Here is a 69,802-nt window from a genome sequence, read left to right on the forward strand (position 1 = left end):
TGTCCCCCTCATTTGCCTAAAAGTTCAGATGGTGTTTTATATTTTCAGTTTTCAAAAGAGGAGATATCCCGTTCGGCTGAGCCTTTCAAATACTCTATAGTCCTGAAGTTTCTCAGGAACCGTCCCTCTCTGGATGCCATTAGAGCTTTCATATACTGTCGTTGGGGTCTGGAAGGTACCCTAGTGGTCTTTACTATGCGGCGTCCTGGTCACGTCTTTGTCCATTTATCACTTGAGGATGATTTCATGAAAGGTTTGTCTCGTGAAGCCTGCGATATAGATAGAGTTTTCTATCGTGCGTTCCATTGGAATCCTAATTTCAGTGAGGAAGAGGAACCCTCCATGGTTCCGGTTTGGATTGTGCTCCCAGGTTTGCCTCCTAACTTCTATCATGAGTCGTTTTTACGTATTTTCACTGCTCCTATTGGCAAGTTCATCAGAAGAGACAATCCTACCCGAAGTGTAACTCGCACGGATGGAGCTCGTCTATGCATGGAGATGGATGTGGCAGTTCAACCTATCACCTTTTTCTGGATTGGAGTCCCTGGTATGTCCTCAAGCCGTAAACAAGAAATTATTTATGAAACTCTACTTGCTTTCTGTTGTAGATGCAAAGTGCAGGACATAATTCCCGTACGTGCTGTGTTGGCAAGGTTGTGAATGGGGAGAAGACTTGGGTTCGGCAAAAACGTGTTACTAATGGAGAGGATCTGAAGGATAAGACCCCTGAGAATGAGGTGGTTCAGCAGGCTGCGATTCAGAATGAGTCTGGGAAGGAACTAGAGGCAGGGGGCCCATCGAATATACAGCAGGATAAGAGTTTGTTGGTGTTTTCTGTTGTGGCTGGGCAAACTAGTTCTGGGAAAATTTCTAATGAGTTCCACTTGGTGCAGTCGTCCCCATCTAAGTTGCAGAAGGGTAATCAACAATCTCCATCGTTGGCTCAGATGCAGAGGGTGGTTGCTGAGTTGACTGGAGACCCTATTACGTTGGACCTGTACCATGCTAATGAGTTGTCGTTTGATGTTTGTCCGCAGGTGCAGTCTATTGCTCTTGTACACCAAGTCCCTGAGATAGTTACTGAAATAGAGGAAGTATGTCTTGACGCAGGGGATTTTCCGGAAGCCGCAGAGGCACAAGTGCATGATAGTCCAAAAAATATCGATGAATTGCTTTTTGAAGGGACCTCAACTTCAGACCCGGAACCTGATCTTGGTTTGGATGTTTTGCCTCAGGAGAAGGACTATCACACGGAGTCGAAGGGTGTTTTCGTTGCCAAAAGAACTTATTCGAAAAAACAGTTTGGGAAAGTCAGGAGTTCTACTCGAGTCCAAACCTAAACCACTAAATTTTCTCTATGATTAGCTCCATCTTTGTATGGAATATTAGAGGGATTTGTACCTCTAAAGGTCGGTTAAAGAAGTTGATTGGGTCTCTCAAACCTGTTGTCGTTGTTTTAATGGAACCTTCTACTATTTTTTATCAAGCTCACAGTTTGATGAGGTGTTTGAATTTTGAGAATGGCACGTCTAATGAAGCTGACGGTGGGAAAGTGTGGTTATTCTGGAATAATGCCGTTGTGGTTCATATTACTGGTATGACTTCTCAATTTATTTTGGCTCATGTTGAAGCCAGCAATCAGGTTTTGTTATGTCATTTCATTTATGCTAAATGTTCTTTGAGTGATAGGCAGGAGTTATGGGCTGATTTGTGCTTGAATCATGTAATAGCTGAGCCTTGTTTATTTGCAAGTGATTTTAACATTATTCGTTCTGACTCGAAAAGGAAGGGAGGTCAGCCTAGGCTTCGGGCTGCTATGGATGATTTTAATAATTGGATAGATCAGTGTGGTTTGATAGATATGAAAACTCGGGGTAGCAAATTCTCCTAGTGCAATGGCCAACAAGCGTTATCTCAGAGTTGGGAAAAACTTGATAGGGTGTTTATGGATGCTACTTTATTGTCCCATTTTTCTAACGCAACTTGTTCTTATCTTCCTCGGTCCACCTCGGATCATTGTTCTATGCATATTGAATTATTTGTTGATCCTTTCTCTTATGGTCCTTCTTCGTTTCGTTTTCAACAAATGTGTGTTGATCATCCAGAGTTTTTTGAATGTGTTCAAAGGGCTTGGATGGTTCCTGTGGCTGGTGGGGGTTTATGGAAGCTTACTAGTAAACTTAAACGGGTTCAGGTTGTACTCCGAGAATGGAATAAGAGGGTTTTTGGTCGAACTACCTCTCATATTGCCCATCTTGAGGGGTAGGTGGAAAGGCTTCAAAGCCGGCTTCAACATGAATGGAATGTCGAGGATGACAGGGAGTTAGTCTTGACCTCTCAGGAATTGTCTTTGCGAAGACGTAGGGAGGATATTCGTTTGGCTCAGATGGCAAAGTTAAAATGGAAGGTGGAAGGTGATAGAAATTCTAAATTTTTTCATGCTTGTTTGGCTAATAAGAGGCGCAAGCACATATCTGGCATGAGAGCTGCAGATGGGATCGTGTTCGAGTCGCCTGAAGCCATCCATCAGGGAGCAGTTGAGTACTCCTCTGGTTATCTTCAAGCAGATCCTCCCCGTGTTTTGCCGGACCTGTCTTCTCTTATCTCGCCTGTTATCTCATATGATGATAATGGCCATATTTTTTGTATTCCGGCTATGGATGAAATCTTTGAGGCTTTGTCTTCTATTCCATCTAACAGTTCTCTAGGTCCAGTTGGTTTTGGTGCAGGTTTCTTTAAGAGATGTTGGGAAATTGTTAAAGTGGACATCTTTGAAGCTTTTTCGATTTTTTTCCTTCTCTAAGAAGTTACCTCGGTTCTATTCGGCCTCTTTCATTGTTTTACTCCCGAAGGTTGAATTGCCTGCTGGGTTTGATAAGTTTAGACCAATTAGCCTATGTTCGGTGTTCTATAAGATTTGTTCAAAAATTTTGGTTAATTGGTTGACAAGTCTTCTTCCAAGCATGATCTCTCTTGAGCAAGGTGCTTTCATTCCGAGTTGCAGCATCTTTGAAAATATTTTCCTGATGCAGGAAATGGTGCATTCTATTAATAAGAAAGCCCATGGTGGTAATATTTTTCTCAAAATGGATATGGCTAAAGCATATGATCAGGTTGATTGGTCTTTTCTCTTGGAGGTCCTTCGCACTTTCGGTTTTTCTACTCAGGTTTGTGATTTATTTTGGGCTTGTATATCCTCTCCTTGGTATTCTGTTATGATGAATGGAACCCCTAAGGGTTTCTTTCAAGGAGGTCGTGGTTTGCGTCAGGGGGATCCTCTTTCCCCTATCTGTTCATTATTCTTCTAGAAGTTCTATCTAGACTCCTTAAGAATAGTGTTGTGGAAAAAAGATTTGGTCAATTTTTGCAAGCCAGAGGCACGGTTCAAATTTCACATCTAATGTATGCTGATGATGTGGTGATCTTCACAAATGGTAGCAAGAGATATATTCAGGAACTCCTGTCTATTTTGCAGAAGTATGAGACTTGGTCTAGCCAGAGCATTAATAAAGATAAGACTGCGGTTCTTTTTTCTCAAAAAATTCCTTCAGGTCGTAAGAGAGCTATTAAGCGAATGACTGGGTTTTCAAAAGGCTCCTTCCCTTTCAAATATCTAGGAGTGCCTATTATTTTGGGACGGCTAAAGCAAGTTCACTTTGAGGAAATGGTCAAAAAAGTCTGCAATAAAATCAGTAGTTGGAAGATGAAGCTTCTTTCATTGGGAGGTCATCTTATCCTTCTGAGGCATGTGCTCTCTAGCATGGCTCTACATTTGTTTGCGAGCCTTCAGGTCCCTAATTCTATCATCAAGGAGCTGCATGGCTTAATGAGCACTTTCTTTTGGGGAGAGGTTAGTGGGAAAGAGAAGTAAAAATGGGTAGCTTGGAAGAACATGTGTCCTCCAGTGACTGAAGGTGGTTTAGGTTTGCGTCACCTAGATGATATGCAGAAGGCTTTGCATATAAGGTTCGCTTGGAATTTAATCCAAGGTAAATCATTATGGGCTCAGTTTTTCAAGGATAAATATGTGGGCTCTAAACCTTGGGCTTTTATTGATGCGAATAAAGGCACTAGATTTTAGAAAATGATTGCTAAAAGTATTCCTTTGGTTCTCGAAACTTCTAAGTGGTGACTCAGGGAAGGCAACCTTTTCTTCTAGTATGATAAGTGGTGGTATCAGGGTCCCTTGTTTTCTGATCTTCCGGTCGTAGGTAATCCTTTACTTAAAGTTAAGGATTGTCAATTGTTGAATTCATGGGATGTGGATTTCTTGGTTAGTTTGGTGGGCCATGATCATGTGAATGATATTCTGGAATCTTTAGCAGTTTCTAAGGGAGGATCGGATGTTTGGTATGGATAAAGCAAGATAGTGGTTGTTTCTCTACAAAATCAGCATGGGATTGTATCCGTATTAGGGCTCTACTATTAATGGGAGTCCTTGGATGTGGCATAATCTGCTCCCTTTGAAGATTTTAATTTCTATGTGGAAGGCTTGGTATAATGCTTTCAATGTGGATGACCGTCTCCTTCGTATAGGGGTGCCGATTGTTTCTAAGTGTGATTGTTATGATGCTGGTAATTATGAGGATCAAAATCATGTGTTGTTTGGAGGGGATATTGCTGCGTGGATATGGCACTATTGTGGAGCTATCTTTGGGTTGTTGTTTCGTGGTAATTGGAAAGAGACAGTGTCCCTTTGGTTTCGTCAAGCATCTTACTCTTCTCAAGTTGGTACTATTGTGGGACTCCTTCCTTCTCTTCTTTCTTGGCATCTTTGGCGTCATAGATGTGTTGCTCGCATGGAAGGTCACCTTGAGCCTTTTAATTTGGTTTGGCACTCGATTGCTCATGAGATTCGCTCAATTTGCCAGGGCATTCACAAAGTTTTGAAATACTCTAGGCATGATTCTCAGATTTTACAGTCCCTGTTTATCTCGCCTCTTGTTCCACCGAGGCGATGCTCGAGGTTGGAGGCCTGGCACAAACCCTCTCAGGGTCATTTTAAGTTAAACACTGACGGTAGTAGTTTTGGGAATCTTGGGTTGTTTGAGGCAGGTGGTATTATAAGAGATGATCATGGTAATTTACTTCATGCTTTTGCCTTTCCTCTTGGGGTTGGTTCGAATAATAGAGCGGAATTATTAGCTCTGCTGTATGGCCTTAAAGCTTGCAAAGCTCTGAGAATGGGTTATGTGGACATTGAACTTGATTCACTAGTGGTGGTTTCGTGGTGGAAACAACGGCGATGTGGGGTTTGGTATCTTGAAGATTTTTGGCAGGAGATTTTTGGTCTTTTGGATTCGATGGTTTGCTCTGTTTGTCATGTTTTCAGAGAAGGTAATAAAGTTGCTAATTGGCTTGCTAAGTATGGTTCGCTTGGTCATCACATGGAGCAGCAAGTGATTGGGGAAGTGCCAAGGTTGCTGAAAGGTCTAATCCGCTTGGACAAGCTGGGTATTTCCTCGTTACATTGTCGCTAATCTTTTTATTGCTTTTGTTGTTGCTTTCTTCAAGCTTGTTTAGTTTTTTTTCGAGCTTTGTTAGTTGTTTGGCTTAGGCTTGTTAGATTTAGTTTTGGTTTTTTGGTTTATTTTGATACTTGGTTTTGGGTTAGTTTAAAGCATTTATCATGTAAGCCCCCAAGTGTAATGATGTTACTACAGTATTATTTAGCTATGAGTGAGGGCATATTAATAAACTTGGGATGGGGTTGCTATGTGTGTGGCTACCGGCTCTTTATAAAAAAGGAAAAAAGGAAAAAAACAATCAAAATAAAATGGACCCTAGAAAAAACAAGATTCTACCATTCCAAGTAATGAATCATGAAAATTATATTGTCTTCCATCTCATAAACAGAGTAATACTGAGGTATTTAATCCATTTCTTGTTATCAGTTTTATAACTACTTGTACTAGTCTAATATGTATGAAAGAATATTTCTGTTCTTTGTTTTAATTCTCCTAAGGAGATAATATTTCTGACAATTTCCATCTGTCATGCTAACTAATTGAGAAAGTAATAATCTTCTGAAATCACATGACTAATTGAGAAAGTAGTAATATTCTGGAATCACATAATCTGAGGGTCATAATTGTGAATTCCATATCAAATGGATCTTGAGAATCCATTAAATGTACTGGATGGTAGGGTGAGTAGCCATGAGAAGAAGAGGCCGAGTTGCCTTGAGATGGGGGGGGCCTGTTGAGAAGGAAAGGCATGTTGAACTGATGATAATGCGGATTGTTGCAATGGAGATAATCTGACTTGACTCTGTGCTTTCGAATTCTGTGCATCTTGTTCATCACTGTCTGAGACTTGTGACATTGTCTTAGCTAATTTTTTCAAGTCCTTTTGCTGTAATGGATGTTAATTGTGCTTGAAATCTACTTTGCTAGACTAAGACTTCAGGGGCTTTGGTGATCTTAGAAAACATTTTTAATACATGAACATTGTATTTTTGCCACCATTTGACAGAGACTTGGCGAGATAAAAATATAATATTTTGAGAGAGAGATGAGGTTTGATACAGTATTCATGTTTTATAATCCAATTTAATTTTGTCTTGAGGAAGAAAATAAGAAGTGGTGAACAATGACTTAATGTTGGTGGATTATCATCTTGTGAAGTAAAAATCTGAAAACTTTCCTGGAGAGGGAGAGAAAGGAGAAAATGTTCGAATCCATTATGGTCCCACCATAGTAAAAACCATTTTGGAAGTGTCTTGATTTCTTATAATTTGTCAAAGTGAAGGAAACATGAATGACGTAAATTTTTGTTTTGTTTTAAAAACATTTTTGTCCATACCTGCTGATAATCATAATAATCATAATATAGCTAGTCATAGGGATAAGAAAACTTTCTTGTTAAATAGGAATTTTTTTCCTATTGTTCCAAAGTGAGAACATGTTTAATAGTAACTTTATGAAATACAATAATTGGAGATGCATGTGGAGAATGTTGAGTTTGAAGAGAACAAGACATCTCAAAGAGAATAATTGAATCGGTGTCTACTAATATGAATTCATAAAAATGTTTGGTTTTCTTAATGCCATTCTTTCTTTACGGACTCCTTTATATAAACACTAGAATAGTACAAAATAATAATTTTAATAATACATGAACAACATCAACACGTGAAGGTGAGCAGTATATACAAGTCATTTGTCATTTTCCTGGACAATAATCTTGGGCAGCAATAATAATCTGACATGAATAGTATAAACAATAATCTGATGGGTGAATAGTATAGACAAAGTTCATTGTTTTTATTGTCCTGAGGAGATAATATTTTTGACAAGTTCCATCTATCATGCTGACTAATTGAGAAAGTTGTAATCTCCTTCTCATGACTACTCACCCTACCATCCAGTGCATTTTACTATACTATAAATTACATATACATTATAATATACTATACGTTACTATACTATATTATTTGTAAACTATATAATATATATACATTACTATACTAGATACATTATACTTTAGATTACTATCGTATATATTATATTATCTACACTATAATATACTATACTTATACTATAATATATTATACTATATATATTATAATATACTATTTTTTTTTAAGAGTGGGCAATTACCTGTCCAATAGTGACACCCTCCCGAGTTTATTAATAAAACCCTCGCATGTGGCAGAGGAAAACCGTGAAAACAAAACAAGGCCCTTGAGAAAAGCCCTCAAAAATCCCAAGCCCGAGAAAGCCCCTAGACAAGCTGATGAAAGATAATGAAGAAACATGGCAACAAAAAACAAAAGCCATAAACAAACTTATCAACATCTTCAAGAAGGAAGACTAGATAAATCCAACCGGAGCAAACCTCTCAGGACCTGAGGCAATATTGAATTATTTGTGTAGACCAAATCAACACCATTGGCACCATCTTTGGCCAACTAATCTGCCACCTTATTTCCTTCACGTACTACATGCTGAAAACGACAATTAATAGATTGAGTCAAACCAACAATCTCTTCCCTTGTTAGTATACTTATACTATACTTATACACTATGTATTAGTATATATACTATACTAGTCTAGAGTTGTTAATATATTAATAAAGTATAATTAACAACTAATATTATATACTAATATATTATAAGTTAATAATATATGCTATACTAATAACACTATGTACTAGTATATAGTGCATAGTGTACTATATACTATAGTATATATATTAACAATATATTATAGTATACTTATACACTTATTAGTATAAGTATATATATATTATAAGTATAGCATATATATAGTATATTAACAATATACTATATACATATATATTATAAGTTAGTATATAGTGGATACAAATATATGCTATACTAGTACATAGTGCACTACTATAGCATATATACTATTACATAGTGTACTGTTATAGTATATATACTAGTACATAGTGTACTAGTATACTAGTATTATACTAGTGTTGTTAATATATTATTGGGAGTATATATAATAAACTAACATTATATAGTACTAACTTATAATATATTATACATTACTACACTATATACTATACACTACTATATGACATTGTAATGTATATATTATATAGTATAGGGTATGTATTATATATTATATGGTGGTGATTTACTTTTCCTTATTAATCCTTTTGCTCTTAAATCATTCATTTCTTTTTTGCAATATTCTAATAATTCATTATTCATTTGGATAGGTTTAGTCTTGGTTGGAATATTTTTTTCAGAAAACTCTTTTTCATAGGGTAAATCAACTATATGTTGAGCAATAATTGGAGATGCAGGTGGAGAAGGTTGAGTTTGATCAGAATTCTGAATGTCCTTCTTCCCTCGTGAACCCCTTTATATAGACACTAGAACAGTACAAAATAGTAATTCTAATAATACATTTATCAGGTTCTATAGGGATACTAATGGTAGATTTGTTAGGTTTGAATAAAGAATTCATTGAAATAGGTTTTAAGCAAAGATTTCCTATTTCCAAAGAGAAATAAGTAGATTAAGAACTTGAGGGAACACCACCGGGACCACCCTTAAAGCCTTCTGGCATGAATGAGCTGACCATCGGTTTTTCATGGCTTACCAACACAAGCTTTCCAATATACATCATTCTCTTTAGCTATGGGTTATCTTTGTAAAAATCTGCATGAGTCATTTCTTACTTTTTTTTTTTTTTTTTTTAATAAAGCAAGGATCTTCAAATGATTTCTTATACTATTAATTTCGTTACTTTATTGATAGTGCAGTTAGTTTCATAGTATTCTGTTATCACTTGTCTACTTTGATATACATGATATTTAGTCATCATTAATGTATAATCTTGTCTCATCAATTGTTGTTGCTTCTTAAGATCTTTTATATTATCCATCAAGATTTGTAATTCCATTCTTAAATTATATTCTATACATTTTAACTCATACAAATAACGAAAACAAGTACTATGAGCATAATAGAAATCCATCATAAAATATGTAATTCGGAATTAAACAGTAAAATATTAGCAATAGAAAATGGAAAATATCAATATAATAACAATATAATCACCAATGGCTCTGATACTAAAGGCGTATATCCCAAGTAATAAATAGATAATAGTGCGATATTGAAATATTAATAACAATAATAGGCGGTAAAACCGGTCATATGCATGATAGTAAATAGAGCATGCGGTATAACCGACTATATGCATGAGGAAGTAAATAATATAGAAAATAGATATGAAATAAACTTCTTCATTAAAAACATAATACTTACAAAGAGACTAATTCTCAAAGGAGTTGGAAGCTGAAGATATGAGGGAAGGAAGATTGGAATATTTACAAAGTGAGGAGGACTGGAATGGAGAGGTTTGGGCGAGAGAGGAAGGGATTTCAGATAAGAATTTTGAATGCCCTTCTTCCCTCGTGAATCCCTTTATATAGACACTAGAACAGTACAAAACAGTAATTCTAATAATAGATGAACAATACAAGCCGACACTAAAAACAAGAATAGTATCAGCTGACGCTAAAAACAAACACAGTACAGGACACGTAAGTTTGTATGTACAAAATCATTTGTTATTTTGCTGGACAATAATCTGTCATGAATAATAATCTTCTGTGGAGGTAATATTCCTGACAACTTCCGTCTGTCATGCTGACTAATCGAAAAAGTAATAATCTTTTGGAATCACATATTCTGAAGATCATAATTTGTTAATTTCAGTTCAAATGGGTCTTGAGAATCCATCAGATGTACTGGATGGTAAGGTGAGTAATCTTGAGAAGGAGAGACAGCTTGGTTGCCCTGAAATTGGGAGACTTGTTGAGAAGGAGATGCCTGATGGGTTGGTGATGATGCGGGTTGCTGTAGTGGAGACAATCTGGCTAGATGTTGTGCTTCTTCTTCATCATCACTGTCTAATACTTGTGACATTGCTTCAGCTAATTTTTTTCAAATCCTTCTTATTGGTAATGGATGCTAATTGTACTTAAAATCTGTTTCGTTGGACTAGGACTTCTAGAGTTTTGGTAACTTTTGAAAACATCTTTAATACATGATCATAATTGTATTTTTCTCACAATTTGACGGAAACTTGGCGAGCTAGAAACATAATGGTTTTGTGAGAGGGATGAGGTTTGATGACGTATTCCCATTTCATAATCAAATTTAATTTTGTTTTGAGAAAGAAGAGCAGAAGTGGTGAACAATGGTTTAATGCTGGTGGACTGTCATCTTGTGAAGTAAAATTTCAGAAACTTTCCTGAAGTGGAAGAGGAAGGAGAAGAGGTTCGGGTCCGTAATATTCCCACCATAGTGAGAACCATTTAGGAAATGTGTTGATTTCTTGTAATTTGTCAAAATGAAGGAACCATGAATGACGCAAATTTTTATTTTGTTTTAGAAACATTTTTGTCCATGCTTGCTGGTAATCATAATAATCATAATAAGGAGGATCATAAGAATGAGAGAATTTTCTTGTTAAATAGGGATTGATACCCAATTCCTAATAAAAAATATTTATTATCCTGATTATATGATCCTACAGTATTTTCAAAATTTTACATGAAATGTGACTTTTGGCAAATCCAAATTGCTAAAAAAGATCGTTATAAGACAGCCTTCACAGTTCTCTTTGGACATTTTGAATGGAATGTTATGTCTTTTGGATTAAAAAATGCTCCTAGCAAATTTAAAATATTATGAACGAGATATTTACCCATTTCACTCATTTTTCGATAGTTTATATAGATGATGTATTAATATTCTCTTCATCTATTGAACAACATTGGAAACATTTAAATACTTTTGTTCAAGTTATCAAACAAAATAGACTAGTCGTTTCATCATCAAAAATAAAATTATTTCAAGAAAAAATTAGATTTCTCGAACATGTAATCTATCTTGGAACTATTACACCAATTAGTAGAGCAACATAATTTGCTGATAAATTTTCAGATGAAATAAAAGACAAAAATCAATTACAGAGATTTCTAGGGAGTCTCAACTATGTTGTAGATTTTTATCATGAAAATTTTTTCCCTTTTTCTCTATTTTTAATAATATAATTTCTTGTAATAATTGTTCATTTGAAACTTCTAATTTAAGATTGGATGTTTTTAAATTTCTAATTTCTTGTTTTATCTCATTGATTTCTTGTTGTATATCTTGAATAGTAATTTTATGTTTGTCAGTTTTAAATGTTCCTATTATTTCTGAAAAATTGTAAGGTATTGAGGATGGCGTTACTGAAGTGTTTTGATTATTAAAAGTATCTTTTAGCTTTTCTAAGTAATCTTTTCTTTCTTGAGGGTTGCTGATTTTGTCTATTAATTCTAATATAATGTCTTTTTGTTTTGAAAGTATATTAATAGTTTTGTTACAGATACAATTATCCTTATTTAGACAATTACAAATATGTACTTCATCTTCTTCTGATTCACTATTAGAAGATTGTTTTGAGAAACTTGATTCTTTTAATTGATAGATTTCTTCTTCTGAAGAAGAACTATCTTCCTCTTCACTTGGATGTATTATAAAAATATCTAATAATTTGTCTTTTAATGCTTCGGATATATCTAATTCATTAATCTATTGTTTGACTTTATAATTTGATTTATAATGTCCAACTTTTCCGCATTTATAACAAACAATCTATTTTTTCTTTTTATTAGTCTTTTTAAGACTTTTTAGTGACTTATTATATGTTTGTTTATCTTTTATCTTTTTATAGGGTTTTTTATATTTTCGTTTTTTATTATAATAATTCTTATAAACTCTTTTTCCTTTTTTGTATCTTATTGAATGAGCTAATAATGAAGTATAACCAAATTGTTCACAAAAGGTACCTAATTCCTTTCTAGCAAATTTCTTTTCTTTCTCCATTTGCGTTCTTAATCTTAAATCGTTGCACATAGTTAATCCAATTCTATTAATTTTACTTATTATATCACCATATGTGAGATTATGAAAATCAATAGTACCATTTGATCTTAATAATGATTCTCGTACCTTTTGGGCAAAATAATATGGAAGTCCGGCTATGAATTTTTCCTTCCAGTATGGCTATTGGCAATCATTTCTAATCATAACTTTAGTTAAAAATACATCTTTATACCAACGGAAATCAGATAATTGAGGGAATTTTAAATTAATCAATAAATCACTAGTTCTTTCTTTGAATTGAACCGGATCACCAACAAAGTGTTTAGTTAATGCATATATTAATGTATTTACATCATCTTTTAAAGGTAAATCATTTTCTGTTTTAATCACTTGCATGTTTTCATCATATTTATAAGCAGTTAATATTCGTGACCTTTCTTCATATGAAAGGTAGTGATCCCACCAACCTTTTAATTGGCCAGTAAATCCTGTGACAATAATATGTGATACTTGATGATAAGTTTTTCTGTTACTTTTGTAGACGTTAGCAACCATAATCATTTCTTGGAAATGATTTAATATTTCATACTCAGATAATCTGTCTATATTCCATTCATATAATACATCTGGTGCGAAAGTAGATCTTACTATATGTTCCATTTCCTCGAATTGCATATCCGGTGGAGTAGTTCTAGGATACCAATTATGAGTAATAGAGACATGATGTTTAGAATCTCTGGCTGAAAAACTATTAACATGATCTCCTCTAATCTTGTTTATTTGAAAATCTAGATTTTTAAATTGGTTTTCAATATTACTGATTTTAAAGTCAGATATTACAGGTGAATCTGTTTTACTTAATACATTAATATGAGGTTGTTTTGCGGTGGTAGCAGTATTACTAATAGTTAGTTTTTCTAATTTATTAGAGACTTGTTCCAATAAATCATTTTTGCTTTTGAAAAAAATAGTTTTTAAATTAGATGGGATTTCATGGGGAACAAATAAAGGGGTTTCTTCTACTTCTTTAATAGTGGGTTTTATAGGAGATATTTGGGTTTCAATTCTTTCTAATTGTTTACCCATGGTTCTTAGATATAAATTAGTATAATTGTTTTGTTGAATTATATAATCAAGATTTTTATCAGTGTTTGTAATATTATGTATTTTTATTGGTGAAGCCAAAATTTGAGTATTTCTCTAATTGAACTTAATGACTTCAAAATGGGGGTATTCTTCATAAATAATTTGATTATTTTCTCCTTTAATCCATTGGTTAGTAGTCCTGTTTATGGTAGATAATTGATTTAATTTATATATCTCAAACCACGTAAAGAAAGGTATATTAATCTGTATTTTCTCTAGATCTTCGTAATATTTTTCTTGAATATAATCTCTTTCTAAGTTTGTAAAGGTTGAAAAAAATATTATTCTTTTGTGACTATTTTCTTCTTTCAGATAATCTTCTTTGAGATATTCCTTGTTAATTTTAGATTCTTCTTTATTCAGGGTATATATTTGGGCATTATCTCCAACTACTTGTGAATACGTTGGAGAAGAAGGTTCTTTTTCAGGATTATGAGAGGTAGATGCTTTATCAGGATGGCTAACAGTATATACTGGTGTATTAATAATATTTTCAGGAATAATTTCCCGAATCTGTGTGTCAAGATTTTGGGATCTAGTATCAAAAGATCTGATGTCAAAATTTTGATATTTATTTTGAGATATTGATGTAAGAACAGATCTGTGTGTATGATAACTGGAGGGTGCTGGAGAAGAATAATGTAAAAAATATCTTCTAAAAGGTTGAAAAGCTATTTGAACTATCCTGTCTGCTTTTTTATCTATATATTCAAGATCATCGTTAGAATTATTTTCTATCTTAGGTATTGGGGTAATATTATCTAATTTCCATTCATTTGGAAGTGTAATTTGATTCAAATTTATTTGTTTAGGGATTTGTATACTAGAGTTTTGTGTACTAGATTGTAATAATAATGTATATCCTTTTGGACTGGTAATAAGAGCTTGTGGTTCTAATGTTGTTTTTATTAATTTATAATAAATCCTATAGATTATTGTTAAAGGGTGTGACCCTATCATCATTTGATAACCATTTGTCTTAATATTTAATATTAAAGCATGTAAAATATTAGCATCGAATAATGATAGAGAATAATTGAGATAACAATTAAAATAGACTGGTCCTTCGAACAGACTTGATTCTACCATTCCAAGTAATGAATCATGAAAATTATAATGTCTTCCGTCTCTTAAACAGAGTAATATTGAGGTGTTTAATCTATTTCTAGTAAGTGGTTTTATAGCTACTTGTACTAGTCTAATATGAATGAAAAAATATTTTTTTTCTTTGTGACGATTAATTGCTTCTTTTGTTAATAGTTGTAATAATTCATAATCATTATTTAAACTAATAGTTTTCTCTACTGTTTTAATTGTATAATTTGTAAGAAAATCATAATAATCATAATAAGGAGGATCATAAGGATGAGAGAATTTTCTTGTTAAATAGGGATTTTTTTTCCCATTGTTCCAGAGTGAGAACTTGTTTAATGGTGACTTTATGAAAATCAATAATTGGAGATGCAGGTGGAGAATGTTGAGTTTGAAGAGAACAAGGAATTTCTGAGAGAATAATTGAGTCGGTATCTACTAATATGAATTCATAAAAATGTTGGATTTTCTTAATGTTTTGTAGAACATAATGCCAGTCCGGTAAAAGAAATGCATCAAGTAATTTCTGGGGGTCAGACAGATGTTGAATTTCAGATTCAATAGGAAATACTGGATGCCAATGAGATTTGATGATAATAGGAGACGAAGAAGGTTGAGATAATAATAGAGGATTAATAATTTGGGAAGGAGAAGAGGAAGAGGGAGAAACAACTTTGGAATAGGTTGGCAATTTTGGAGAAGCTAATGGTGAAAATGAATTGTAAGAGGGTCTAATGTTTTGCGGTAATGACTCCAATACCGTATATGGTCTTGGAGTTGCAGAAGGACAAGATGAAGGATAAGTAAGAGATAGTGGCCGCGCGTATGAGGATTTGGACTTTACTTTTGACTTTGAAGATGACATGATTTTTCCTGTAAGAATTCTCGAGATAGAAAATCATGAAGAGAATTAGATTCTCCTTTAATATGTTCAATATCAAAATAAAAAATATTTAATATAGCCTGCCATTTGGCAAATATTTGCTTAGCAGCCAGGTTTTTTCATCTTTAATCAAAACTTCCTTGGCTGATTTACAATCTATTCTAAGTAAAAACTTTTGATTCAACAAATCATCTAGAAATTTGAAAATACATAATACGATAGCTAAAATTTCTTTTTTAGTAGTACTATAATTCTTTTGGATAGGATTCCAACATCTTGAATGGAATCGAACAATCTGCTCCAAATCAATTGATAATTTTTGTTTCATAATTCCTTCATATCCAAGATCAGAGGCATCTGTTTCAACAATTTTAAAAGTATGAGGAGATGGAAGTCCTAGGCATGGTAATTTCTTAACATGAGTTTTAATTTGTTTTATGATATTAGTATGTTTTTCTGTCCAAGGAGGTGGATTCTTTTTTAATCTCTTAAATAATAGTTTACATAATGGTTTGAGAGATTGGTAAATATTTCAAATAAGAATTAAAATTAAAATTTCTTAAAACAAGAATTAAAATATAAAAGAATTCAAGAACAGTTAAAAGACCCATTATTAACACAAAAAATTGATAATTTTAAAACTATAATCGAAAATGAAGTATGCTCTAACTTGCCTAATGCTTTCAAGATCAGAAAACAACATATAGTTAAACCATTATTGTTTAAAAAATATATAAATATGAGATCCAAGTTCGAACAATACAAATGTATGTTCAAACGTGTTGAGGTGACATTTCTCACTTTAATTGTGATCCACGTTTGAACGTTTTAAAAATTTTGCCAGGAAATTTCTCGCGTTAATTGTTAGACATTATCCTGGAACCTAATTTCATTCATGTTGCATGTGTAAACTTAGCGTTCGAACGTGAGGCCTTGATGTTCGAACGTTAATTTCTATGTTCAAACGTGAATGAAATTATTAGCGGGATCTTTCCCGCATAAATTCTAGGAAACCTGGTCTGACCTACATAGCAATGTCGCTGTAATAAGTCCTAAAAATTCAAAAAAAAAAAAAAAAAAGAAGAAATATCCCATTTGCCTTCAACTCGTGCCTTCAACTTATGATTTTCTTGTGTTTTTTCTTTGTTTATGTAGATTTATTTTGTTGTAAGGATGTATTGTTTAGTTTGAACTAACTAGAATTGTGGTTTTTTTAAGGATTAATTGTTGGGGCTTGTTAAAGCTTTTGATTTGTAAAGTGATATTGTTGAGTTAGGTATATTTCTAAATTTTGTTGTGAATATGTTGTGATTTTTTGTGAATTGATTGTGAATATGTTTTGATTTTGTGAATATTGTAAATACGTTGTGAATTTCTTGTGAATATGTTCAAAATTTAATAAGAATATTTTGTGATTTTTTTAATATATTTGGAATATATGGTGAATATGTTGTGAATATATTGGTAATTTGTTGTGAATTTAAAAAAAATAGTGAATATGTTGTGATTATTGTGAATATATTGTGATTTGTGTGTACATTGTGAACAAAAACAATATTATGATTTGTGATAATATTGTGATTTGGGCATATATTGTGAATAAAAAAAGTATTATGAAAATATGGTTAATATAACGCCCCGTTCTCGGAGGTCTAAAAAGTTAGCTCTTAATATCTAATATCAACTTAAATAACACAACCATAAAATCCATAAAATTTCATAAAATATTAATTCATTTACTCAACCCAAAAATCTATGTTCCTTCATAGGGACAACAAAGAAGTTCTCAATAACATAAATTAAAAACTCTCCAAATATTCGAAAATATCCTTAATTCATCAATCAAAATACCGAAAATAAATCAATTTACTAACTACGACTCTCGAATATGCACTTGTACCCTCATGCACTTATTCCACAACTCAATAAGTAAAGAACATATACTAATGTGTAAACATGAACATTTACAGAGATCATAATGCAGAACAAAATATTTTCATTTTCAGAGTGTGGAAGAAGAACATGTTATCAAAATATCAGAGCGAAGATTCAGAAATAATTTTATTCAAAAATATCATTTGGCATAGCATAAATAATCATCATCATCATCAAAACATCATATCAGAATAGAGGTCATGTATAACTCCCGTGGTGGGGTTGTGCATCTGCGGATAGCCAAGCAGAACATAAATCATTCTGTCACCAAGGTGTGCACTCAAAACATAGACCACTACTTTAACCCATGGCAGGACCGTATCCATTATTATAACCCGTGGTTGGGCCGTATTCACTGTTATTACCCATGGTTAAGCCATATCCACTATTATAACCTGCGGTTGGGCCGTATCCACTATTATAACCCGTGGTTGGGCCGTATCCACTATTATCACCCGTGGTTGGGCCATAACTTAACAAAGCGGAAATAAAATCAAATTCAAAATCAGAGAGTCATGCCAAAAGTTTTCTGAAATCACATCTTACCCAAACAAAGTACTGAACAAAATCATATCATCTTTATAATCAAAACATATCCAAAGCATATTTACATAATTATGCACAAATTTTCATATTCGTTCTTTTCGCATAGGTCAAAAATAGAATGTCTAAAATAAACTCATGTCTACACCAGTCATGACAAAAATACTTTCTCTTTCATCGAAGTTCAATGTGTAATGAAGAATAAATAACTAAGGTTATTTTCACATTTCTTTTCAAAAACATATGATGCACATTTGTGTAAATCAGCCTTAGTTCATTTTTATTTTATTCAAAATCTAGCATAGGAACCTCGTTTACCTGAACTTCCTAACTTTTCTGAAATTTCCTCAAGAAATGCCAAACAAATATTAATCGTCACCTATAACACAATCACGTAATTTTCATAAATTTCCAATCGAACACGTATTTCTATATTTAAGCTTAAGATGCTAAAAAAACCTATTTTAATTCTTCAGAAGCCTAAATTCACGTAATCCTCAAATATAGTCACATTTCTCAATTCATCAATGTCCAAATAATTAGTCCGACTAAAACACAAAATCTAACTTATTTACTAATGAAATCAAATTATAAAATTTAATACTAGCTAATCTATTTATACCAAAATATTTTAAAATTAAACAACTACAACTTAGATTCATTTTGAAAATTAACTTAATCATATTTAAAACTCATATATTTAGTAATTTAACTTCTATCCGTAAATATAAATTCCTATACTACAAATAAAATCCCACGCATAGCAGATGATAAGAACATGATCAATACATACTCACTCAAGGGCATTTTGGGAAAGAAAAAACTCATAATCTGCATGGCTCTTTGAGAAAATAACCTAGGATCTAATATTATGTGACAGGGGCCATGCATACCAAAAGATATGTGCAGTGGTGGCTTGGGTGGAAGTCTAAGGCGGCACAGCTGGGGGCGGTGGCAGATCACGGTGGTGAGGCACTGAGAGAGAGAGAGATGAGTGAGAGAAAAATCTCACGTAGAAAGATAGAGAGAGAGACGGAGAGAGCTCGGCGCTAGAGAAAATGAAGCTCACCCTAAGCCTGAGGTGGCGCGCTACAAACCAAAGGGCTAGGCAAAGGTCGACAGTGGTGAGCTCTATGGCTGGGCAGTGATGTTGCTTGAGGCTGAGGCAACCGGCGTGGAGGAGTTGCTGTATGTAGATTGCTCTGTTTTTAGTTGTGAAAAACAGAGGTTCACCGTGTGACTGCAGGTGACTTGGTGGCTTCCTTGCACGATGGTTACAAGACTGGGTACGGTGGCTGGCCAGAGGTTGTGGGTTGGTTCTGAAGGAGCTTTGGCAATGGGGGTTGTTCACGGTGGTCTGGCTTACGGTTTCTGCAAGGGTGCACCCTCCACGGCTGGGAGTTACGTCGTTTTGGGCTTCCGTGATGGTGTCGGAATGCAAATTGGGGTGCAGGGTTGACTCCGTGTGTGGCTGCTTGAAGGTGGGGTGCGGCGGCAGTGATAAACTGAGAGAAAAGGGAGAAAAATTGAAGCGGCTATTCTAGATTTGGTTGAGGACGATGAACGTGTAAATATATAGGAAACAACAGATAAAACCCAGAGAAAAAAAAAATAAGGAAATAGAGACGTACATGAAGTGGGAAAAGCAGACGTGAACCCGTGCATGTGTGGAGTCTAGGAATATTGTTTCCACGAGCTTGGGCTCTTTAGCCTAAAGTAATTTGGCCCTGATCTTGTATGGGATTAATGTATAGGCTTTTTCTCTAAGTTTTGAACCTCGACTCATCCTAAAACATTACATAACTTGTTGGGCCAAAAACCAAATAAAATAAAACATGCTTGGTCCATAAAATATTAGCTGAAATTAACCTAATTAACAATCTCAATAAAACTCATAAATTGCCGAAATAAATATTTGGGAACCGAAACCTATTCTCAAAACTACTCGTTAAAACCCAAGTGGGCTTTTCATCCATAAAAAAAATTTGAACGTGAATTTCTTGTTGGGCCCGGATGTTACAGTTAACATATTATGATTTGTGCATATAATGTGAATATACTGTAAATATATTGTGATTATATTTTGATTTGTGATTATTGTGAATATATTGTGATTTTGTGTGCATATATTGTGATTTGTGAATATATTTTGAATTAAAAAATATTTTGTGTGATTTATGATAATATTGTGATTTGGGCATACATTGTGAATAAAAAAATATTTTTTAATTTTTTATTATATTGTGATTTATGATTATTGTGAATATAGGAGATAGAATTATGAGATAGAAAATATAGGAAAAGTAAAGAATTCATAATCAAATAATAAATAATAAATTAATAAGACATTATGCAATATAAGTATATATTGATTAATATATACTAAACAATTTAAAAAATAACTTATATTATATACTAAGTTTGAGACAAATAAGATATTAATAATATAAAAATATAAGATATTATTAATATAAAAAAGTAATTAAACACTATTAAAAAAATAATTTGTAACATATAATATGTTTAAAACAAATAAATTATTTATAACATATATTAGGTTTGAAACAAATAACTAATTAATAAGATATTATACAATACAAAAAAGTAATTAATAATAGAAATAAAGCAATATAAAATAAATAACTAGTTAACTAATATGATATTAAACAAATATTATATATTAATAAGATGTTAGATTATACTCTATAACTAATTAACTAATATGATATTAAACGTACTAAGTAATTCATAACATACTTAGTAAATAAAACAAATAAGATCAAAGCATACTAAGAATAATATATATCAAATAAGAAAAAAAAAACATACTAAGTAATTCATAACTAATAACTTCAAAAAACTAATAAATAACAAATAACTTTAATTTTAATTTAATTTATACTAATATATTTAATTTCTAAGTAATTCAATCAACATACTCCACATACATTACTCAGAACAAAGCCTCCCAACTCTAGACATAGTTTATGTGCAGTATATATTTATATGTTATTTGTTAGATTTTGTGTGACATTGCATGAATGACTTTAGACCCGTTTGGAAATTAGTGTACACTCAGGTGTTCACTAATTTCTAAATTGTCTAGTGTGGATAGTTTAAGATTATATTATCTATATTACACATTTTCGTTACTCATATTTTACACGTTTAGTATGAAATTTTGGTGTCTTCATCATTTGTTCTTCGGGTATATTATTTGCAGGGTGTCAATCCCTCTTTGTGACCATGTATACTTAGAGAACTATAGGGAGGTACTGCTAAAATTTCAACTGACATGAAAAGTAGAAGAATGATAAAATTTGTACAGTATGGATGATATAATCTCGAATGGAATAGGATCAACTACATTTATCTAAAGAGCAGTACATTTTCAAAGTTACATATCTATATAAAGATATTTATATAATCTCAAAATTGGTCCATCAAAATTCATAGATAAAATGTAAAAATATTATAAATAATCTCTTTTGTGGTAGAGCTATATATTAAATACAAAATATATTATACACATATTTTTCTTCTCTTTATTCAATTTTTATTTTTCGTTTCATAAAATCCTCTTTCTTTCTCTAGAAACTAATTAAAGAAGCTTTTTCAAATATACAAATCGCTTTATATTTAAAAAGGTGATTTCTTTTTTTAATTTTTCAGTTTGCATAAAATAGATTTTATGATCTCGCATAAAAATAGCTAATTTCTACTTTGAAATTGTTTACCGAACGGAGAGACACCTATTTACCGTGAATGGTCTCTCTCATCCTCAACTCTGGATCTTGAGGTGATCGGTGAAGTATTGCATTGCACGTTTGATTTTGTAAAACTCCAATGCAAAAAGATCGTCGTCCTCGATCCCCTTTGAAAAGGGAAAAGAACCCAATGCATGAATCAACTCCCTTCTCTCCTTCTCGCGTATGGTTTGCGATTTGATTTATCTCGAAGATTTTCTTGATTCTCCAACTCCAATTTCATCCGTTTTCCCTTGCATCTTAAATGACGATCTAATACAATGTCGATATGATACATTCGAATTCAATTTGAATGACGCCGGTTAAACGATGTCGTCGGCGATATGATACATATTTTCAACATCTCGATTCTCTTCGTCTGCCAGCTAGCTTCAGCTTCTCATGAAATGGAATCAGTCGAGCGACGTCGTCGTCTTTGCAGCGTTTAAGTACCTAAGCAATACAGAACACTCTTCGGGAAGTTTTTAAGGTATGGTGTTTAAGGATTTTGGATGAGGCCCAATTGGTTGTTGAGAAAATATGGAAAAAGATGAATTAGAATTGTGATTGTGATTCTTAAATTCATTTTAACTAGGATTTAAGAAAACAACAATGGCTAAATTTATATTGTGAATAAAATGCAGCCTACTATTGCTTTCCTACTCGTTTCCTGAATTTTCTAGGGAACCAAACAAAGGGTCGTATTTTTTTTTTTTTTTTCCCTCAAAATACATTGATAATAGAATAGTTCGGTAGGTAATCATTGTTTGTGAGGCAATAGTACTTCCCTTCAAAAAGGCACCAGAGCATAGTTTAATGATGTAAACAAGTTAGTTTGGAAATTAGGGACAATAAACTAGTTTGAGAATTTGTTCTTAGTTTGATCATACGATACCTGGTGGCTGTTTGGTCGATAAAATCTATGGGAGTTTAAGGTCAATATAGGTGATGAACCAAACCTTCTTCAACCTTACAATTGCCCGTGTAGTCGAGGTAGGTGACGAACTCGATGAGGGTGGCCCATTGGGTGGATTTCATGTGCATGTGGATCTGGAGGTGGTTGTTGATGTAGGCGACGACGGCGGTTGATCATATGCTTCTTCTTTTTTTTTTTTTTTTTTTTTGAGATCGCTCATATGCTTGTTATACTGACTGTTGTGGTGTTTTTATTAAATTCAAAGTGCCTCCGATAGTTTTTCAATGTGCATGCACATTTTACATGTGAGACTCAAAGTTTCGGTAATCGTTACATAGCAGTATTTTTACATTCCAAGTTTAGCAATGAAGCGGCACTATAACTGTTATTTAACCGTTTTGCGGTTTTTGAACAAATTTTGACACTTTTTAGAAAAATATTCTGGCCACAAATCGATTATACAAAAATAATCTCATAAATTAATATATTTTGATGTGATTCATCAGATTGTAAAGTTACTTTTATTATAAAGTAAATCTGACGGATCACATGAAATCATATCAGTTGTCACATTACTTTTATGTAATCCATTTGTGGTTGTAGCACTTCTCCACTTTTTAAGGTGGCATTCAACGATGCTTGCTCCTTTAAATGTTGCTAGTTTTAAACATGTCTTTTTAATCATTGTTATACTTTGATTTGAGATCAGTAGGCCTCGTTTGAATTTTGAGATGAAATGAAAAATTTGTGAATAATAGTAAAATAATTTGTGAATAATAGTGAAGTAGTTTGAGTTAAGATATTTTATAGAGTTTTGGAAAAAGAGAAAAAAAATTGAATAAAAATATTATAAAGTTATAATATTGTTAAAATATTATTTTTTAATATTATTTTTGTTTTGGTATTTAAAAAAGTTGAATTGTTTTTTGTGTTTTAATTGAAAATTTAAAAAAATTGTAATAATTAGATAAAAAAATTGAAAATTTGAAATTGAAAAGTGTTTGTATTTATGTGTTTAGATATTGAGATGAGATTGGATAAGATGAGATGAGATCATTTTGCAATCTAAACAGGGGCTTAAGAGAAAGGGGATGAAGTTGTAAAGGATGTCATCCATGTTGTTTTGTGTTCTCCAATTACAAATACATTGTTCAAGTTTTGTATGTATTTGTAACGGTAGTTTAAGGTCTAATTTGTTTTCACAAACTATCTAATATTATCTAATCATTATAGCTTTTCTAAACTTCCAAACAAAATACAAAAAATAATTCAACTTTTTCAAATCCTAAAAAAAAAATTATATTAAAAAATTATATTATAACAATATTTTATTTAACTTTCAACTCTTATCTCACATCATTTGTATAACCAAACGTGGCTTAAGTGTTGTTGGTGTATATTATTGGGCGGCTACAACTTAAAAACTAGAGAAAAGAATGCTATGAGTTTGTGATTTTGTATATTTTGGAGAAATAGGGACTTTTTGCTAAAAGTTGCGAAATGTGTGGTTTGGTCTTTTAACATTTCTTCTTAAACGGTGTTTTGACAGCTTGAAATTCCATATTTGATTTGGCAAACTCCACCTTTATATATTATATATGTCACAATATAAGATTATGATTACTTACATATCCTAAACCAGTTTATCTGTAGATGACACTTTAATTGAAACATCCCATCTGTAAGTTAGAAATGTCACAAACTTATATAACTTTATGCTCAATAAAGAGATTCGAGATAATAAAAATTTGATAATTTTATTGAATTATAAAATCAATTAATATGAAAATTGAACATAATGACTTAATAACGTAAAAAATAAACTGGTCCTACGTGGCAATAACACTTATTTGTAAGATCTAAGAGTTTAGTAAAGTAAATTTACTTGCAGCCCTTCTAGTACTCTATGTCTACATCATCATCACTTAAGATATTAAGGGTGTTTGGGTATGAGATGAGATAACAATTTTGTGAATAGTAAAAGTTGATTTGTGAATAGTAATAAGATAGTTTGATATAAGTATTTATTTGGTTTTGAGAAAAGAGAGAGAAAATTTGAATAAAAAATATTATAAAATTAAAATATTATTAGAATATAATTTTTGTAATATAATTTTTTTTAGATTTAAAAAAGTAGGATTGTTTTTTGCTTTTTATTTGAAAAGTTGAGAAAGTTGTAATGATTGGTTTGAAAAAATTGTAATGATTAGTTTGAAAGTATTTGTGTTTGAATGATGTTTGAGAAAAAAATGAGATGTGACGAGATGAGATGAGAAATATTTTCAAACATCCCCTTAACATAAAAAAAAAAAAAAATGTGAATCGAAGACTTAGCAAACAACATATCATACAATAAACTTAACCATAGGCTTTACCTTGGAAACCTTCATGCATAATTGTACTCATATATAGCATGTGGATCATTCAATGGTAACATATACAGAATTTAAGAAGTAATCATGTAGCACGGATGAGTGAATGATTGACATCTAATATCTTCCATGAAGGACTTTTTAGTTTTTTCTTTCACTTGCACAATGGCCAACATAATATGTGTGTATCTGTCAAATTGTCATTGACCCCATAAATCATAACATGACAAATGGTGGATCACACTTAGCCACATCCACCCATGATAACATTAGGCCAAGCATTAAAGATTTTTTATTGTTTGTATGGCTACTTTCTTATCTTCTTTTGTCATTATGCTTGGGACCATAATGACTTCATGATGTTTATGGCATGGCATATTTATTGGTATGCCATATTCATATGCATTGCATAGCACTAAACGTGGGCATATTAATATACATAAGCATGGTTATCATGACACAGCATCCATTTATGACAATCAATAAGCATAAAATACATGAGTATATTCATGATATGACATTCATTTAAATAACGAATTCATCATACCATATGTAATGTTGCATCCACAAGCACATTGTCATATTTCATCAAAGGTTCATGAAAAGGGTCTAACAACGAATATGGTTTTACATGCCAAAGGGAAAAAAAAAATATTTTTGCACTCAAATCAATATAACGATAACACTCATTAAAAGTATGATCATGACACTTACCTTATCTCCTTAGCTTTGGCAAACAACTAAGCATGTCAAATATGAAAATATAATTCATAGAGTGCTTGTTGTCTTCCTAGTGGCAGTGAGCATAACTGGCCTTGGATCATGCATATCTACTCTTATATTTCACTACTAATGTATATGCACATGTAGACATGCTCTCATGATTTTTCAGAAGTTAGAATACATGTAAATCACAAACCATTGGTTGTTAGGCCCACTTGGAGTTGCCAACAACAACCCTTTTTGATGTATTATAAGGGATTCTTGAGCTTTTGGTATAACAAATAATAACATGCTCGAATTTGACTTCTAGAGCCATTTGGGATTGTTAACAAGAATCCCATTTAAAAACTTGAGAGATTTTTGATAAATCTTTCAAATAACTATACATGCCATATTTTGGATATGCACATGATTTATAGACATGTTCCTTCTAGACACTAACTCATGCGCAATGTATTTGTTACAAAATAGTGAACTAATCAATCCTTACATATCAAATATGCAAGAAGTGATGGCTTGAGGAATGTTCGTTCATTCTTATACTCAATATATTGAAATTTCTACCTTCTATTTAGCTTTTCTGGATCACGAAACTACACTTAAAAACATGGCACATGCTATTTGTAGGTCATATGCATGTGATTTGGGAGTGTCCCTTACATCTAGATATGTGAAACATAAGAAATCGTGGTTTTTCTATGTTTGAAATTGTCGTGTTGCTTGACAGGCTCTTGATAGCATATGTTTTGTGTGTGTCATGCCTATGATGTCAAATTAGCATGGAAAGGAATCTGTTATGCCTATTTATAAGCCTTTTTTCATGCAATACTAGGTAATGGTAAGATTCTAAGGGTTGTCTGAGTTGTTAGCAGCAACTTTGATTCTTTGTGATTTTAGAAGTTGGGTATAACCTCACATTGTCCAACCCAAGGTGGTGTTGGAGGACATTTCTATGTGTTTAAACATCATCTATACCCTACAAAGTTGCTAATATACGAGTTTTATGTCGAAACATTCATAATATAACATAGGAGTTTTCGTAATGCTTAGGACATGCAAGTTTTGATGTATGAAAGTGAAGTCTTTACTTAAGCAATTGTGATATGTGTTTTTCAGTTGATGAGGACGACAATTTTTAAGGTTTAAACTATGGAGTCTTTTATTGCGTATATTCAGACACACCACACATAAAATAGGTGTTTCTTCTCTGAGTTATTCTTACCAGAGTTCTAGCAATGTCTATGGCTCAATTTTCGATTTGTGGTAAGGGACCCGAGAGTGTGAGGGCTATTGGAAGACAAATACTATGAGAGGTGGCATATGATTCAAATTACATAAAGAATATAGGGAATACTCACTTTGGATTTGTTGTCAATGTGACTATTTGATAGAACTTAGTGACGTATTTCTTGCTTCTGGCAGTCTGCAGTTTGATGCTTTAGAGGGATCAAACAGATACTCAAAGAAAGGCAAGACGATGCTTATGGAGGCTGCAACTTACTTAAGGTGTAGTGATTGTTTGGTGACAAGAAATCCTTGGTAGGCAGAAGAGAGAGTGGTGGCACAAAGCAAATATGGAGGCTATTGTGGCTTTTCTTTGAATTTTGAAACAATTAGCTACGTTTAGATGTTGGGATGAGTTAAGTTGAGATGTGAATAGTAGTATTTTGTGGGTCTCATTGATATGAGTTTAACTTTTTTAGGTTGAGATGGGTTTAACTTTTTAGGTTAAATGTATGAAGTAGGTTGAGATGAGTTTAACTTTCTAATGAGAAGTTGAAAAAGTAGTGAGCCTCATCAATGATTGGTTTGAGATGAATTGAAATGAGTTGAATTTGGTTGAACAACCAAACACAACAAAATTAAGTTGGAGGTTGTGAGGTTTCTCAAACTCTTTTTATTTTATTTTATTAGAAACATACTAGAACAGGTGATGGCGTTGATTTTTTAAAGGTTCCTAAAACATATATGGGAAGTCAGCAGTCTCATGGTCAATAACTTCTAGGATTTTTCTCGCAGACTAACAAAGCCAAATAGCTTCTAAATTCTATCATCAAAGAAAAATCTGTCTTGATTTAGCCCTAAGATCACGGTAGCCTCTTGATGTTTATTTTTCTGTTACACAGCAATCGTGAGCCCTAAGAATAAGAGGAAGAAATGGCTTGAATGAGAAGGCTTGCGAAGGGATCTGAAGATATGAAGAAACCCTAGTGCACGTACTAGATTTGAATCTATGGCAGAAGGTACTAGATTGAATCAGCTCCAAGATGGGCTCATTGCCTTAAAAAAGTCTACAGATTCTCAATACCAAGACCTCAAAAAATCTACCGAGAATCAACATTTACAGACATAAATGACTAATATCAAAACCCATATAGGAGCTATAGTAAAGTAGTTAGCCATCATTATAGGAGATTTGCAAAAAAGAAATACTAATGAAAGCCTTACCGAGAATCAATGTTTACACTTTGAGACATAAATGACAGCCATCAAAACCCAAATGGAAGCTATAGTACAACAATTAGCCATCATTATAGGAGAGTTGCAGAAAAGAAATACTAATGAAAGCCCCAAAGAGTCTTTCTCAGGTGCCCATGCATGGGAGAACATGGGTCACCAATAGCAGCTGCCTCACCAGTAGCAGCAACAGTCGCCTCACCAACCCCATCACAACTTTCAACAGCACCATATGGGTAAGCTTCAGACTAGGACAGTGTGCCTAGACTTCCCTGTTTTCACGGGAGAAGATCCTGCAGGGTGGATTTACATGGTAAATCAGTTCTTTTCATTTTAGAACACATTACCACAACACAAGATAAAATTGACATCATTCCATATGGAAGGAAAGGCATTAATCTGGTTCCAGAATATGGAAGAGACTCAACAGATCACCACTTGAGACTCTTTTGTTAACTCTTTATTGGTGAGATTTGGGCCTAACACCTATGACGATCCCATGGAAGCTCTCACTAGGTTGAAGGCAGACCCACTCAGTGGAGGAATACAAGGCACGGTTTGAGACACTGTCCAATAGACTAAGGGGACTATCTGATACATAAAATCTTAGTTGCTTTTTAAGTGGACTAAGAGATGACATATCCCTTTAAGAATGTTCAACCCCACCAATTTAACCTTTGCATACAGCCTAGCCAAATTGCAAGAAGAAAATATAAACCTAACCAAGAAAGGAACCAGACCTGCCTTGGCTTACTCCCTTGACCTTGGCATCCTGAAAACCCCAACCATCATTCCAACCACTGCACAGAAACTAGCAAAACCAAGCAACAAACTAATTTACCAATCCATAAAATTAATCAAACACAAATGAAAGATAGGAGAGACAAGGGGTTATGCTATTATTGCAATGCTAAATGGAGTTCAGGACACAAATGCCAAAACCCAAAATTGTATCTTTTAGAGGATGTGCTGCTGGAACAGAAAGATGTTAGACCTGAAGAGGAAACCTCAAGTAAGAAAACAAGAGAACCAACAACCCTTGACTTGTGTGCCACTCAAGTGGACCTTGAAATCTCTCTTCATGCCCTAACATGGTCTCATAATCCACAAGCTATGAGGATGAAAGGGAGGATTGGTAGCTAGTGGGTCATCATTTTGATTCACATGGGTTCAACTCACAATTTTCTAGACCCCGCCATTCTTCAACGAGCCAAGCTATTAATGACAAGGAGACATTTAAGGTTAGAGTAGCAAATGGGGAAATTATCCCAAGTGAAGGTTAGTGCAATGTGGTGAGGGTTCTCATTCAGGGAACCACTTTTATTATGGAAGTGCAAGTGCTTGTGTTGGCTAGATGAGACATGGTCATTGGTATTAAGTGGCTCAGGGAGTCGGGATTAGTGTTGTGGAACTTTGATAAACTCTCAATGCAATTATATTATGAAGGAAAAGAGGTAAAAATGCAAGGCTTAGCTGCTGCCTTGATGATAGAAGATGGCTCTTTAAATAAGAATAATAAACTGGAGTCAAAAGGAGTTCTCTTATAGTTGATGGAGAGTCATGGCTGCCGCAAACAAACCACACACAGTGAGGTGCCAGCGCACATAAAGGCCCTTTCAGAGCAATTTACAGAAGCTTTTTTTGAACCCCAAAGGTTATCCCACCAAGAACCCATGCAACAACACCAAACCCATTTCCATATGACCCTATCGGTACCCATACTATCAAAAGGATGAGATTGAGAAAATCATGAAGGAACTGTTGGCTTCAAGGGTTATCCAACCCAACCAAATCCCTTACTCCTCTCCGGTGTTGCTGGCTCGTAAAGCAAATGGTACATGGCGCCTATGTGTCGACTATAGGAGCCTAAACAACGTTACCATCAGGGATCAATTCCCTATACTAGTGGTGGAGGAGCTGATGGATGAACTACAGGGGTCGGTCATTTTTTCTAAGCTGGACCTAAGGTTTGGCTACCACCAGATTTGGGTGAAGCCTAATGATGTGCCCAAGACAGCATTTCGAACTCATGAGGGCCACTATGAGTCCCTAGTGATGTCGTTCAGACTCACGAATGCCCCCTTCAACTTTCAAAACTTAATGAACGAGACACTTATGTGATACCCCATATGATAAGGATAAGAGTAGTTGGTGTATGGGATCCCATATTGATTGGGAAGGAGAAGTTCTTGCTCTAAGGTTCCAATGGGGTTCCAATTGTATCATTGACTAGTCCTTTTGGAGTTAGGCCATGTGGTTTAGGTCTTCTATTGGGGCATTACAATTTCGCCCTTACTTGAGAAAGTTTATTCTCGTTTTCTTCGACAACATTCTTGTGTACAGCAAGTCAGAGGGGGAGCACCTCAAGCATCTCCAAATCACTTTAGAGACTCTTAGACAACACAAGTTGTATGCAAAACAGTCCAATTGCTCATTTTGGTGCAAGGAAATAACTTATATCGGCCACTTAATATCAGCTCAAGGTGCTAGAGCTGATCCTGATAAGCTCAAGGCCATGGTGGAGTGGCCACTTCCTAATTCTCTCAAGGCCTTCAGAGGATTTTTGGGCCTAACGGGTTATTACCACAAAATCATAACAGGTTACGAGGGAATCGATGCTCCTCTCACTCGGATGCTAAAAAAGGATGGTTTTCAATAGAGACAGGAGGTCAAAGTGGCTTTTCATAGGTTGAAGGAAGATGTAACTCAGTCATCGGTGTTAGCACTACCAAATTTCAACACACCCTTTACAATAGGCACCTTAATGCAGCAATAATGGATCACTAAGTTACTTGGCTATGATTTCGTGGTGGAGTATTAAAAGGGTTCAGAAAATATGGTGGTAGATGCCCTTTCAAGAAAATGACAGGAGCATGAAGGGACTCTAATGCTGATATCTTTTCCAATTATAAATTGAATGGAGGATTTAAAGGCTGCCTATGATTCAGATACACGGCTTAAGGAACTCCTACAACGTTAGTCTGAAGGCAAACTGAGTTCTAAGTATACTTTGAGGGAGGGATTTCTACTTTACAAGAACAGGTTGTATATTCCCCACCATGAGGAATCCAAAAATAAATTGCTAGAGCTGACAAACAGTGGCCCTTAGGGAGGACACTCGAGATATGACAAAACTATCCATAGGATGAGGAGAGCCTTTTATTGGCAAGGGTTAAAGGCAGATTTGAAGAATTTCATTAGGGCCTACAATACGTGTTAGAGAACCAAGACTACCTACCCAACCTTGGACTCATATATCCATGGATTTCATCGATGGGCTTCCCATCTCACACAGGTTTAACAGTCTCTGTGTTGTTGTGGACAGATTAATGAAGTATAGTCATTTTATACCCCTAAAACACCCATACAGAGCAAAGGTGGTCCCTGACCTATTCCTTAAGCAAATATTTAAGCTGCATGGGTTGCCTCTATCAATAGTCTCCGATAGAGCCAACACCTTTACCAACCAATTTTGGCGGGAATTATTCTCTCTCTAGGGGTTACAAATGGCCCTAAGCACTGCTTATCACCCCCAGAACGAGGTCAAACCAAGGCAATGAACAAGACAGTAGAGAACTACTTACATTGCTTTGCGGGTGACAGACCTAAGGATTGGTCCTTGTGGACTCCCTTGGCCGAATGGTGGTACAATTCCACCCAACACCATTCAACCAAGATTACCCTTTGAGGCCCTCTATGGCTACCCCCCACCTCGATTACTAGATTACACACCAGGGATAGCTCGGGTCAACAAGGTGGACATCACTCTACACACATGGGACCAAACCTCTAAAGTATTACATCACAATTTACACAGAGCCCAACAATGCATGAAAAAAATACTATGACTTGAGAAGGAAAGAACAAGAGTTTACCAAAGGAGAATGAGTATACTTGTGGCTCCAGACATATCGATAGAGGTCCGTTGCACAACAACAGAACCTCAAGCTAGCCCCTCGGTTCTTTGGCCCCTTCCAAGTAACTCAAAAGGTTGGCAACGCTACCTATAAGCTTGATCTGCCATCTTCCTCGCGGATCCACCCCACCTTCCACATATCTCAACTCAAACGAAAGCTTGGTGCCAAGGTATCGGTCATCCCAACTCTTCCCCCAATCAACGACCAAGGCGTGATAAGTCTTAAACTAGAAGAAATTTTGAACCAATGAATGGTAAAGTGGGAAACAGGGCACGGGTTGAGTTTCTTGTACGCTAGTATGGACAAGACCCGAGGACACAACATGGCAAATTTATTTGTAGTTGAAGAGCAACTTACCACACCTTGCGGGCAAGGTGTTTTAATGGGGGAGGATTTGTTACACAACAATTGTGAGCCCGAAGAATAAGAGAAAGAAATGGCTTGAAGGAGAAGGCTTGTGAAGGGATCTAAAGATATGAAGAAACCCTAGTGCACGTGGGTGTTGAGTTAAGTGTTAAGTGTGTTGAAGTGTCTGGAGTGTAGGTTGAGTTAGTGTACTTGCGTGTTGGACTGGGCTGGGTCTGGGACCTTGCTTTGGTTACTCCGTTGGTCTATAGTGTGGGTCAATTGTGGGCCACATCCTTGGCCTGAGTTAGTTGATTAAGTTCATATTAATTGTAATCCATCTTTATTTTAGTTTAGTCGAGTATTGGGTCGGCCCATGGCTCGTTATGGTTTTAGGGCAAAATACTTTATATTGTAAAACAAGTAATGAGAAAGGCATCGATTAAGTAATATAACCCTATTTTCCTCTTCATTTCTCTACCTTTGTCTCTCTAACTTTTTCCCTTTTCTGGAGGTGCTCCTCTCAAAGAGAGTAATTTTTTGTGTTATCCTATTGATTTCGGGTGTGTTACATTTTCCTAATTACTGCACCTCTAATTTTAGGTGATTTCTAGGTAACTTTAAATCAAACAAACTTTCCTCATTCATTCTGAAGCCTTAAGAAGTTGGAATCTTTCCTAATATATTCAGGAAATTCAAAATCGCATGATAGATTGGGAGAACTCATAATCTATCCCAAGTCTTATATCCAACTATTAAACTTTCTAGTACCTTGTTTAATTAAGAAAAGTTTGAATGAGAATATGCACAAAAGCGCAAAGAAACATTCTATATTTATAAGGTCGTTTGTCCTAAACTAGTTAGAAACCAAGCTTGCGTCACAACTTGTCCAATGGATTGGAAGGCAAGCCTATTATTATTAAGATTATTCATCCGATCCAAATTTCTTTCGACCCAATCTTCTGGATAATCGGATTCCAATTATGATTTTCGACTCTCAAGCTGAAAATTGCATTATAAAACCCGGACCTGCACAATCTGAATACTGAGTATGAAACTCAAGTTTGACGTTTTAAACCCGATAGTTGGTTTTCACCCCCATTTATTATAATCCGCTACCTACATGTAAAAAAATTAAAAGCCTAAAAATTTAAATGATCAATCAAGAAAAATAAATAAAAATTAAATCATAGAATTTTAAATGATAAAGCAAATTTGGCCCACGGGCCTAGAGTCTAATCCAAATTTAGGACTTCGAGGTGACATTAACATTGACCACTATCTTAGGCGAAAGCTGTAGGAAGCCAATCCATGGAGTCCGGAGAGCTTGAGGGTGGCAGGGAGGTTCGAGAAGTCTGCGCAAATGGCATTTGCATGAAAACAGCCGAAGTTGAAGCGAAGCTTGATGAGGGAAATATTCAAGAGGCGGAATCTTCGTTACGGGAAGGCTTATCGCTCAATTATGAGGTTAGGATGTTTATGTTAACGAAGCTCTTATTAAGTGAACATGCATGCATTTTCATTTTGATGTTTGTTAGTGACAATCAATGCTATATCGTTCCCATATTCTTTAAGCATCATGGATTAGCAGAGCTCTATATGTGAAGTGAACATTAGTGGCAGTTGGTGTCCTCGATCAGGGCATCATCTGTTTCATTGAAAAAAAAAAAAAAAAAAAAAAACTGTAAAGGAGGGGATCTAGATCTCTTAGCATTGTACTGCTGAAGCTTTTAAGTGAACTAATAGAGATCCTATTGATTAACCCAGAAATTCTTTATTAGCTGTCATGTGCTGTATACCCCGTTTGTACATACCCTAGATTTTTCACTTATATTCTTAGCTCAAAATGGTGTTAGGTAGAACGGCATCTTTCCGTAAGCAAAATCTTCGCCCAATATTTCTTTTGATAGGTAAATACCAGCATGTGGATGAACCTGTGATTTCACCCTGCTCACTGTGCTTCTAGGAGGGGAGATGTCATTTGGTTTATGTTGGCTAATTTGTTTAGAAAATTCCTTGGAGCCTTGCTTGTTAGAGATTTTTAACGTTTCAGGCTGGTTCTTTTACAGTAATGGCCAATTGTCTTTGCAAAAGAGTAAGGAACCAATTGGGCCTTTCATTTTTCTACCGTGCTCTCCATTTCTTCAAAGAATGTCTTCACGACCATGCTTCTCTGGCTGCATTCTATGTGCACCTCGTATGGCAACAGGTGTTTGATTCTCACACATGATTGGAAAACCAAATAGGATTTTTTATGATATCAAACACAGGAAATTCTTGCTACCATAATCATTAGGGTTGGAGAAAGATATAGAGAACTGTTATTCGTCATCATTTTAACCGTCGCTTTTCACCATTCTCTGGTGTAACATTAAATGATTGGAAAACCATTTATCTTTTCTTAATAGTTAGTCATTAATGCCACATCAGGGGATGATGGAACAATAATGGTTGAAAGGATGATGAATAGCATTTTTCAAAGATGACTCAGGCTACTCTGCCGCCTAGAGTAACCCGCTCAAGTTGACCGCTTGTTATTTTTTGGATTTTTTTTTTTCATTTTTTTTTCACATTTTTTAATATATTTAAATATTTTAAAAAAATAAAAAAAAATTATCCCAATACACTTAAAATCACTTCCTTAATCACTAAGTAAAAAAAAAAAAAAAAAGAAAAAAAAAATTTCAAGCCGTCAAATTGAGCGGTACAACTTGGGAGGCAAAATAGTTTTCTCCTTCAAAGATATATGATGTGAATGTGCTTTGTAATGTTAAAAACTGGGATTACACTCATTTAGCCTGGATTTAAGCTATAAGATTATATCAATAGAAAATAAAAGAGTATGATCTGAAATTAACTCCGTTTTTTGGTGGGCTTGATTGCTATGTTCTGATATTTTTGTTATCATCTTTATTTCCCTAAGATTTCCATCCAGTGTCGAAGAATATGGCATTTTGAATTTGTTTTGTTGTTATCACAGGCATAGTTACCATCAGCAACATTTAAAAAAACCCTTTTACATTTTTAATCTGATTTTTGGTGATCTCTCTCTCTCTCTCTCTCTCTCTCTCTCTGGTTTGAGGCTGGCCGGATGGGGAGTAGTGGGATGTACGTTCCTTCTTTACATATGGAAACTTCCTGTTTTGTAATGATATGTAATTTTTAATCACTTACTGAGTCAGATTGCTAGTATATAAGCCATGAAGATGCTAGGGAAGACCATGAAGCTCCGTGCTTATAAATGTTTATTTATTGTATATTCAAATCTTATAGTTGCTGGCATGTAAGAGCGATGCTTCATGTATAATTCTTATAATTTACAGGAAGCAAGAGCTCTTCTTGGGAAGTTGGAGTATCAAAGAGGTAATGTAGAAGGAGCTCTGCGTGTGTTTGAGGGCATTGATCTCCAAGCTGCCATACAGCGATTGCAACCTTCCATTGCTGAAAAAGTACCTTCCAGGAAAGGTCGATCTCGCACTGAATCAATGCATGCAGTCTCACAGCATGCTGCCAGTGTGGTGCTTGAAGCCATATACTTAAAAGCCAAGTCTCTTCAAAAGTTGGGGCATTTAAGTGGTATGATATACCTTCGGTTTTTATTCCTGTCCTTTTTTGGCTTTTGTCCATTTCAAATTTGAATTTCAGCAGACAGAAATGAGCCCGTGCTTCATGGGGATTTGCAGAGGCTGCTCATGAATGTAAAAGTGTGCTTGATGCTGTAGAGAGGATATTCTACCAAGGCATTCCTGATGCTCAAGTAGAGAGTAAATTGCAAGTGACAGTCAGCCAAGCTGTAGAGCTCCTTCCAGAACTCTGGCAGCAAGCTGGTTGCTATCATGAAGCAATTTCTGCTTATAGACGTGCCCTCCTTAGTCAATGGAACCTTGATAATGATTGCTGCACTAGAATTCAGAAAGGCTTTGCATTGTTTTTGCTGTATGGTGGAGTGGAGGCTGGTCCGCCCAGTTTAGCTGTCCAGATTGATAGTTCATACGTACCTAAAAATAATCTAGAGGAGGCAATCCTACTTTTGATGATTCTACTGAGGAAATTTATCCTTGGCAAGACTCAATGGGATCCATCTGTGATGGAGCACCTAACTTTTGCTCTATCTCTATGCTGCCAAACGCCTGTTTTGGCTAAGCAACTTGAAGAGATAATGCCTGGGGTATATCATCGTGTCGACCTTTGGAATTCGTTAGCTCTTTGCTACAGTGGAGCTGGACAAGACAAGGTTGCACTGAACTTACTGAGAAAATCTTTACATAAACATGAACGACCAGATGATCTCACTGCACTCTTATTGGCAGCCAAGATATGTAGTGAGGATTCAAGTTTAGCTTCTGAGGGAGTGGAATATGCACGGAGGACAATTAAGAATGCTCAGGGAATTGATGAGCACGTAAAGGGTGTGGGTCTTCGCATGTTGGGCCTTTGTTTGGGAAAGCAGGCTAAAGTATCTTCTTCTGACTTTGAGAGGTCTCGTCTTGAATCTGAAGCATTGAAGTCATTAGATGAGGCTATTGCTTTGGACCACAAGAATACGGACTTGATTTTTGAGTTGGGTGTTCAGCGTGCAGAGCACCGAAATTTGGATGCTGCTTTACAATATGCAAAGAAATTTCTTGATGAAACAGGCGGATCCATATTAAAAGGTTGGAGATTACTTGCTCTGGTTTTTTCTGCCCAACAGCAACTCACAGATGCTGAGGTTGTCACTGATGCTGCTTTAGATGAGACTACAAAATGGGAACAGGGACCACTTCTTAGGGTGAAAGCAAAGCTAAAGGTCTCTCAGTCACTACTCACGGATGCTATTGAGACTTATCGTTACCTCCTTGCATTAGTTCAAGCCCAGAGGAAATCTTATGGGCCCCTTAGAAAGTTTACTCAGGTTAGATATTCTATTTGGTTTATGAGTAATGCTAGATATAAGTTTCAAATAGACAAACTTTATACAAGTTTTTTGTAAAAAAAGTGGGTAACACTAATAAATAATAGTTTTTTTACACTTTTTTAAGTGGAGTCCACTTTTTTACGAGGGCTTGCATGGAGCTTGTCTATTTGGGATTTGTACAAATCATTTCTCTTGCTCTACATGCTTTACTTGAATTTGAGAAAATAATTTTTTTTTCATAATAATTTCAGCCAAATGCATTAGTTATTGGAGAAAAGATATTTGCAACCGTAAATTTTGCAACCGTTGCGTACTCGTTTTGAAAAAAGTGAATAAAACATCAGACCCACATGAAAACAATTAATTTTTTAATAGTGGATCTCACTCTTTTTCAAAGCGATTACGCAGTGTTTACGCACTTTACGGTTGTATGTAGAATTACTCTATTTGTTGGCATGAGGGGTGCAGAAGTGATATTATTATGTTATCTTACAATGTCTTTGAGGCACACGTTGAAGCTTCGGCTTAAAGGGACATACTATAGGTTTAAATTTATAACTTTATCTGTGATACCCCATATGATAAGGATAAGGGTGGGTAGTGCATGTCATCCCACATTGCTTGGAAATGAGAAATTCTTTCCAAGCAATGTATCATTGACTAGTCATTTTGGAGTATACATCATATGGTTTGGATCTTTCATTGAGACGTTATATTATCCAAATGCAAATGATTGTAAAGTAACTAACGTTGAAATCGTTCCAGAGCTTGTATCAGGTTGGTATCATTATAAAAAGGGAGTTTGCTTTACCTTAAGAGAATGTAAATGATGCCTTACCTTGGAATTAGTTGCTACGACTTTTTAATTTAATATGTTGTTAAATCCGAGGGTGCAGTGCACGGGACCAGTGTTTACTCTGCAGGGACGGATCCGAAAGGGCCTGCCTTGCAGAGGTTTCCGACATTTTAAAAAAAAAATTAATATGTTGTTAAAGGTTTTATATTCTATCCTTAGAAATATAATTCATTGCAATTTTATATGTCCTTTTAAACTTATTTGGTTTTGGTTTGTTTCTTCACGAAAAGATAACATTACGTGATACAAACAAACAATCAAGACCACCAAATTTATTGTTCTTAATTCATCTCTCTCTGTTTTCGTATATGATAGGTTGAGGATGATAAGGTCAATGAGTTTGAAGTTTGGCATGGTCTGGCAAATTTATACTCTAGTATTTCTCATTGGAAGGATGTGGAGATATGTTTGGGAAAAGCCAAAGAGCTGAAACAGTACTCTGTCGAAGCTCTGCACACCGAAGGTCAGAGCTAAATCTTTCTTATTTTTTACTAACTAGTGAATTCAGAATCAATTTTAGAACTCCATGGAAAATACATGGCAATTGCCCAAGAGTAATGCTGCATATAGTCATGGAGTGCGTATGTACTGTGCAGTCGCTTTGAAATAGAGTGGGGTCTACTATTAAAAAAATAATTTTTTTTATTTGGATCCTGTATTTATTCACTTTTTTAAAGTGATTGTGCGACGCTTGCACACTCACGACTGTAAGTATCATTTCTCGTTGCCCTAAGATGTCTTTTACATGTTGCTGGTTGTCGGCCTATTAGAAACGATGTACCCTCTAAACTAAGCCAGCTGCTTTTCAGCACTGACTCTGATCCAGATTAGATCAGCATTTAACTCAAAACAATATTAAAGTGCCATTTGCAAACAAGTGAGAGATTTAAGGATCATTGGACCCATAAACAAGCTTGACAAAAAACCATCATTTGCCGTAGAAGTGATCATTCTGCTAAGCGCCATTCAAGGATCCCTCTGAAGACAATCTCGACAGGTATTAAAAATCCTTTGGAAGTATTTTGCTTTCTCCTAATAAAAGCATTATGAGACATATAGGATCATTTCCAAATATGTTTAGACCCTATTCGCATAACATTTTGCAATGATCTTGTAAGCTCCACTCACAAGGCTTATGGATTGTAAGTCCTTTCTAATTGAATACCCTGGCTTTCTTGGAGTGAGCGTAATAAAAGTTGCATTGAGGCTTTTGACAAACCTAATTTCAGTATGTAAGTCCAAAACACTTCCATAGCATGTAAGTCCAAAAGGCCAATGAAAAATCATCAGGCCTGAGGGTCTTTTTTTTCCATTTAAAGCACCTGTAACAACCCGTCCCTCTAGGTTTGGAATATTACGAACGTTTGTACTTGTGCCCGTCAAAGAGACCCATCTTGATGTAACACCTAATTTATTCCCCATTTTCCCCTCTTCTCATAAATCTCTCTTCTAATAAAGTATCCAAGTCTTTAACCTGGTTTAGAAGAACACTTTTTCTACATATCTTTTTTCTTTTATTTGGTACTGGGTATCCAAGAATAAAGTCCCGACTAATCCTAGGAATACACAAGCTCTCGGCAAGGAGTTTCCTGCAAGTGCACATTAAGTAATTCTCAAGGGAAAGTTTCTCTAGTCCGATGGCCCCCTAGAAATTGTTAGACCCAATAGGATTCAAACCTTAGACTTGGAGGGAGCATACCACCAACCCCAAGACATTTTCTATGTATCTACATTTTCAAATGCCTCATTCCACAACCTTAATTAGCTTTCAAAATAAAACTCTGGGAACAAAGAAAGCAATAAGACCCAACCAGTGTTTTATTCTTTCCATGAAACCTTCTGACTTTAGCTACATATTTTCAAATCTGAGATACCTTTTTTCGCCTTGAAAATTCTTGCAATCTAGGAGAATTGGGACATGATCCTAACGGAGTCTTGGAAGATCAAACCTACCAGTTAAACCCACTTTTTTACAAAATGCTTGTACATTTGGGGCTTCTACCTAGCATAAAATCCCACCCGAGAGACTCTTGAGTTCAGACAACAACAATTTACACATTTGACAACCCACAGACAATATTATCCACATATTATGGAACAAATTTTGTCTTCTGAAGTCATTATAGTGGCCTTCCATTCTTTGAACAAATTTCTCTCCTTTCACTCTTTCTCTTCCTCCTTCAATCTCCTGAGGTTCCAAGACAATACATCTTAGGCTCATATAAAACCATAAGGCCTCATTCGGTTATGCAGTTTAGATGAAATAAGATGAGATGAGATATTTTGAATAGTAATGAGATTTTTGAGTTAAGATGAGATGAAATGATTTGTAAAAAAGTGTGTTTGGATAGTGAGATGAGATAAAATAATTTTTGATTTTTGGGTACCATCAATAATCGAAAATCATTTAATCATTTTTTAGTAATAGTTATGAATATATTAAAAAAAGTAATATTTATTATTAATTAAAGAATTAATAAACATATTTAAATCTTGTAAAATATATATTTGTAGTGGGTCCCACCAATTTTTGTTGTTGGCCAAAAATTCGAAATGGGATAGGAAAGCAAAGGTGACTTTTTACTGTTCACTGGCAGAGACATTCATACCTTTGAAAAACTTTTCACTGTCAGTGTTTTACTGTTCACTGCAATTGTTTGAAAAACTTTTGAGATGAGATAAAATTGAGGATGGTCGTTTGGATACCCAGATGAAATGAGCTGTACAACACAAATGAGATAGTTTGTATGATCTCTGCATCAAACCGGACCCAAATACCTTCTCCCCTTCGAGTTTTTCCCCAACTAGAACTACTCACCTTGAAACGTAATTTTTAGAGCACGACAAGCACTCCATCTCTCTATTATTGCCTTTGCTACCATATTTGGGATTATGGCTGATTTCATTCAGATAAGGACCCGCTTCAATGGCTGTAAGCAAGATTTTGTAGTTGTAAAACTTGTTACAGGCTGCTTTAAATGAATCTTATACTGTGCTGGACCTAATATGGTGTGAGCATTCTTACTCAAGAATTCTCATTTTCTGTCTTAATTTCTACCAGGTATAATGTGGGAAGGTCGTGGGCAGATCGAAGAAGCTTCAGCTGCTTATATTAATGGCCTTTTACTAGAACCTTGTTATGTTCCTTGCAAAGTTTTGATTGGTGCTCTGATGTCAAAAATGGGCCCTATGGCATTGCCTGTGGGAAGAAGCTTGCTATCAGATGCATTGAGGATTGATCCTACTAACCATATGGCTTGGTATTACCTGGGGATGGTTTACAGGGATGATGGACGAATAGCTGATGCTGCAGATTGCTTCCAGGCAGCTTCCATGCTTGAAGAATCTAATCCCATTGAAAGCTTTGGCTCTATATTTTGACAGATCGAGCTCCCATCTCTTAAAAGTTTAGATTTTTTTACGTGAAATTTTAAAATTTATTTGTTGGGAAATTCATTTTTATTTTACTTCAATTTTCTACAAAGAAATTGACAACCATGCGCAGGGATGGGATGGGTTTGCTAATATGTCACATTTTCTGTTTTGGATACTTCTTTTTGTTGTTATTTTGATTCCATGACAAAGACACAAGGCAAAAGTTGAGGGAGAAACCATGTTGTTGTCAGTTCATGCAAATAAGATAAGGAAAGAAGTAACCCGATTTGATAGTCGGATGAATGAATTGTAGGAGCTTCGAGTGGTGAAGATGGGTTGCGAAGATGTATTTATTGATGCATTTGCAATTGTTTCTCAGCTGTGTAAATCTATCTTATGTAAGTGAGCAGCTATATTAAAAGAAATTAATAAATTCATTTGTTTTTTTTAACTTTTGTGATGTATCGCAGTATAAATTCTCTTTTATATTGCTTTCTCTTTCTGGCTCTCTAGAATAACACCCTGGTGGTATAGTAGGTTTTAGAAGGCCAGGTACGCCTGCACTTGCCTTCATATTTCTTAGTTTGGTACACAAAAGTCTTGAGGGTTTTACTTGTTAGTTTGGTCTTATTTTTCATAAGTATATATGTATGTATAAGCCTATTTTTTAACCCAATGTATGATGATAGATGCTTAAGGATGCTAGAGTAATTTTGCACGATTGACTGAATACTATTTTGCACGAATATTTATTTTAAAGAATGAAAGGTAAGATAAATGTTAATGTAAAGAAAAGATAAAGAAAGTTTGAATGCTTGGGGTTAATGAACTAGCCATATGAGGTTAAGGACGGTACCATGAAGTTGGGACAGATGGTATCCCCATTAACCTAGCCATATGAGGTTAAGGACGGTACCATGAGGTTGGGACAAATGGTATCACCGGAATGCATTATTGGCGGTGCACCTAGTGATATCCATTCTTGAGGTTTTGGTTCTTAAGCCGGTTACTTTAGGAAGAAACATTGATTGTGAGAGTCGCCAACCCTAAGACACAGAGGTTGACAGTGTGTAACGACCATAATGATGAGGTTAAGGTAACTAATGGTTAATGATGGTAAGGACGAAGAATGCTTATGCTTGAAGATTGGGTAAATGAATGTTTCTTAATGCTTTAAAGTTAATATTTTATGTATGTTAATGTTTTTTTTATGCTTGAAGTTGAGTTTGATGTTTTAAATGAAAATCTATGTTGTTATGTTTACTGCATGATGTGGTTCTAAGTATTTAACTATTTTAGTTGTTTTTAAATGTTTTCCCACCCCCAAGTGAGGAAGAATTATAGGATGTTGCAGACGAGGATTTTGTCTAGGAGGTTGACATAAGCAATGAGGTTTAAGGCTTAAGAAAGAGAATTTAGATTTTTGCTTTACAATTAAATAACTTAAGCTTTCGCAATGCTTACCATGAGTTAGACTATTACATTTAAACCAGTGCTATTGAACAAAATGTTTATTTTTTAGAGATTTCTTTTATTAAATTTTTTAGCAAAGACTTTATTTATGAGATCTTTTATGCCTGGTTCAAAGAATGAATGTTTTAATATTAGTAACGTCCGGTTCCTCTAGCTCAACGAAGCCTTAGAAGGATGGCCCCTGGAATAGGTTAAGTTCCTAGGTCACGTAATATCTAAAGATGGAGTTGCGGTGGACCCTAGTAAGAACAAAGTGTGGTAGAATGGCAATGCCCCATAACGGTTCATGAAGTTAGAAGTGTTATAAGACTTGTTGAGTACTATCGGAGATTTATGGAAGGGTTTTACAAACTCTTAAGTCCACGCATGGCTTTGACTAGGAAGAACGCCAAGTTTGTATGGACTAAGAGGTGTGAGAGGAGTTTCAAAGAGCTGAAGAGGAGGTTGACCACAACTCATGTATTGGCCTTATCGAAGCCTCACAGGCCAACAATGGTGTTTAGTGGTGCATCTATAAAGGACTTCAATGCATTTTGATGTAAAAAGGGTGTGTAGTGGCGTATGTCTCATGACAATTAAAGGATCACAAAAAGAACTATCCTAACCATGATTTGTAATTGGCGGTGGTGGTCTTCGCCATATTCGAACCACAAGAGCTCGAAACATCTCTTCACCCAGAAGAAGCTCAATATGAGACAAAGGAAGTGGCTATAAACAATAAGCGACTACCAATGCGAAATCAAGTATAATTCGAGGAAAACCAACTTGGTCGTTGATGCACTGAGTCGGAAAATCTTGAGTGGAGGATGTGGCAGGATCTTCAGAGATAGACTCTCTCCTTAGTGGAATGAGGAGGTTATTGTTGTGAAGCTCATAGCAAGAGGAAGTTCTCGCCTTGATACGATAGGTGAAGGCAACAGACTATGGTGAGCTAAAGGTGCAACAAGGGGCCCATGTATTTCAGTCTTAGTAGGAATGGCACCCTACTATATAAGGGCCAAAGAGTGATCCCAAAGAACTCGGAGATTAAGGAAAGGATGTCGCCGAGGCCCATTCAACGCCTTACTCGATACACCTGGGGAGCACAAAGATGTACTAGGACTTGAAGAAAAGTTTTTTGTGGGAATGAATGGGCAGAACATCGCCCACTTTTTTTAAAATATGTTCCACATGTAGACTAGTAAAAGTAGAACATTAGAGACCTGTAGGGAATTTATAACCCTTTCCAATCCCATTATGGAAATGGGACGACATTGCCAAGGACTCCAAGTGGGAAGAACTCAATATGGGTGATTGTGGATAGGCTGACCAAAAGTGCTCATTTTCTTCCAATTACTAACATGGTTTCCTTAAGGAAGTTAACTTGACTTTATGTAAGGAAAATGGTTAGGTTACATGGAGTGCCCAAAACTATAGTGGTGGATTGGGATCCAAGTTTCACTTCCCATTTCTGGAAGAGTTTACAAGTGGCGATGGGCACCAAATTGAGGTTTAGTAGCGCTTATCATCCACAAACAGATGGTCAATCATAACAGTCCATCTAGACTCTGGAGGATATGTTGAGGGCATGTAGAGAACCATATACCCATCATTCAGTCGACTATCCAAATTATGCTTTATGAAGCCTTGTATGAGAAGAAGTGTATATTGCCCTTATGTTGGGATGAAGTTGGAGAGGGCAGGCTCTTTGGGCCAAAACTAATCCAAGAGATGAAAGAATAAGTCAAAGTCATATGAGAAAAGATGGCGGCGGCACAAAGTCAATAGAAGAGTTATGCCAACACTAGAAGAAATGACTTTAACTTCGAGGAAGGCAATTGGGTATATATTAAGGTGTCACCCATGAAGGGCGTGAAGTGATTTAGGAATAAGGGAAAGTCGAGTTCGATGTATGTTTGGCCTTATCTAGTAATGGAAAAGGTGGGCCTAGTGCCCTATTGGGTTGCACTACCGATCAAGTATGGAGAGGTGCATGATGTGTTTCTTGTCTCTTCCTTGAGAGAAAGTTTAGGGAGTTAGACACCCCGAGTAATTAACCTAGGTGAGATTCAATTACAATCAAATCATACTTACAAGGAAATGTCGGTACAAATTTTCGACTGGAATGAACAAAAGTTACGGTCCAAAACAATAATCATTGAAAATGTATTATGGGAAAGCCCAAGAGGTCACGTAGGAAAGTGGAAAAGTCATGAGGGAATAGTTTCCTTATTGGGGTTCCAATGATTGGGCAACTGCTTTAATGAGGGCATTTATGCCATTCTTGGTAGACATGCACATTAAGTGAGGACATTAAGGCCATTTGACTGGATGGCACGCGGCTATAAATATCTACCAAGCCCATTTGATTTAGTTGCACCACCCTTTGAGATTTGGAAAGATATCACTATGGTTAGGGCAAAGAGAACAGTGCAGAGGGTTGTTCTACTACAAGAAGTGATCAGAAGATTCATGGAGGAAAGGCATAAAGCAGAGAGGTCTTGGACTATTGCAATAGTGTCGTGTTCACTCGATCGGTGAGACCACAAAAAGTGAGATGATCTGGTTAGGAATGAGAGTTCTAGGGAGAACACTAAGAAGGGATTACATTGGAAATTGACGTCTCATAATCTAGTGGAGGAATTAGAATACGACGCAGAAGAGGAAGCCAACGGCGCAGAAGAAGCCGATGGACAACATAAGGGGAAGAAACCCTTGATCCAATGATGGAAGGGTCAGATCTGGAGGTGTTCAAGGAGTTGCACATACCCCCGTTGTCAACCAGGGAACCCATCAAAGATGATGGAGAGAACAACTAAGGTTCTATCCCAAAAGCATCCCTTGCATTTCTGTGACATATGATAGTTATCCCCAAATCTCGAAGATGGAATTTTTTGTTAAGGAGGGGAAGATGTGAGGACCTTGCATAATCAAAGGGAGGCAGGTAATGGAGTAACAATGACATGGGCGAACACAACTAGGAAAAAGTCAGTTAGGCGAGCAATACGTTGTAGGGAGCAAAGGAACGGAATGAGAAGCACAAGCAAGCAACGGAGCATGACAAGTGAGCAAGAGGCATGCTAGCAATACATAAGGTGGGCAAATACAAAAGGAAACAAAGGCAGTTAAGCGAGCAATCTATAATGTAGAAGTAGTTCCAGGCAAGCAACGAACAACATAATACGAAACTAGGAATGCCCAAAGATAGCATAAGAGTGCTCAAATGGTAGTAGGTGATGTACAGAGGTCTATACCCCAAAGATTACGTTTCAACAAGAGCCCGCATGGGAAAAGAGAAATAAAAATTCACAGACCATATGTCTGACAACGCAAGTAAGGCTCAATGCCATGTGGGCAATTTTCATAAGGGGTAAACTGCGTGTTTGTTTTCGAGGCAAGCTACAGGGACATGTGAGTATTTTCCCATCAATCTACTCAGTCTCTACCATTCTTCAATCCAGCGTACACAAGGAAGACCAAGATTCACAATTTTCCCTTTGACCATTCGGAAACAAGAACTATCAAAACCATGACTAGCAGCACGACACGTATAAGAGATATTTTGCCATCAGTCTTTATCTCACTTTCGAGATCTCTAAGTATTCAATACACTCTCTTTCTCTCTCTCTTCGATTCAGGACTTTGAGTAGGAAGCTAAGCTCGAGGTCATCATCAACAAGGAAGCCAACAATCTCCACGCAACTCTTAGTGTACACTCACTATTTAGGTAGGTTCACTCCTACAATTACAGGCTATTTTGATGATATGATTTAAAAGTAATTAATTTATCAGTTTCAAAAGGAGTTCTTGGTGCATGTGTATCATGAACAAATTGTGAAGGTTTATGATCCTTAAGAGAACCAAAATTTTTTAATTTTATTGAGTCATTTAGGATCATAATTTGACAAAATGACTTCCACCATTGCTCTAATTGGAGTTTTTGGAAATTTATAAAGAAATAAAAATTTTTGTGAACTTGTGATGCCAAGTGACCCAATTGGAGGATAACACGTGGCATGAAGAGGATTTGCCACCCCATTAAAAGGGTGACTGGCACTCAACGTCTTTTGAAGGTTAGATTAGTAAGATGAGGCCCAAGATCTAGTAAGACCTAGAGGCCCGAGGTGAGGCCCAACTTAGTGGAACTTGAGGCCCAAGTTGAGGCCAAAGCTTAGAGAGACTTGGGGACCAAGCTGGACCCTATGCTCATCATGATAACCTATATCTAAGCTTGCAAGAGAACACACACTAAGAAGCACATGGAGTTGTCGAGTCCATCAAGTCACACATCCCTTTTAAACATTTTCTGCCAAGACCAGTCCCTCCACCCATCATTACGTTAGAACATAATTCCCAGCCCTAAAGTATCCCAAGATCAGTAAATTATGCCATGAACTTAGACCTTACTTTTATCACATGAAAATCGCTCCAAGAAAGGGACATATTGTAACACCCCCGATTTTCGCTTGTGATCGGACGAACTTTGAAGCGCTGGGACATGCACACAAGGTTACTTGCCCCCATTCATGACAATTAAAGATACAAAGATACAATATACCTAGCATGCATCTAAACAATATGCAATATTTGCAGCAGATGATTTTTTTTCTTTGACCAATATATAAAGTACCCGAATGCTACATCCCAAAATATTAAAACATATTTAATAAACTGAAGATAATAGATGTTTAGGTTACAGTGTAAGTCCAAAAAGTCTACAACCATAAGAGTATTGGAGACAAAGCTCCCTAAGTACATGCAAAACTAAGGTAGCCCTAGGCTAATCCATAGCGTAGCTCACGCAACTCGGTCAAGGACACCGTAATACTATCGATGAAACAGAGCATCCAAGCGATGAGCTCTGTGTCATGTAGTTGCTATCTAGTCAACCACCCCTAGTCAATCATATGTTGTGTCTCCTTATCCTGGCACATGATCTACCATTCTGAATGGAATGGTAGTTGGAACTACCATGGTAAGATTTGAGTACAAATCTTGAAAAATTAACAAAGAACTTAATTGATAGTTTAAAGATACATGCATGACAGTAAAAGCATGAATGCATAACATAATCATCAATAAGCTTGACTTGACAAATAGCATGACATGTGCTAACATGACTTGAACTAATATGAGAAGAACTTGGACATGGACATAATTGAACATGAGCTGAACTCTAAACTAAACGTGAACTTGAACTGAAACAGAACATGAACTTGAACGTAAAATAACATGAACTTGAACTGTATTCTTGTCTCATGGGATTACCACAATGTTCTTGTCTTATGGGGTTACCATAATGATACTCTTGTCTCATGGGGTTACCATGATGATGTTGTCTTGTACCATGATGATTTCCATAATAGTGTAGTCTTGTCTCACGGGTTTGTCACAATGTTTAAGAATAATAATGACTTGAACAATAACTTGATTGTACGTGGTCGTAACATGACTAGACTTGGGAAACACTATGTTGGTGACATACTCCAAACTCAAGACATAATTTGATGTGAAATGCAATGATAGATGATATGACATAACATAACGTAACGTAACATGTACGTGAAATGAATGACATGACATAACGTAACGTGACATGTACGTGAGATGAATGACATGACACAACATGAAATAGACAACCATTTTGTAATGTGGCATAACATGAAACTGACAAACGTTTCGTGACATGGCATAACATGAAACAAGTAAAAGTTTTGTGACATGGCATAACATGAAATAGATAACCTTTAGTGATAGAATATTATGTGTAACAAATAAACATTGCATGACAAAATATAATGTATAACAGACATACATGTAGTGACATGGCATATATAATAATGTAAGAACATAGACAATTGTTCCCTACCAACACACATACACAGTAATCTGACAATAAGTTAGAAGCTAACTTACAATGATCGTTTACGTGACGAATCGTAAAGCGAAAAATATGAGAAACTATACACAAAGATTTCTAAATGTAAAAAACTCTTCACTAACAGTTTAGAAACAAAAAAAAATACTATTTTAGTGTAAAATTACCATTTTACCCCTCTACATATGAGAAAATAACAATTTTACCTCTAACGTAAGGATTTTGCATCCTAACTAAAAAACTCACCCAAATTTACATTCCTCATGTAAAATTTTTTCTGGATCCAAATATCTAATTAGAAAAATTTAAAACACATCACACTATAAACAACATGCCAAAGCCGAAACACACAGGCCAATTCTCTTAATTTTTGTTGCAATTCTATCAAATCTCATTTCTCATGCTTAAACCAAAATATTGCAACATAGAAAATCATATCCAATGTTCAAATAGCCTACTAGAACAACCTACAAAAACTCACTTTACAAAAACATAAATCTTTTCAATACAAAGTTCTAAACTTTTTAACTTTAAACACAACTCTTAATTTTCAAAATTTTATCTCTTTTTAAAACAATTCCAAGAATTTCAAAAGTTCAAATATATACTTCCAATATATTCATAACATACTCTTAAGAAATATCATGTTTTGAATCATCAAGCAAAAATCACAAAAATTACAAAGATCCATCACAAAGCTTTCGACAACACTTTCACCAAAACCAATTCCTTTATGGTTTGGTTTTGATCAAACCCTTTGATCCGAAACATAGAATGAAATAACTCACAAATTAACAACATCAAATGCTTAAAATTCATGTCCTATAATAGATCTAAGCATTAAACTCAAGATCACATGGTCATATTTGCATCAAAACATCAATCTATCCGAAAACCTCAAATGCATGACCTAACCGAACCTCTTCATGTATAAAAAATTATATCTTTGAAAATAACACAAATTATCCTTAAAATAACATCATAACATGTAAATAAAATTCTTAGGATCATCACATAAAAGTATCAAAGTCATTGGAGAATGCTTTCTCATCAAACAATTCAAGCTTACAAAAAATAGAAACTATTTTCAACCTTCCAGTTTTCAACTTTCTAGATCTAAGTAAAAATTTCATCAAAAGCTTATAACATGCAACAAATATTTATCAAAAGTATGTACTATCATGTTAAATATACGCCATAAAAAATCAGGCCATGATCCTGCCAATAACTTGGTCAAAATCATCAAAATAGCATACATTGTCTAGTTTATCACCCAAAATGATCTCTTCGTGTATAAACCAAATGTTGACATATCCAGTGACCACTAAAATCAACATAAAATATACCGACAGAAACTAGACTTGAAGAATAATAACTTTTATGAAGGATAAATTATGATAAAATACTTACAACTACTTCAAAAAAGTCGAGCAAAGTAAGTCAGAAAATCTTCCCGAGGGCTTCTCTAGTTTTCTCTCCAAGAAAAGAGTTGAAAAATAACCAACTAAAAGGGAAAAGGACCTGGACGCCTCTTACACATCTGGAGGGTGATATGAGGGATGTGAATTACACTTAAGCCTAGTTTGGTTTGGTAGTTGAGATGATCTCATATAATCATTACAACTTTTTCAAACTCTCACACAAAATATAATAAACAATTCAACTTTTTCAAATCCTAAAATAAAAATTATATTAAAAAATTATATTCTAACAATATTTTATTCAATTTTGAATTTTTATCTTATATCATCTCAAACAAGGCCTTTAGAGTGATGGTTGTGTCAGCCAAAACAAGGAAAAATACCATGGGCAATAGTTAATGGTTTTCAGTCAATGAAGCTTCCTTATGAAGGGTGGTGTTGAGGTGGCTCTTGGCCTTCACATCATGCAATGTTTGGGGTTGCTTTGAGTAGTGTTTGGACTGATATGGAAAGGGGAAACTTCCCCCACAAGCCTTGCTTTGGTGGCTCAATTTCGTGGGCCTTAACCGAATGGGCTTCCATTTAGGGTTTTAATAGGGTTTAGTTGGGGGTTTGAGTTGCTATCAAGTCCAAGTCTAATTTTTCTTGATCCAATAAAATTACCAAGGTTTAAAAAAATAAATAATGATATCATAAGATGAATTTGAGTGGTTAATAGAATGTGAAAGTGATTTAATCAAGTAATTAAATACTAAGCTAAAATTAGGTTCATTTAGGGATTGGAGGCAAACTTTGTTTGGAGAAACTATTTGGAGTTTCGTTTTTGACCAAGGTTTTGGGGTTTCAATTGAATCCCAAGTGTTTAGGGATTCACTTGGGAGGAGGTGTCATTCTCTTCCTCTTATTCACTTGGGAGAGGATTGTTACACCGCTTGAACTCGTCGATGAATTCTAGTATACCTGTGATCTCTTGATCAATGGCCTCGAGATGCTCACATATGGAGGACTCAAGCCGATTCATGGCCATTTTAGGCACAATCCTCTCCAGAGGAGGTGCCGTTCTCTTCCTCTTAGTCATTGTCGCCTCTTACTAAATCTGTTACAACTTCTATCATTCTGGTTGGGGAATTGTAGTGAAAACTACCACAATGAGATTTCTAGAAATCTCAGCAAGTAATCTGTCACGACCCCATCCCAGGAAGGACGGATCCTGACTTACATGCCTATTCTTTTCTTTTCTATTTTCTTTCTTTTTCTTTTTCTAATAATATGCGATCAGCATGGACATGAAATACGTGCACTCTAAATTTTTCATTTAATAAAATAGAACACCTAATGGACATTCTATTCGAACATTCATCCATAAGAGACTCTCAGAGTCTATCCCAACATAAAATGCCTATACATAACATAACCCATCATTCGTAACATAACTGTCCTCGTTAGGGAATGTCACGACCCCGTCCCAGGAAGGACGGATTCCTAACTTACATGCCTGTTCTTTTATTTTCTATTTTCTTTCTTTTTCTTTTTCATCATTTTCTTTTTCTAATAACATGCGATCGGCATGGACATGACACACGTGCACTCTAATTTTTTTCATTTAATAAAAGGGAACACCTAATGGACATTTTATTCGAACATTCATTCTTAAGAGACTCTCAGAGTCCATCCCAAAATAAAATATCTATATGTAACATAACCCATCATTCGTAACATAACTGTCCTCGTTAAGGAAGGTCCTAAGCGTCTGCCTCTCCCTCTGCAGTAATGCCTTGCTCCCCAGCCTTTTCATCATTACCTGGATGTTTAAAACATTTATCACAAAATGAGTCGAATACTCAGTAAGTAGTATACCATGCAGTGAACATACTAGGCATCTATTCTTTTCTTTTAAAACATGCATACATAAACATTTTCGTTGTTCTTAACAATGCTTTCATACATAACAATTTAAGGAATAAGCCATACTTTCATGCATAAACATTCTTTTCATGCTTTTCATCTTTTCACTTTCATAGGCCATTGCACACTGTTACACCTCGCGTGCTAGGGTTAGCGGCCCTGTGGCCAATGGATTCGCCCGTGGCCACGGGTTGGAATCTCATTCCGTTAGGGTGCAGCACTGGGTGCACTACCAGTACTACTGCCCGGCATTGCAATCTGCCCATTCATTCATTGGGTACCCCTTTTCATTCATTCATGTGGCCGTTAAGTATTGTCATACAATAAAACGTTCATTCATTCATTCCTTTCTTTCTTTCTTTCATTCATGTCAGTCCTTTTAGTCCATTTCATCATTTAACAGTTCATTCATGGAAAAACGTAATTTAAAATCATGAACTTAACATCATCTTTTCATTTAACAGTGCATTCATGAAGGAACATCATTTCCAAAACATGAGCTTAAACATTATTATCCATGGCATCCATAAAGAATCAGTTCATAGGGACAATTTAACATCAGTTCGTAGGGACATCTTAAAATGTTTTTCTTCGCATTATTTAAAACATGAGTTCATATGGGCATTTTAAAACACTTTCTTCACGTCATTAAAAGCATCAGTTCATATGGGCATTTTCAAACTCATTTAAAGCATCATTTGAAGCATAAGGCATGAAACATTCAAAACATTCTCATCATCTTTCTTACTTTGATGCACATGCATTTTCATGAAAAGATACATTTTCATGCTATACTACATATAGGGATAATCAATAAGTTTATTGAGAGCATGTATGGAAACCTCATGACTTAGAACCTACGTGCATGCATTACCTTATACACATACACACAATTATAATCGATGGGGTGCTTAACAGGGGCTATCAAGAAAGGGCTTGTACATACTATATTCCTTTACTCTTTTCTTTAGAAGAACATTTACAATAAGAGAGAGAGACATTCTTTCATAAAGAGAACTTGGTGTAAGAAGCATGGTCATAGCTACTTACCTCTATGCTCCTCGATACTTCCATCGTCGGTATAGATCCTATTCCAATAAATACCATAAGCGTGTTAATATCATAAAATATTCTTTAGCCCTCCCTTTAAAAGAGAAAGCCACGATATTACAATCTAACGTCCCTTCTATACTTAACATTAGCCCAAATGACTACTCATCACCTCGACTTACAAAATAAATAACTTAAATATTAAGACATGCAAGCTGTCCATAGAAAGGTTATTTTAAAAGCTTATGTGAAAAATAGCTAAGAATTCACAGGCTTCAAGCAAGGTCTCTTTGGTTCAATCTCACTTTGAGTTATGGACACTAGGAGATAAAATCTGGAATTCTCGACAATGGGCTTTAAAATAGATTCAGGCATCTCAAGTAAGCTAACAAGCTTAGAAAATATGTCTTTTAATCAACTTGTAGTCCCTCATTATAAAAATGTTAGCTTATTAACATTTTGGACTCTCGGGTTAGGTAGAATTTAACCAACGAGGGACAACATAAGTGGGCTACTTTTACATCAAGACATGGCATGACATGGGTTAGGGGTACTTGGACAGCTTTGCATATCATAATATACCAAGCACAATTAATCTCTTATATCTAAACTAACTAAACTATAACTTATTCATATAAGCAATATATTAACTAGTTTAGATAAAACCTTCCATTAAAATTAAAGTAGCATAAAGTATGGCAAGGTCACTCATTAAGAAACTTTAAAACTTTTAAATACTTAACTTATGATTTACTTACTTAATACCTTGCAAAAGCAAGATATAAAATTATAGGACCAAGTAAAACCTTTAAACCAAACCTCTAGCTTCCTAAAAATATATTACCAACCAATCTCAACACAAAACACATAATACCAACATATATAATTTAAAATCATTTTAATCATCACTTATGATTAAACCAAGTTTAATAACAACATAGTATTTTCGAAATATAGGAATATACATAGCAAAACAACTATAATACTATTCGGTTTGGGCTAAAAACAAGGCATACATATTTATTTGCAATATAGGAATTTAACTATACCAAAAGACAAGCTAAAACAACTAATCAATGGGCTTCCAAAATCACATTAAAATAAATAAGTCAAATTAGGATTTTTACCTTAAAATCTTAGCCTCTTTCAAGAGGTAAGATAGAGGACCAAATAGTGGTAAACCCATGTGGATGAAGAGCAACAATATCACTGTTTTAAACCCCAAAATCGAAACATCATGGGTAAGAAAATAGTGAAATTTAAAACCCACAAGTAAATCACACTAAGAAATAAACCAAAAGTTTATTACCTTCAATATTTCACCACTTGGAAGATGAAATCAAGCTTTATTTCCAAGTTTTGAGGCAAATCTGAAAATGAATATGGAGAGAGTATACTCGTATGGCTTGGAGAGGATGAGAGAAAAATATTTTTCTTTGTCCCTTGCTATGGAGTCACAAGGTTTGAAGGTGCAGATGAACTTGTTTTCTTGAAAATGGAAAGAGAAAAGGAAGGAAATAGGTGAAGGTTAGCTATGGCTTGCTTGGAGAGGAAGATGAAGTTTTTCCATTTTCCTTGGGTGTAGATCGACGGGTAAGTGGGAAGAAAGGAAATTGATTTTCAACTCTTACATTTTTGTGTTGTTTTGGAAGATAGGTGTGAGGTAAAGTCAATTCAATAGCTTCCTTGGGAAGCTTATGGGTCAAAGGCTTAATGGCTTTCCTTAGAAGCCTAATACGGGTGAAATGGATGAAGGGCTTTAGTTGATTAGTCAAGGCTTATCTCATAGACTAAGGGATGGATGGTGGGGATTCAAGCATAGGAAGATATTTTCTCACCTACCCATCCTAAGGTAGAGAATACTTGGGCCATTTATTAATTAAATAAAATTTAAAGGGCTTAAGAGAAAATATTTCAAAGTCTTAAAAATAATACCCTTGATTTATTTTAATAAATCATATTTTAAAAATAAAACACACTCATCTTAAAATAAAATAATTGGAAGTAATAAAAATATCTTTATCTCAAAATATGTAACTTAAAGAATTAATAAAATGACGTAAGGACCTACGTAGTAGGACTCGGGTATTACAGGGAAGGTCCTAAGTGTCTGCCTCTCCCTCTGCAGTAATGCCTTGCTCCCCAGCCTTTTCATCATTACCTGGACGTTTAAAATATTTAAAACAAAATGAGTCAAATACTCAGTAAGTAGTACACCATGTAGTGAATATACTAGGTATCTATTCTTTTCTTTTGAAACATGCATACATAAACAATTTCGCTAATTCTTGACAATGCTTTCATGCATAACAGTTTAAGAAATAAGCCATACTTTCATGCATAAACATTTCATTGCTTTCATGCATAAACATTTCTTAGCTTTCATGCATAAACATTTCTTAGAAATAACTTTACGTTTTACTTTCTTTGGCCGGTACACACTATTACGTCTCGTGTGTTGGGGTTAGCGGTCTTCCTTTGGACCTGGATTCCGCCCGTGGCCACAGGTTGGGAATCCATTTTCAGTCAGGGGGCAGCATTGGATGCACTACCAGTACTACTTACCCGGCATTGCAATCTGCCCATTCATTGGTACCATTTTCATTCATTTATATGGCCGTTACGTAATTTCATACATTAAGCATTCATTTATTCATGTCAGTCCTTTCAGTCGATTACATTTACAGTTCATTCATGGAAAATGTCATTTAAAAGTATGAACTTAACATCATCTTTTCATTTAACAGTGCATTCATGAAGAAACATCACTTTTAAAGCATGGGCTTAAACATCATTTTCTATGGCATCCATAAAGCGTCAGTTCATAGGGACAGTTTAACCTCAGTTCGTAGGGACATCTTAAAACGCTTTCTTCGCAGTATTTAAAACATGAGTTCATAGGGGCATTTTAAAACGTTTTTTTCGCATCATTTAGAGCATCTCATAAAGCATAAGGCATGAGACGTTCATCTCATTCCCTTTCTGAATCAAAACATTTTCATTATCTTTCTTACTCCAATGCACATGCATTTTTATGAAAAAGATACATTTTCATGCTATACTACATATATGAATAATCAATAAGTTTATTGAGAGCATGTATGGAAATCTTATGACTTAGAACTTACATGCATGCATTACCTTATACATATACACACAATTATAATCGATAGGGTGTTTAACAGGGGCTATCAAGAAAGGGTTTGTACATACTATATTCATTTACTCTTTTCTTTAGAAAAACATTTCCAATAAGAGGAGAGACATTCTTTCATAAAGAGAACTTGGTGTAAGAAGCATGGTCATAGCTACTTACCTAGGAGCTTCACTAGTGAGTTCCTTTGAACTTGAAAATAAACTCATATTCAATGAAATGGAATAAATACATCAATATTCATTTCACTTTAAGCTTACTAACTGACACCCATACGCGCTCACTAAACTTCCAAGTTGGGATTAAAACGTTTTCCTTAACCCCTTAGCTACATACATGACATTAAGTCAACATTAATATCCTCATTCCAATATTTAAGAAAAGCCATGAAAGTAAGAAGCTTGCTTGCTGTCCCTCTTTAAAGGCTACCATTTTCTGTACAAGGGATAGGTAGGAATCATGAGTTAGAATGTATAGGATGGTAGGGATATATTTAAGTATGGTAGGGAACAAGGAGGTACCACCCAAATCTGAAAATTTTATCAAAAAGGGCATTTTGACAGCTTGTAACATCGTGTGGAAGTGATTCTGACAAAAGACAATGCTTACAAGAGGTTGGTTTTTGTCACTTATTCTTCAAGGGCTTTCCATACTAAAATTCATCATTGATTAGACCAAAGGGTGAAGTTGAGCAAGAGATGGAATGGGCTGACTTAGGCTCCCAAAACAGAATATATTTCTGAATTTTGAAATGCATGGGCAGCTAGCAAGTTCTAGCATATTCATGGTCTTAAACATCCCTCACTTAACCAAATCTCAACCATACAATTAAATATCTCAAGAGTGGTAGAAACTCAAGAAAACCTCATATATATATATATATATATATTCTGAAAACAATACTAATAAAGAGATACAACTCTTGGCAAATTTAAGAATTCCTAAGGTAAGCTTACTAGTTTAATCTAGAAATTCTTAGTGGCTTACTCAGACCATAAACATGAAGAAGAAGTGTTTAAAAATTCTAACCTTAACTTCATTAATTTAACAAATAAAAGCATAACTAAAAACATGGCTTAAATCAAGGTAACACAAGAAAAGGAACCACAAAATCTACCTTGGAACACACGGCTGGAACACATACCAAAACAGGATATAACACACGGCCAGGACAGCCAAAACAGAACACATACCCACACACGGTTTCCTCATATACATATATATACAACAGATCAAAAAGTCATCACTTGTAACAAACAAACATAAACCAGAAAATATGCCATCTCAATGATAAGAGACGCATGGTAAATCTTCTCAAGACATTCGGTCTGCCCAGAAACAGGGCATTTCGGTTACTACTCACTAGAGCAGCTTATAGAGGAAACAAATGAGAAGTAACCCAGAAACTACCACACAATAATCGGTTCATACAGAATTTTGAAAACCCCAAATCACAAGAAATCTCATGGAAGGTATAATACCTGATTGGGTCCCTTTTCAAGCCATGGAATGCACAGCAGATGAGAAGGAGAAGAGAAAATCCAAAGGATTTAGGGCTGGAACATAGCAGAAAAATTTCTTAAAAACAAGCCCTAGGCCAAACCCATAAATCTGAGACTTCAACTAGAGATTACAGCCATAGAATTCACTTATGGGGTTGATTTCCTTGAAGGTTTTCGGTGGAAGATCTTAGATTTACGAAATGAGAGAGATCAGCTTTAAGGAAAGGAGAAGTCGCGCGGCTGGGGGGAAGAAACCGAAGGGTTCTTCGTGTGAGGGAATGAACACTTGAGGAACTCTCTCTTTTGTTTGCTTTAGAGCCGACGGGTGAGTGGGGGAAGAGAAATGAACCACTTACTTGCCTTGCCTTAGACGCTGTCGTGTAGGAGAAGGAAAAGAGATTTAATTAGCTTCTGGAGGAAGCTACGGGTAAGGGGATTTACTTGGCTTCTTGAGGAAGCTTTTGTTTCAAGGGGAAGAAAAGTCAATGAGTTTAAATCAAACTTGACCCATAAGCTAGGGAATGAATAAAAAGAGTTTGGACCATTTCTTAAGTAAATAAAATTAAAGGGTTTAAAAGAAAATATTGTAAGGTCATAAAAATCACATCCTTGAATTATTTAATAACCCACTTAAAAATAAAAAGGACACCCATCTTTAAAATAAAATAATAAAATGATAAAAGTCTTTTATCTCAAAATATTTAACTTAAAATATTAATAGATGACGTAAGGACCTACATAGTAGGACTCGGGTATTACAACTCTACCCCCCTTAAAAACAATCTCGTCCTCGAGATTGAGCGTACTTTAAAGAAAAAGGGTGGGATACTTTTCCTCACACTGTCCTCAGACTTCCACGTCGCCTCTTGCTCGGTGCGGTGGCTCCATAGCACTTTGACCATCGAGATTGTTTTGCTATGAAGCACTTGAACTTTTCGATCTAGAATATGAACCGGTGCTTCTTCATAGGAGAAATCCTTGTGTATTTGAAGAGCGCGTACTCGATCACATGGAAATGATCATGCACATACTTTCGAAGCATTGAGATGTGAAATACATCTTGCATGGCTAAGAATTGTGTAGGGAGTGCCAGTCTGTAAGACACTGCTCCTCTTTCCAGGATCTCAAACGGGCCAGTAATCTGGGAGTTAGATTACCTATCTTTCCAAACCTCATCACTATTTTCATGGGAGCTACCCTTAGAAATACTAATCCCCAGATTCTTTTGCACACTCCTCTAGAACGCTGACGTGAATCGCGAATCCCGATTTGGCACAATCTTGGATGGAATCCCATGTAGTTTGACTATCTCCCGGACATACAGTTCTGCCAATTTGCTTATCGAATAGGTCATCCGAATAGGACGAAGTGAGCTGTCATGGACGACCTATCGAAGATCACCCACACTAAGTCTTGTCCGCTCAGGACTTTGGAAAATCCAATCACAAAGTCCAAGCTAATCTCATCACATGGTCGAACTCGGATCGACAGTGGTTGAAGTGTTCCTGAAGGCCTTTGATGCTCGGCCTTAACCATCGGGCACGTCAGATATTGAGTTACGAAATTAGATACATCTTTCTTCATTCAGCTCCACCAGTAATGTTGTCTCAGGTCTCGATACATCTTGGTGCTACCCAGATGCATTGTGTATAAAGACCTGTGCGTTTCCCTCAGTAGTAGATCCTGTAGGTTCTTTCTCTGTTGGTACACAAGGTCTCCCTTCGAACCGTAGGGACCCATTTTCAAAATAACATAAAGGTGAGCCGCTCCCCTTTTGAAATCTCTGTCTTGACTTTCTGGAGGCTGACATCTTCACTTTGAGCAGCTTTACTCTAGTCCGATACTGTCGGACTAAGAACTAACGTACTTAACCTCGCCTGTACATCCCTCACCATCTCCACTCCTAGCTTCTCCATGTCCAGGAGAATAAATTTCTGAGGGGTGTATATACTCGCAAGGGTAGTAGAAGAAAACTTCCTGCCGAGGGCATCTGTTACAACATTAGCATTGCCGGTATGGTAGTTGATGGTATAGTCAAAATCCTTTATCAGCTCCAACTACCTACGTTGTCTCACACTTGATTCTTTCTGGGTGAAGAAATCTGTAAGACTCTTGTGATCCATGTAGATCTCACAACGCTCCATGTACAAGTAATGTCGCCAAATCTTTAAGGCGAAAAAAACTATTGCTAGCTCTAGGTCGAGGGTCGGGTAATTGCGCTCATAATTCTTGAGTTGGCGTGAGGCGTAAGCTACAACTCTCCCGCGGTGCATCAGGACACATCCCAACCCTTAGTGTGACACGTCTTCGTATATCACGAGACCACCTATACCCAAAGGTATAGTCAGAATAGGCGTCGTCACAAGCTTCTCCTTCAACTCCTGGAAGCTTCTCTCACACTTCTCAGTCTGTATAAATTTCTCCCCTTCTTTGGTGAGCTTTATCATGGGTACTGCAATGCGGGAAAGCCCTTCGACAAATCTCCGGTGATACCCCGTAAGACCCAAAAGCTCATGATCTCTTGGATCGTCTTAGGTCTAGGCTATTGCCTCAACCTTCGAAGGATCCACAGAGACCCCTTCTTTCGACACTATGTAGCCAAGGAAAGAAATCTTATGTAGCCAAAAATCACACTTAATCAATTTGGCATACAACTTCTTTTCCCTTAAAATTTGTTGGGTCACTTACAGGTGTTGTGCATGCTCCTTCATGCTTTTAGACTAAAACAGGACATCGTCAATAAATATGATAACGAATGGGTCAACGTACTCCTAGAATATACGGTTCATTAAATCCATAAAAGCCACTGGAGCGTTAGTGAATCTAAAGGACATTACTAGAAATTCGTAATGTCCATATCTTGTCCTAAAGGCAGTCATAGGAGCATCTTCCACCTCGATCTTCAACTAGTGGTATCTCGAACAGAGATCGATCTTCGAGAATACCCGTGTTCCTTGAAGTTGATCAAACAGATCATCGATCCGAGGTAACGATTCGTCTTTCTTCTTCACAAGGAGGATTGGTGCTCCCCATGGTAACACGCTAGGGCGAATAAAGCCCTTCTCCAATAATTCCTGCAACTGATCCTTAAGCTCCTCGAGCTCTACAGGTGCCATTCGGTAGGGTGTTTTGGAGATTAGAATCATATTTGCTTGTAGGCCTGTGCTAGAGTCAGAATCAAATTTTTAAATCTTTTATTTAACAATCCATCTAGTCCCGAAAAAATGAGTGAACATGAAAATTAACACACTAGAACTCTTTAGGATTACCTCCACCCTACACGTATAGTCACACTATCATGCATCATGTTTCCAGCTAATACTCGCCAACTAGATTTTAAAATAGGGATGTTACTCCCTACTTTTCATGACTTGAAAAATGAAGATCCATATGTGCACATTAAAGAGTTTGTGGAAGCAGTTGCGACTTTTCATAGTCAAAATGCAACTAATGGCGTTGTGAGACTTAAGTTCTTTCCTTTCTCTTAGAAGGATAGAACTAAGAGTTGGCTATACTCACTGAGACCCTGATCTATTATGTCATGAATGAGATGACTTAGGTCTTCTTTAATAAATATTTTTCCCAACATAAGACCAACGCTTTAAAAAGACAAACCTCCACTTTTGCACAAAATGATAGTGAGACTTTGTATCGGTCTTGGGAGAGATTTAAGGAGTTATTGAGTATGTGTCCTCACAATGGGTATGAGAATTGACGCTTAGTGAGCTATTTTTATGAGAGACTTACACCTAGAGAGTGTCAATTTGTGGAAATGATGTGTAATGGTAAGTTCTTACAAAAAGATCCTGATGAGGCCATAGAATACCTCAATGACCTTGCTAAAAAAGCTCACACTTAGACTGGACTGAGAGCACAAATAGGTCACGACTTGCAGGAAACCCAAATGGTGGTAGAATTTATCATCTCAGGGAAGAGGATAATTAAAGGCTAAGGTTGATATGCTCACTAGGGAGCTAGAGGTGTTAAAAACTAAGAACTTAAAGCCGACACACGTGGCTAATCATGCAGAGTCTTTTGGACCATGTTTTGTGTGAGGCGGGATAGATCACCTTTCCCAAGAGTCTCACATTTGCTGAGATGAGAGAGATATATGAGGAACAATGTAATGCCTTAGGTATGGACAAGAAGCTTTTTACACCTTTCTCTGATACCTATAATCCGGGGTGGCATAATCACCCCAATTTTAGTTGAAAATCTGAAAACCAGCAGCCTGAACAACCACCTAGAGCTTATCCTACACCATATCATGCATCATCTTCTTCTAAAAACCACTTAGAAGCATGAGCGTGGCAAGTTCCCTTCTCAAACGCAATCCACACCCTAAGGTCAACATATGACTCAAGGAAATTTGAAGGAGGCGAATGCCATTATGACACGAAGGGGTAAGTTATTACACATCCCAACAACGAACAAATCAGAGGATGTTAAAGAGGAACAAATCAATGAAAGTGTCGAGTTGCCCAAGAAAGTCGAGGTAATTAAGAGCCCAATTAAGGTACCATTTGCTTAAGCTTTAAAATCTGGTATGCGAAATTTGGATTCTAGCAATGAAATCTTGGATAAACTCAGACAGGTAAAGATCAATCTTCCTGTTTTGCATGTTATTAAACAAGTTTCTACTTATGCAAAAGTTCTCAAAGATTTGTGTATAGTTAAGAAGAAGCACCAGGTTAAGAAAACAACATTCCTGACATAGCAAGTTAGTACTCTAATTGAGCAGCAAACTCCTCCTAAGTACAAGTATCCTGGTTGTCCAACCATTGCATGTAATATTTGGAATCATGAGTTTGGACAAGCATTGCTAGATTTAGGAGCTAGTATAAATTTAATGCCTTATTCCATTTATTTGCATCTTAGTTTGGATAAAATTAAGCCCACTTTTGTTGTGCTTCAATTGGCTGACCGTTCAGTTATGAAACAGAGAGGAATAGTTGAGGATGTTTTGATCCAAATTGACAAGTTTTACTACCTTGTTGATTTCTTAATCCTTGATACTAGTTCTGTTGTTGACTCTAATTTTAAAATCTCCTTAATTTTAGGTAGACCTTTCATCGCTACTGCTAATGCTCTTATTAATTGTAGGAATGGTCTAATGAAGCTCTCTTTTGAGAATATGACTCTTGAGGTGAATATTTTCCATATTGAAAAATAGCCAATAGAGGATGATGAGTGCCACCAAACGTACATGATTAACACATTCATAGACAAGGGAATTCACACAACTCATGATTCTGATTCCCTTGAATATTTTCTTGTTAATTATGAGTTTGATACTATGAATGATTCGTCTGATGTTGTTGATGTTTGTGTTATTTTTGATGAACCTCAGGATTATTGCCCACATATTTGGTAACCGAAATTTGGGGAGCTATCTAAGAAAAGTGAAAAGCAGATTCCTTCAAGCGTGGATAGTCCCAAATTAGAATTGAAGCCACTGCCCGCAGGTCTTAAGCATGCAGTTCTCGGCTGAGGTGACACTTTTTCTGTTAGTATTTCTTCGAAATTAAATGCTGGTAAGCTTATAAAATTTCAGTTGACTGAGTGGGAGGAGTTAAAAAATGATGCTTATGAGAACTCTAAAATCTATAAGGCTAAAATGAAAGATTTCATGATAACAATATTGGTAAGAAGACGTTTAAGCCTAATGAGCTAGTATATTTATATGATTCTAGACTTCACAAGCACCCAAGAAAACTTCGGTCTAGGTGGACCAGCCCTTTTGTAGTAAAGAATATTTTTGCAAATAGGGCGGTAGAAATAGAATATCCTAAGGATAGTCGAATCATTAAAGTAAATGGTCAATGCCTTAAAGTATTAATTGATAGGCAAGTTCTGGAAGTGGAAGACATTCCACTTGTGGATCCGGTCTATCAACCTTGACCACACCACGCAGGTATATTTTTCTTTATTTGTTTTGTTTGTTTTGTTTTGTTTTCATTTTCGTTTTCTCTTATTTTCTTTCTTTTCCTTTTTGTTTTCTTTGTTTTTGTTTGCAGCTTAGTTTCATTTTGTCATTTCTAGTTACCATCTTTGGTGCTTAACGAGCTACTCATGTCACTCATCAGGTGTATTCTACCATTTTTAGTTACTTCTCCTTCAAATTTGATTATTAAACATTGAGGACAATGTTTCATTTAAGTTTGGGGTGGTGGTGCAAATTCAGTATTTAAAATACTTGTTGGAACTCTGTGGCATATTTTCATGTGTCAAATTTTTTTAATTTTGCATCACACGTGCATCTTTTTCACATGTGTACTCATTCATCCATAGCCATCTTTGTGAATTCACCAAACCCACCATAATCATTTTTTGCTGAAGCATTCACAAAACCCCTAATGCACTCATCCAAATTTTATGGTAAGATGGTGGTTTGACACATGTAGTTAGAGAACTCTTTTACTTAAGTATTCATGTGAGTTTTGGAGAGGATTGAGAGCCTACAAATGCAGTAAATTGTGATAAGCATTTATTGATCTGTTGAATTGGGCACTTCTTTTGAGAATATCATTACATGATTTGTGGTAAGATGGTGGATATACTTGAGATATGGCGAATGTCAACTTAGGATCAACGTTTGAGTCTTTCAAGCTAACCCTTTCCATCATAGACCCCTAATAGCCAACTTTGAGCCAATAAATACATCTAGCTTTTTCTTTTCATAGGCCCACATTATCCATACCTCTCCACATTGGAGTATAATCTATATACTGATTTTTTGTACCCTTGTTACTTCCAAGTGTATACTATATGTGGAATTCTTCTTTTTTGCACAAAATAAGAGAGAGAGAAAGAAAGAGAGAGAGAAGGGAAGAACATGAGTTACAAGGTGTTCAAGTGAGTGAGCTTCAAAGGCAAAAATATCAAGGCTGGGTAGAAATAGCAAAATACCAGGGAGACATAATTGTTCACCAAATTATAAAAATAATGAAAAAAAAAGAAAAAGAGGCATTATTTGATGATTTGAGAGGTTGAAAAGTACATCAAATGAGAAATGAGATTTATTGAGAGGTTTAATAAGATTCCCTTTGTATGTACTTGAAAGTGTTTGAATCATTTTCATCCTTTTTTTTCATATAGCCCCGAACCTAAGCCATGTTACAACATTTTGTGTTGACTGTTCTGATCCTAAGTAAACTTTTGGAAAGAGTGGTGGAAGTCTCATTTGTTAGTGTTCCTATCATAAGATCAATATTTGCTTGTTGCTTGCTCATAATTGCTTAATTCTCCATGAGAGTGTGTGTACACCCATTCTCAACTCCATAGAGAGAATCCTCACACGAAACACTTTTATACCCACGAGTTATGGAGTTGAACCTTTCACTAGAGATGTTCTTGATGTTGCATGTGTCAGGCCTTCTGGTTAGATGGATATGATTTGGAACACACACACACACTATGTGTATCGCTATAGGTGGATTGAAAGTGATAGGGTTATTGAATTCCTAAGATTGCTTTGATATGTGAATCTGCAAAGTGTGACTTGGTGGCCTTTGTGTGTGTGTGTGTGTGTGTGTTTTTTTTTTTTTTTTTTTTTGTCTCATTTGTTGTTTTGGCATGAAAATTGCTAGGGACTAGCAATAAGTAAGTGGATGGTGTGATGAGTGTACGAAAGTGCACTCTAAATATCTTATTATTGAACTAAAATGCTAAAATATGAATAGAAATAATAGGAATTAATGTGTATTATTGAATTGAGTTTCTATTTACTTTGGAATACTCCTGAACAAATTTTTATATTTAATTTCAGAGTCTATAAAAGGGCAAGTTCAAACTCAATCAAATTCAAAAGACTTTCAAGTGGGCAAGAAGTTGGAACAACATAAGAACTTTCAACAAGTGTAGGACTCTTCAAATAAGGATAATGATGGGATTTGAGAGTAATTCGGATCAAGAGTAAAAGTCAGTTTGAAATTTGCTATAAGACACCTTATACATACTTTAGTATTTTGATCATAACGTTTTACTCAAATATTTGATTGATGCGATTCTTAATGCGTTAGAAAGCTATCTTAAAGGGCTACAAATTTATCTTTAATAAAGATTTCTAAATTTGAGCTCCTAAAGTGCGTACATTGCTGTTAAGATGAGCCCTAAAATTTAGGCGATTTTGTATTCAGGAATACGAAGACATTAGAGTTTCTTTCCTACCCTATATAAGCATTTCATTAGCATGAAATTAGAAGTTTTCGAGAGAAGGGAGACGGCTCAATACTGAAGAACAAAGAAACGAAATTAATTTTCATGGTCATCATTTGTTTTATTTTTCTCTTGAGATTTTTGTTGTCCATTATATTTATGGGTAACTAACTTCTCAAGTAGGGCTAGGGATGAACTTGCACATTAGATGATATTTTTAATTTATTTTTAATTTACATATTTGATTTTCAATTACTAAAACTCTTTTGTTTTATCATTCTCAATTCATTGTTGATATTTTCTTCTTCGAATAATCATAGAATTTATTTTGTCTATGGATTCAGTCATGCTTTTCTATTGAATGGATTATGTCTTTGATTATATTTGGATCAATTATTTATCTATATTGATTTAAGTTTTTGCTGCAATATCGCTCTCTGAGTATATTGTCGTCGTCCGATTCTCTAAATAGTGATAATAATTTATGTATTTTAAAAGTGGTGAATGATTTTTCAAAGGGTTACATTTGGTTTAATTTTGGTTTATAAATCTATACCTTCCGATTTAGAATTTTGAGAATTGAGTTTCCAATTGAGTTATTCAATGAATTAAGAATAATTAAAATACCGGATTTGTGCAAGGGATTCCCGACGCTTTACCATTTGTCAAATTTGAGTATTTTTTTCGTTAGTCACTTTGCTTCACTTTAATTTGCATTTAAAATTAATATTTGTTCTCCATTAATTATTTAATATTTTTCTTTAGTTTCTTTATTTTTTCTGCTATTCTTTTAATTTGTCTCTCTGTGGAATGGACACTCCAAAGCTGTGCTACGACTACCGCATTATTCTTTGGGTGTAATCAAACATGGTCTAATATTGTGTTGAGATCTAGCTATAAGTTTGATTATGATGATCATGGGTGAGTTATTTAAAAAAAATCAGCATGCCACATAAGGTTTTAGCCAAATACTTAAGATTGAATGAAATGCATGATTCGATTTTAGGGTTATATTATGATTTGAAGCTTTAACTCTTAGATATCATGAATTATTTGCTTAATTATATGTAATACCATCTAGAAATAAGTACGTAGCATGTTAAAGATTAGAATTTGTGTTTCATTAAGTACTTAGTGTTCTTATGTAAGAAAAAAAAGGCTGTGAACATCATGCTAAGTCTCGATTTGTGATGTGCTGTGAACATCATGCTAAGTCTCGATTTGTGATGTTTGGTATTGTGATCATTTTGGTTATTTTATATGCTAAAGATCTAGTCATATATGATATGAATCTAGTGAGTTAACATGTTATTAAGCTCTAATTTAGGTTGTGCTGAAGTGTTAACTTTTGGTTAAGTGATTATTAATGTGCAATATAGCTTAAATCATACCTAGTTGTTAATGTCACTTGTTTTAGTTTGGAGAGTTTCTCATAGTTGTTGAATGATTCATGGAATTCAAATATCATAAATGGATTTATAATAGAAATACATGGAGTTTATTAACTTTTGTGAAATTTGAGGCTGAAAAACCATTAGTAAAAATTTAGAGGTACATTTGCAATTACCGAAGAGTTTAGAGGTATATTTGTAAATATTATTCTAAGTATGTTAGATTATATAATTTTCTTAGTTTGTGATTCCTATGCTTAGTATGTCTCTTATTTCAGCCCATGACGACTTCTAGAAGCACAAGGAGTTAGTAAGTTAGCTACTAACTTACTATTAGAGAACATATTTTCTCATAGCGACTCCGTCCAAGTTTATTAAGCAGCCCTCACTTATGGCGGAGGGCTGCTTAGTAAACTTGGGACGAGGTCACTATGAGGGTGGCTACCGGCTCTTCTTAAAAAAAAAAAAAAAAAAAGAACTACATGACTTTGTATAAACGTCGCATTAATGTCATAAATGTTATCTTTTATCACGAAATTTCATATGCTATGTCATAAGTAATTTGTCACTTACATGATTTGATAGTATGTCATTTAGCATAAAGCATGATTACATGTTACGAAATATGAACACATGAAATATGTTTTTTTCATGAAAAATGATTGATGTCATGATGCATAAGCATATCATGATAATGTTTTATTACGACCCAATGCTAAGATGGAGATTATCCTAGTAGAACTCCTTTGTCAACTCTAGAGTGATTAATAATGGATTGGAGTCTCCTGTGTTGACGAAAAACGTTCAATAGGCTTTGAATGGGATTAAAAAGATTTCTAGAGCGAAGTTGAAAACATCTAATGTAGGTGGGTGCACAATATGAACACTTGTAATGGTTAATTCGAACTACCTGAGTATATCCGATGACGTAGTCACATCTGGGCAAAACCTTTGATGTGATACGGTAACTAGTAGGTTCAATGGTCTAATGGGGAACCATGAGGAGTCATACAGATGATGATCGGTTTTATAAAGATACCATATGAAAGATGAAGCACTAATTGTCTTCAAACACTAGCAAATGTGGCCTCAATCACAGAGCGTGAGCATCGTAGTCTAATGGCCGTAATGAAAGGCTAGCAACAGAGGACCTTTACAGGAGAAGGAAGTAGTTTTGGGTCACCCCAAAAGTTTGTGTCAAGGTTGGGGGGTGCGCCCACAAGTTACTCCCAAGATATGCATGGGAGGCAAAAACCCAATGTTCAACCACTTCAATAGGTCCCACAAAGGGGAATGCCGCCAAGCATTGCTCTCACACTATAGATGTAGCCAGGTCAAACATTAGGCCAAGGAGTGCCCGAGAGAAGTCCATGGAAGATCGACAAAGACTATCCAAAGACCTAGAATGGGGGTCTATGACGACCAAGACATTCTAGGTTTTTTGTGTAAATATTTTTTTTAACAACCCATGAGATTTTCAGCCTTCATAGGAAATTAGGGTTTGAAGCCCAATGGAACTAGGGCCCACGCCCAACTCAAGTTCTTGCTTGCCACTTGTCATCCAATAGAGCTTATGTCTAGGACTTGATGAATCTAGATGGAAATGAGGGAAGAGAGGTGAGAAGGATATAGGGTTTGGCCTTACACGCCTACCATAGGAGATCAACCATCTTCTTACCATTTGTCACGCATGCAAGGAGGTTTGCATGTGGGAACAAGTTTTGTGACACTTGTCACTATGGACGGAAGAGTTTCTAGAAGGAGAATGATGAGGTTATGGAAAAGTAGAGCCTAGGAAAAGCCAAGAGGCCTTGCACGGCAACCATAGGAAAAAGGGAAGAAAGCATTCTTGCTTTTTGCCATGTGCCATGCATGCAAAGAAGGTAAGAGAAGATGTTACCTTAGGAAGGGGCGAAATCCAATTGGGAAGGAAGGAGCCACACTCCTAGGGTTTCTAGAAGGAAGTCTTGGTGGAAATCCTTGAGATGGACGGTTAGGGCAAGGGAGTTTGTGCATGCTTTTGACCAATCACATGCTTGTCCAAACGTTTGGTGAAAGAAGATCTTCTTGGGAAGAGAGAGAAGTTTCAATAGCCACCATACACACACACACTCCTCACATGCCACTTGGCACACATACACACATGTAAGAGATTGAGGAAGATTGAAGAAGATTTGTAGCTTGACAAAGACCATTTAGCCACTAGATTCATTGAACCAAGACATGAAGTGAAGGGGCAAAATAGGATGGAGGTTTCGGTTTGAGGAAAGAGACGTCACTTGTCCAAAAGATCATATTGTGTTTCCAACACAATCAAATGATGA

The 69,802-nt window shown here is 35.5% G+C and overlaps 2 protein-coding genes across 3 annotated transcripts; both read left to right on the forward strand.

Moving 5' to 3' along the window:
• Positions 1–21,787: 21,787 nt before the first annotated feature.
• On the forward strand, positions 21,788–42,044 carry LOC121250862 (protein NPG1-like). 2 transcript variants are annotated; one of them, XM_041150091.1, is made up of 6 exons: positions 21,788–22,200; positions 33,728–33,907; positions 35,764–36,016; positions 36,124–37,334; positions 38,509–38,656; positions 41,255–42,044. In XM_041150091.1, exons 2-6 carry the CDS (start codon positions 33,752–33,754, stop codon positions 41,572–41,574), a joined length of 2,088 nt encoding a protein of 695 aa, XP_041006025.1. In that variant the 5' UTR covers positions 21,788–22,200; positions 33,728–33,751; the 3' UTR covers positions 41,575–42,044. The 2 variants fall into 2 exon arrangements, with proteins under 2 accessions (XP_041006025.1, XP_041006026.1); XM_041150092.1 differs by lacking the exon at positions 21,788–22,200 and having other exon boundaries at positions 33,696–33,907.
• Positions 30,430–30,837, forward strand: LOC121249429 (uncharacterized mitochondrial protein AtMg00860-like). The gene has a single exon (XM_041148139.1). The coding sequence runs from the start codon at positions 30,430–30,432 to the stop codon at positions 30,835–30,837; it is 408 nt and encodes a 135-aa protein (XP_041004073.1).
• Positions 42,045–69,802: the final 27,758 nt, after the last annotated feature.

This window comes from Juglans microcarpa x Juglans regia, chromosome 2D (assembly GCF_004785595.1).
Source record: "Juglans microcarpa x Juglans regia isolate MS1-56 chromosome 2D, Jm3101_v1.0, whole genome shotgun sequence".
NCBI lineage: Eukaryota > Viridiplantae > Streptophyta > Magnoliopsida > Fagales > Juglandaceae > Juglans > Juglans microcarpa x Juglans regia.

Coding starts and splice junctions, on each gene's coding strand:
- LOC121249429 (XM_041148139.1), top strand. CDS start 30,430: ATGTGGTTTAGGTCTTCTATTGGGGCATTACAATTTCGCCCTTACTTG.
- LOC121250862 (XM_041150091.1), top strand. CDS start 33,752: ATGGAGTCCGGAGAGCTTGAGGGTGGCAGGGAGGTTCGAGAAGTCTGC. Junction 37,335..38,508: donor CCCTTAGAAAGTTTACTCAG/GTTAGATATTCT, acceptor CGTATATGATAG/GTTGAGGATGATAAGGTCAA. Junction 38,657..41,254: donor CGAAGCTCTGCACACCGAAG/GTCAGAGCTAAA, acceptor AATTTCTACCAG/GTATAATGTGGGAAGGTCGT.